The sequence below is a fragment of the Lycium ferocissimum genome, chromosome 6, assembly GCF_029784015.1.
Source record: "Lycium ferocissimum isolate CSIRO_LF1 chromosome 6, AGI_CSIRO_Lferr_CH_V1, whole genome shotgun sequence".
NCBI classification, from domain to species: Eukaryota; Viridiplantae; Streptophyta; class Magnoliopsida; order Solanales; family Solanaceae; genus Lycium; species Lycium ferocissimum.
In genome coordinates this window covers 29,515,311-29,587,399 of record NC_081347.1, presented here as the reverse complement: position 1 = coordinate 29,587,399, position 72,089 = coordinate 29,515,311, and the positions used below count along the sequence as shown (strand labels likewise).

The window sequence follows — 72,089 nt, the reverse complement described above, 5'->3', positions numbered from 1 at the left end:
GAAATAAACCTACCCCTCGGAGTTGCCGTATTACCTTTTCATTCAAGTACGGGCTCTCCCGGAAATTGAAATCGAACTACTTTCAATCGGCAATCAACATTAGCATAGCATGAGGCCAACAAATCCATACCCATAATCACATCAAAATCGAGCATTTCCAGCTCAACTAAATCAGCTTTGGTTCTACGACCACATACCACAATTATACATTCTTTATACACTTGTTTAGCTATCACGGGATCACCAACCGGAGTAGACACCTCGAAAGGTTTGATCGGCTCGGGTTTCACCCCAATACGATTTGCAACATATGGAGTAATATATGATAATGTAGATCCCGGATCTATCAATGCATACACATCATGAGAAAACACAAATAATGTACCTGTAACCACATCTGGGGAGGACTCGAGATCCTAGAGTCCGGCTAAAGCATACAAGCGGGGCTGTGTGGCACCTGAAGTAGATGATCCCCCTCGGCCTCTATCTCGGCCTGCTGGAATCTGGGGAGTCTGCCCTGTAGGACGTGCTGAAGAGGAGCCCGCTGCTAATCCTATGGGCTGGACCCTAACTCTGCCGCTCATCGATGGACAATCTTTCATCATATGCCCTACCTGATCACAAGCGTAACAGGCATCTTAACCCTGGCGGCACTTTCCAGAATGTAATCAACCGCACTGACTGCATCGCGGTACTGGAGGTCTCCTCTGACTATAATCTCCCCCAAACTGAGAACCTGGGCCCTCGAACTCTGGCCCTGTCCTGATCGGAAAGAGCGGTCAAATCTCTTACCTGTGAATCGGGGAGGTGCACTCATCACTGACTGGCCTGAGTGCCTAGAATATGTCTGCCTTGATCCCCCCCTATACTCATTGCCTGTGCCCATAGATCTGGCCCTTTTGCTTTACCCTCTATCAACATCACGATCACCCCTTTGCGGAGGTTGTTGTTTTTCTAGATTCTGGGCATGGGCTTGAATGCGGGAAATATCCATCCTACCTTGAAATGAAGCTGTCAAACAATCTTTGAATAAATAGGGCCCTAAGCCACTCACAAATCTGTGCACCCGATCTCCCATATCGGCCACCATTATCGGAGCATACCTAGCCAGGGAATTAAATTGAAGGCTATACTCCCGAGCACTCATGCTCCCTTGCTTCAAATTAGGAATCTATCCGCCCTAGCTCGGCGGACCTCGGGTGGCAAGTAATGACGGATGAAAGCGTCTACAAATTCTTGCCAAACAGGCGGAGGCGCATATTCTTTTCTTGACGCTATCCAATTATTATACCATAGGACTGCCACATCTCGGAGTCTATATGATGCCAACTCCACTAATTCGGTCTCAGAAGCATGGATGATCCGCAACGTTCTCAACATTTCATCAATAAAGCCTTGCGGGTCTTCATCCGGCTTTGACCCAAAGAATTCCGGAGGATTTAAACTCATGAAGTCGCGAGCTCTAGTACTAGGCGAACGATCACTCGGCCCGCATTTTGCCGTTGTGCGAGCGGCAACCAACTGCGTCAATAAATTAATAGCCTCGGTTACTTGTTGACCCGAAGTAGCCGGTGGAGGAACTGGAGGCACAGGAGCTGGAGCTGAAGCCCCTTCTTATTCTTCTGTGATAGGTGGAGTAGTAGAGGCATTAGATGGAGCCTCATGGTGTGACTCTCCTTCATCTATATTCATAGGCGGCTCTCTTTCTGCCCGCCTTCTCGTCATAGGCTTGCCCTTCTGGGCGGCTTTAGCTTTCCCCTTTGGCGGCATTTCTGAAATCACAACACACTATTAGGGAGGATTAAATCTTATACTCGGCTCTATCGCACGATCTTATAAGAAGAAAAATGGTCATTTTTCCTAAATGCCCTGTAGCCGCTTGTTTATTAGCGTGGCGCGCAACACACCATAAACAAGACTCTACTAGACACGACTCGTAGATACTTCCTAGGACTGAACTGCTCTGATACCACTTCTGTCACGACCCAAGCTACGGGCCATGACGGGTATTCGGGGCTAACCACCGAACACCGCTCATTCTGTTAATACTTATCTGCTCTCATTCATAACATACCTTCATAATCATAGAAATCTATTAACATTTAAAACATATTTACTCTTATAAACATAAGCCCTTCGGCTATCAAAACAATATACATACATGCATATACATAGGCATGAGGACTATGGGGCCATATTACCCACACGGCGTATCTACGAGACTCTACTAGAGTACTAGACAGATGGATGGGATAGAACCCCGTCATGCCCAAAACATGAGTACACATATATACCAAAAGAATAGTCAATAGCACCTCCGGAAAATGGAGTGCTCTCAAATCAGCCGCTAGCTCCTATGAGTCTGGATCACCTCCCTGTCTACCTGTGGGCATGAACACAGCGTCCGAAGAAAAGGACATCAGTACGAATATTGTACTGAGTATTTAAGGCATAAACAACAATAAAGCAACAATGAAATAAGGAGGCATCAATGAAGGGCAATCTGTGACTGACTGAATCATAAAGGAAATCATACATACATACATGGCTTACTTTCATACTCATCACTATATCATATATGCATAAATGTATAAGCTACCCGACCATATAGGTACGGTGTGATAATCAATAATATTAGCACTAGAATTAGCCTGCGTCCAGGCCTCCCGCGTCCGGGGTATCATCTCATGCCGCCCACTAGTGGTGTCTGACCATGCCATCTGGCCATGGTGTATAGCTGCCCGCCTTGGCGGTGTCTGCCCGGCCATGTAGGCGCGGTGTAATATCATCATGTACTCATCATAGTATGCTTACCATAATATACTTATCATAACTCATCATAATACATGCATAGAGACTCATAGATAATCATGCTCTATCGGAGTGACGTAAGGTCGTAAACCCCCGACTTCGTTATGGAACATTCATAAGTAACCTGCCTCACCTTGAAGGAACAAGTATAAGGTGAGTGTATATGATGGTCTACATCAATGGGCCATGGATAGCTTCATTAGCTTAATTGGAACATCATATCATAGACTATAGCACCTCTATACTTAAGCTCATCATCACCGTTATCATTATCGTAACATATCTCTTATATCATGTGGCTATTCATGAACAAGGACTCATAGTCTTCTTGGAGATGGAGCAATTATAATAAAGGGGGAAATTCATGCCTTAGAAAGAAAGGATTAGCCTCACATACCTTTGTCGCTTAACTATTCTATCGCTTGCTCGTTGTCCTTTAATGCTTGCGTCTTTACCTTCAAGAGAGTTCGTATTGTCATTAGCTACGTAATTACAAGAACGCGCTTCTTAAGGCTAAAGAAAATTGGGCAGCGTTTCCTTTGTTTATACTGCTTTCCGCCACATTCCATATCAACTCCCAACATTCATAACAACAATCACAATATCGCTAGCAACAATCGTCATTCACTTACATTTCACAATTCTACTCCAATTCTCCAAAATTATGACCAAAGTCTATTATCGCGTACTTTCACATACAATACTTATTTCATGTTCTAAATGTCATTTATAACGCATTTATAATCTCCACATAACCATTTTTATGATTCACTCCAACTACTATTCCACAATGACATTATTCACCCTTTCGTAACCCATTTTCCATACTCTTTTATAATCCATGTGCTTCAACTTAATAATACTTCAAACAACATAGAAAGACCATAAAAATTACCTTAATTGATAGAGGAATAATCCTTGGATGACAATTCACCTTTTCCACCAAAACCCGATTTTTCCTTTCTTGAGATTTCTTGAATTGAATGACTTTAATGAAGTTTCCTTCACTTGGTTCACTTGATTTCTTGTTGTTGATCCTTGATTCCCTTTGTTTTCTTATGGATGAAATATAGAGAAGGTTCTAGAGGTCTTGAGAGATGAAGAAGGTTGGTGGAAATGAAATAAATGAAGTGGGATCACATTTAAAGACTTGGAACAATTTCAGTCGGCGGGACTTCCACGGACTGTTCCACGGTCCGTGGAACCCAGCGTTGGCCGTGGAACTGGTCGTGGTTCATGACCAGCCAGCCACCTTCTCTACTGGCTGTTCCACGGACACATCCACGGTCCGTGGATCATGGTGCTGTCCGTGAAGCATGGTCGTGAAACTCACAGTTCCACCGGAATGGTTCCCGTTGTTTCGTTTGATCTCCAATCCTTATGGAACCTTCTTGGCACTTGTGTATCACTTCATTATTAGTCTAGGGGATGTTATAACTCTTCTCCAAACCATCCTTAAGGCACCATTAACTCAATACTCATAATTTTGCCCGACGCACTCAACTTATAGCTCGCTTTCTTAACAACTTTCTTTCTTTAATTCGAATGGCTTTGGAAATCTTAATCAGGACTATCAATTACTATTTCTTGCTTATCCAAGCCTTGTATTCATCATGCCCTTCGCGAGTCTATTCACTTGTACGCTAAGGGGAAATTTCCAAGGTGTAACAATAAACAACAGAGGAAAATTACTTTCTACCTACTAAGGAGGAACACCCTCCAACTTTAAGAGTTAGTAGGATTTCATTTAAACTTTCAAAAATCTAGCAACTGCTGAGGTTTTATAGTACCCTCTGCTATACAAAAAGAGATAGAGTCTCCTCAAGGGACATCAAAACTATACATCCTATACAAACTCCTATCCAAAGAGAAGGAATTTTTATGAGATTTGACCTAAAAGAAGGAAGTTGCATCCTGTCCATATTCATTTCACCCCTAGCTCTTTTAGGAAGCATCTGAAATTTACTCATCCGGGTATCGGTGCAATGGCCCTCTTACGTAGATCTGCTCTTATAGTGCCCACAATTTTTTGGAGCAAATAGATAAACATAGCCTTTTATATTTTGAACGGAAGAAAATGACCCTTCAAAGATCTCATGTGTGTTATGTTCATATTTTTTATGTCTAAAAATAAAAACTATAGAGAAATATAGCAGAAAAAAGATAAATCGGAAGACCTTCTGCTAGCCCAAGATCGTTAACTAAGATCAGAAGATTCAACTAAAGAAGAGGAAGCTATAGAAAGGAAAAGTTTACTTGAATTGGCTTGTATTGGTAGTATTAGCTTACAATTGGAGTTGGTTACAAATGACTAAGGCCACCCCTATTTATACTTGTGTAGGGATGGTTCTAGAAATACATCTAGATACATCCATTAGAAAAATCTAGTCATCTTTATCTCCTACCACTACTCTAGAATATCTTGATATTATTCTAGATACAATCTAGATAATTCTATCCTCAACCATAAATATCTAAGTGTCTAGAATTTCTAGACAATTCCTAAATACAATATATATCAAAGATATTATATTATAACTTTCTAGAAACTCTTTTAAATATCTATGATATTTTTGTTCTTCAAAAAATTAACTTTAATTTTTCACACTCCCCTTAAAGTAATTTTTTGGAAGCTATCCCGAACTTGTCGTGGAAGAACTCGGACGAATCTTTTGGACGTGCCTTGGTGAAGATCTCGCAATGTTTTCCGACACTTCTTCCTTCTTCAAATGATGATGGTTTTCCGCTGATAATTGGGCCTCCAAAGAAACATGAATATGCCTTGATAAAATTTTCATCTCTGTAGCGAGCGATCTTGCCACTATTTCTTATTGGCCTTTGCGAACCACGTGAATCATCTTCATGCTTCGAATTTTACATTCTTGAGTTTCCGTACTCCCCCTTTCTCTTAGCTCCTTAACAATTGTGTTATATGGAGAAACACCTGAGTCGGTGACGATCTGACCATTAATTTCCTGCGAAGACTTAGCACTACCGTAGGATCCACCACTAGAATCCTTTTTCAGCTCCTCAATGAACTGTTTGTCAGCTTCAGAGCATCCGAGAACCATGTTATCTGTCTCTCCATATGAAATCGAGCCTTCAACGTCAACCTCTTCATTTATTTGACCGCCGGCTTCTCCATCTGCTTTCAGTATTTGATCTGAGCTAGTGATTGAGTCTGATATGCGGATGATTGGCCAAAGACCTCAACTTCCACTACGACTCCCTCAATGCTTTCTCTAGAATGGTCACCATTTTCATATATAGTTTTAGAACCTTCATGCTCAGGTTCTACTTCAACATCCTCCACGTCCAGACTTTTATTACTAATTTTAAGATCTGTTTCGTTGATTTCCTCGATAGCAGCTACCACGTCACTAGTACGAACGTCATTGGAATCTTCTTGCTTTTTGATGACACCGGTGTCTTCCTTCTCCACGTAATGGACCGTATTATATCACGAATCCACGATCCGGCCCTCTTTCGAAATTGAGAGAAGCTAAGGCATCTACTACTCGAGTCTCAGCTACAAAGCACCTTCCCCAATCTTCTTCTTCAGGAGCTCTCTCAGTTTGAGCCATGTAGCTTTCCTTGGCTCGGCAAAATCTTTTTATGTGTCCTACTTCACCACATCGATAACATTTAATAGTCTTCTTGCCATTATTAGAAGACTCTTCCTTCTGTCTTGGCGAGCTTGACCCCTCATGGAATTGAGAATGTGTCATCTCTCTTGAGCTACTTTGCTTTGGTCTTCCTTTAAAATTCCTCTTGTAAGCTACAAGAGTATTTCCTTCCCCTTCTTTGATAGACACACTAGCCATCTGTTTGGCTAGTAGCTCCTGTGATGACAACAAATTCTCAAACTCCTCCAAGGATGGTTGTTGAGCCCATCCTTGAATTGATGTAACAAAAGAAATATATTCTGGCTTCAGACCACGAATGATAATTCTTCTCATTCGTGCTTCAGAGATAGCCTCATCCGTATTTAATAAAGAGATCTCTGAACATAAGTTCTTAATCCTCAAAAAGTACTCGACAATAGAAAGATTACCTTGAGTGGTGTTCGCCAATTCATTCTCCAGTATTTGTAGTCGGGCTTCATCCTTCCTGTTGAACGTACCGATCGAGGGTCCTCCATATCTCGCCAAGCTGATTTGCACCTTACAATATGATCAAACAAGTTGTGAGAGATGGACCTCTTTAGGATGAACTCTGCCTTCGCATTAATTTGCTTCCACTTCTTGTATGCCTTTGCTATTTTCCGGTCCTTCAGAAGGAGGACTTGTGTAACTTCCATTGACAACATCCCACAAATCCTCACCCACAAGGTATGACTCCATATATATCTTCCATACCTTGTAATTGGACTGATTCAACAACTCCATCCCCAGTCCATTAACACGGCCGCTCAAATCCATTTAGAGAAACTAGTTGAATCTACCACAAACCCGATCTTGAAATAAAATCCAAAAGCCAACTTGTGGCTATGGCTTTGATACCATGTAGAGAAATATAGCAGAAAAAAGATAAATCGGAAGACCTTCTGCTAGCCCAAGATCGTTAACTAAGATCGGAAGATTCAACTAAAGAAGAGGAAGCTATAGAAAGGAAAAGTTTACTTGAATTGGCTTGTATTGGTAGTATTGGCTTACAATTGGAGTTGGTTACAAATGACTAAGGCCACCTATTTATACTTGTGTAGGGATGGTTCTAGAAATACATCTAGATACATCCATTAGAAAAATCTAGTCATCTTTATCTCCTACCACTACTCTAGAATATCTTGATATTATTCTAGATACAATCTAGATAATTCTATCCTCAACCATAAATATCTAAGTGTCTAGAATTTCTAGACAATTCCTAAATACAATATATATCAAAGATATTATATTATAACTTTCTAGAAACTCTTTTAAATATCTATGATATTTTTGTTCTTCCAAAAAATTAACTTTAATTTTTCACAAAAACTTCAGATGAGAAATTAAGACACAACTAAAAATAAATTTATAAAAGGGCTACAAAAACAATAATGTTGAGGGATACAATTTAATGAACAAAACTTGAAAAGTTCTTATTTGAAGGTACCATATCATTTCGTACAAGATGATTTAACTCAAAGTTGCAAGGAGTTGGAGGTATCCCCCGCCGAACTAAGTGTTAAATCTTTGTACTGTCTGGTGAAAATGAATTTAATTTCTTCCAATGCTGCCCCTATTATGCAAATGTGTCTTCTTCGGAAATCAAATGCAAAAATTTAAGATCATGATCTAATGTACTTGGCATGGTAACATCCAGCCTAATTAATTAGCTAGCTAAACGTTTATAGGTTCATGAACTAATTGATTTTTCTCGGGCAGGAGGATTAATTTCTCTTTGATTTTACTCGAGGATATACAATTGGGAGGAATTTGACAAGTTGATTTTATAGACAGGCTACTCTTGAAGATTTTAAAAGGACGGTTTCGTGCTAAGAAAGAGGATCGTGCTTTTGGATAAGAGATGAAACAAGGGAGACGTCTAAGAAAGATGGAAAGAAGAAAACTAATTCCCCCATCCACCATTTTACTCTCCTTTTTTTTTCGGTTTTTGTTTTCTACCCGGTACAATATCTATGTTCGGGCTTGATCCAGATTCGCATAAGGAAATCCCACTTAATGGGTAAAACATTACATATGCTAAACTTAAAAATGATTCCACTCTCAGTGCTGAGACCTTGACGTACTCCACAATCATTAGTGGTATTCACCATTCTACTGTCTACGTATCCAAGTTCTTTATTTTCTTTACTTCTTAAAGTTGTGATGAACTCATGAAGACATGTTCATTCTTTGATGTTTTAATTTATGTTGATTCCTACCTCTCCTACGGCAGCTAACGTTGATGAAGTTCATGCATTGAGTTCTGATGATTAAAGAATAGAACGCCACTACCCTAGCAAAGGAAACCGAACCCGAAACTGATGGATGTTGTCGATATGCCATAACCCACTACCCAATTTGATTAGAAGATGCAGGAGGATTAAAGGAATATTGCTTAGACCAGGAAATAGTTAACCTATTTTGTTTGACTCGTAACTCTCCAATCTCGCAATAGTTAGCCTATTTTTTTGTTTTGGATTTGTTGGTGTTTGTGGATGGTTTGCACTTACTGATACAATTATATGCATTTTGCTATATGTTTTGGACCTTGTTGAATATTAATATATATGAATATCGGTTAATTTATTAAGTGTATTTAAGCTTTCATGTAATACGCTTGAACTGGGTATATTTTAAGAACAACAACATACCCAGTGTAATCTCACAATGTGGGGTTTGGGGAGGGTAGAGTGTACGCAAACCTTACCCCCACCTTGAAAGGTAGGGAGGCTGTTTCTGTAGCTAAACTTGGCTACAGATATGTTTTGTCGCTAATCCGTCACTAGTCTTGCAACGGATTTGTGTTTTTCGTCGCTACGAGCATTTTAACGACAAATTTGAATCCGTCACTAATCTGTCGCCAAAGCGGTCCATCTTTTTTTTTTTTTTTTTTTTTTTTTTTGTAGTGATGTAAAGTCGGGAATTATGTTTATCTTGATTCATCACTAGTCCCAGAGGAACATGCCTGATACCACATATACCAAGAAGTTATAGAAAACTCTAATTTGAAGTGTTATCTTATGCCAAAATGTAGTACTGTAAAATAGCCCGAGAAGCTAATTTAATCTTCTAATGGAGTAATATATTTGATAGTACTCCTTCTGACCTAGAAAGGAATGACAAGATTCAAAGTATGAGGTTAAACATAATATTTAATTTTCAAAGTGGATTTAGATATAAATTTTCATCATTCTTAAAACAAAAATTAAATACTCCCTCTGTTTCAATTTATGTGAACCTATTTCCTTTTTAGTCCGTGCCAAAATGAAAGACCTATTTCCTAATTTGAAAACAAATTCACTTTATGAAATGATTCTGACCCACACAAATATTCAAGACTTATTTTGAACCACAAGTTTCAAAAGTCTTCACTCTTTCTTAAATGTCGTGCCCAGTCAAATGGGTTCACATAAATTGAAACGGAAGGAGTATTTAGAATTAGATAAAAGACATTATGAATGAAACTAATTGAAGTTTCAAATATTTATAACAATAGTATGTACTAATGTCTAGTCCTTGAATAGTGATACAAGCCCTGAAACAGACAAAGATAACATGAGATGAATGTCAATGCTTGAACCGCCACACACTCACACAAAAAAACAAAAAACAAAAAACAAAAAAAACAAAAAAAAAAAAAAAAAAGGAAAAGAAAAAATCATACTAATTCGTGCATTTTTTTTTTTTTTTTTTTTTTACTAATTCGTACATGACATAATACTAGGGAGATTTCTTCATGCTAATACGGAGGATTTATATATTGTACAGCGTCCCTAGCTAGTTCATGTAGGTTAGGTGCTCGAAACACAAGATTGATAAGGTTTCTTTGTGTGAGTTTGATTAGAATTTGTAAAAGAAAGGTAAACATATGATCGACGTTTAAAAGTTTTGTACATATTGTAGCATAGCATGTAATACCATTTGCTATATAATTTCCATAGAAGCTGATTGCTAACTGATTTCCATTACCTTTTTTTTTTTTTTTTTAACTTAATTATAATTTACACAATTTTTGGTTATCTGTGAGAGCTAGGTTTGATAAGCAAAAAATTTGAGTAAAGAAGAGAAATTATATGTCTTATGGAAAGGGTCTCGCCATAGAGATTCCAACTGGCTTTTTGTATATAAGCAGCATGGAGGGTCATCGAGTTATCAACAATGAATCAGTGTTCTTTTAATCAACTTTGAAATTTATTTACAGTTAGCGCTCAGCTTGTTCTGAAGGCATTAGGAGGAATATTTTTATTGTTTGAGAACCATTATTTAGTGGTGTTATGAGATTTTAAAAAAATATTAGCATGTGCAAGTGACTTTTGTTCTTGTTTAAGATTATGATGTGGTGTATGACATTGCAGTATAGATATAATATGAATGATTGTAGTATTATGATAACAACCTAATTGAAACTCTAAGAAATTCAAACAAATAAATTGCGGAAATAAAAGTTAGAGGAAGAATTGGGGAAGAGGAATTAGGAGGATAGGAGTTAGACCCACTTGATAATAGAATCTATAGGCAAATCTAGGTATCCTAAACCTAAACCCTCCTAATTGGAATCCAACCAAGGAACCTAAACTATTTGAATTCAAAAATTACTCAATTGAAGACCACAAATGAGCAACTCAATATGAACCCAATGGAAATGCAATTCAATTAGCAACTAAGAAATCACACTTAGAAGCAACCAAATCCATATTAGATAACTAAACAAACTCTCAAAACTCACAAGTTTTCATCAATATTCAAGCTAAGCTTCAAATGAAAGACTAAGGCTGTTACACCTTGTAGTTTTATACATTTAGATCCGTTGTACATTTGTCTTGGACACCGGGATTTGTTTTCAAGGTCATACGAGGTTGGACACGCTTAACTTATGCTTATAAGGGTTCAAGTTCATGTTTGGTAAGTTGCGGAAGGATTAGAGAATAAGTGAATCAAAGTGGAAAGGTTCGTCAAAAGTTGTTTCTGGGAAATATAAAATATGGACTGTATAATGTGAGATGTGGTCCGTATTTTGAGATATGGACAGTATTTAAGGATTTTAAAAATTTCCATAGAAGATAGTTTTTGAGGTGGAGGAATACGGCCCATTATATGGACCGTATAATTTTATACGGCCAGAAAGTTGGTCGTATAATGTTATACGGCCAAGAATATGGTCCATATTTATAATGGCAGTGGAATTTTTCTGATTTTATATATCACTATCCCTCTTCATTTTAAGTCATTTTTAACATAACCCCAAGTTCAAGAAAGTTCTAGAAACCTCTCCCAAAATATTCAAACACTTCTCCAAGCATAAATCAAAGATCAAAGTGAGGATCAAAGTACTTAGGGTTTCAAAGTGTGGTTGAAACTTGTCTCTTCTTCTTGTAGAAGCTTTGGTGGGTATTTCAAGGTGAAGTGATTTTGAAATTGAAGTGTTCTTGAATTCTTGAGGTAAGATTTCATCTTATGTTCATGTTTATGAGTTCATGTGGTAATTATGCTAAGATTTGAGGGAAAGAAATTGGAGGAAAGGTTCAAACATGAACTTGATGATATTTTGAGTTGTAAGTTAACTTGAGCTATGATTGTTAGCATATTTTGAGCATAAATACATTATGAGGGATAATAGTAATGTTGAGGAAGTCTTTGTATAAAAGTTTATATGGGGTTGCTCAATGGTATATATTTAAATATGGTAAATATGAGGTTAAAGGAGATCATATGGAGTTGTTATGTAAATTGTTGGTTGTGAATTTTGTGGTAATGATTAAGGAATAGGGGAAAGGCTTTCTATTTCACTTTGGAATTGAGTTATCATTGATATACAAGCGCCATCTAAGTCTATAACAACCGGCTTGGTCGTTATGCTTGTTTTGACCTTTCTACCCTTGCTAGTACTTTTCCGAGGTTAGGAATGAATGAACCTAAATGATTTGCTCGTGTCGTATATTGTGTTTTATGACTTACAAGTGACTCTATGATGTGTTTTTAACTTATTTTGTTGGTGGTTGGTGTTCATAGGGCCTTAGAATGTTTTTGAGAGACTAAGTATAAAAAGTGGTGAAATTTTGAGCTCACTGGTCAAAAACGACTCGTTGCAGCGAAGAATCTTCATTGTAGCAAGATTGTTGCAGCGAAGGAGGGGTTCGCTGCAATGAAGGGTGAGATTTTCCTAGGGTTCATTGCAGCGAAGGGCCTGTTCGCTGCAATGAGTCCGTTGCAGCGAAACCATGGTTGCTGCAACAAAAGTCACTTAAGTTTAATGACAAGTTTAAGTAGTTATTTCGTGCCCACACTTCGCATAATCCCAAAAACAGTTCCCAAGAGCATAAAGGCGACTTTCTAAGGATAGGGCACCATTCTCCATCAAAGATCACTAACTTACTTCGCCTAATGTTCTTATTCGATTCTTGGTTCAATCAAAGGACCTTTAATGGAAATTGAAAGGTAGAACACAAATACCAAGGAAACCCTAGAATATTAATGGATATTGGTTATTGTTGTTTAATCATCTAAGAGTAGAGATTATCACTTTATAGCATGAGAACTTGATATTCAATGATGAAAATTGTTTGTTGAGACCTAGGGTTCCAATAAAAATGGCAACTTTGGCTAAAACCAGATTTGTAGGATTGAATTGATTATAAAACTCATAAATAGAGTTAATACTCCATTACTTACTCAAGCATTATGATTTCTAGACTTTGAACATTCTGAGGCATTGCGAAAGGGAAAGGCTGAGTGATTCCATTGATCAAATCTACTTGAGGTAGGTTACAGTTTACTTGAGTTAGACTTTGCTTAGTTGATTGTATATATCATAGAATTTGTGAGATAAAGCATGTCAAGGTCTCCGGACTTAGAGTTTGGTGTTCGTTGTTAGTTGTATGATTTAATTATGTGAAGTGATTCTCTATTGTTGAGGCTGATAAACTTGAATTGTATTCTTGAGATGTTGAAAGGAAGGTGTTCATATATACCCTTCAGAGATGAATTGATGGTACCGACACAATCTATTATTATTGAGCAGATTATTTGTGAGTCTTATTGTACCTTGTGTTATTTGATTATACCTCATTGGTGTTGACTTGGCACGTGTATTTGAGTTATTCTTGTGATGTGATTATGAGGCATTTATTGATGATGATTGAGATGGAACATATATATCTCCTAAGGCACATTTGACGGGGGTGATGATGTAACCTAGTTATGAGCTCGTGGTCTGAGGTTCTTTTCGGAACAAGTGGTACATGGACACCATGGGTCCCCTGCAGGTCATGGCTATTTTGGGAAAACATTACCATTTAGCATGTGTGTACAGATATGTGACAGAGCTGGAAACTTTACTGTTTATTCTACTCCTTTTGGCTTGAGCATTGGTGTTTCATTGTTGATAATTGGTGATTAATTCTGAAAGTGGATCATTGAGGATCTAATTGTGATCCATGTTTTTTGTGTATGACTGCCTATTTATTTTTTTTTTAATGTATGTATACATAGTACTAATCTTAGTCGGCCTATGATACCTACCAGTACGTGTTGTTTGTACTGACCTACACTTGTTATACTTTTTTTGTGAGTGCAGATTTTGAGCTAGAGATGTTTTCCAGACCTCACATCTAGTTGAGGTTACCCGTTACCAAGATCAGAGGGTGAGCTCCTACCCGTGCCATGCCGCCTGAAGATCTTTCTTTATTTCAGATGTCAATTTTCATCCCAAACCTTATGTTTGCTTTTAGACAGTATCTCTTCTTTTAGACATTGTTGGTTAGAGTTCTTGTACGGTGACTTTCAGATTTTGGAGATGTAATATCTAGATTTCCGCACTCGCTATTTTATGTATTTTATTGTCAGACATCTTATTCCATTATTCGTGAGCAATGTTTATTAATTGGTTTAAGTAATTGAAATTGGCTTGATAATGGGTTAAGGGTTTGGTTCGCCCACTATAGGACTAATGTGGGTGTCAATCACGTCTGTTGGGACGTGACAAAGTCGTATATGTATTTTTGGTTATAGGAGTGGCGCTCTAGTGGTGATAAGTTTGTTGTTGGATTACTTGGAAGACTTGAGGTATGTTAGGGCCGTCCCTTTCTTTCCTTTGGCATGATCATATCAATACGAACACATACGAATGATATTCATAATAACTCCACTCTTAGAAATAGTAGGAGCTTATGTTCTTGATTTCTTATAATAATATTGATCTTATCTCATGAGTATTGATCTTGTCTCATGATTATTAGTCTTGTATGGCTGTTGATCTCATCTTATGGTTATTGTTCCATCAAGGTGAGATATGTCGATGATGTTAGCTCCATAATAGTAATCGGAGGTATACCGATCTTACGTCACTCCGATAGAGTTGTAATGTTTGTTTGAGCTCTCATGCATGCTTTATGTATAAATGTAGCTATTTTATGACACTGAGCCGTACTATAGTCGGCCAGGTACGGCACCTATTGTGAACACCACTGTAGTTGGGTACGATAACACCGAGCCTATCACGGCCGAGTATGTTGACACCGAGCCTTATTATGGTTGGGTACGGTATGATGATGATATGACTCTTATATATGTATGAAAATATTTTTTTTAAAGGAAAGCATGCATGTCATCCGCCTTCTCAGTATTCAGATGTACAGGTTATTTCTCTTTATATCATGTTACTTTCATATCTTTGTTATGTTGTTCTTCATACCGTACATACTCAGCACATTATTCGTACTGACGTCCTTTTATTTGTGGACGCTGCGTTCATGCCCGCACGTAGAAAGGGAGACGGTTCAGACCCTTAGGCTGCCTTCTGAGCACTTGTATTGGAGCACTCCACTTGTTCTGAAGTTGTAGTTTAGCTTAGTATGATTCTTTTGTGTACATATAGGTATGACGGATGTTACACCTTGAAAATTTTTCCCTTAGCGTACGGTGAATAGACTAACGAGGGGTATGATGTATACGAGGTTTGGACAAGTAAACAATAGTGTTTGATGATCCTAAGTAGGATTTCCAAAGGCATTCGGGTTAAGGAAAGAAAGTTGTTAAGAGAAGCGAGCCATATGTTGGGTATCGGGTAAGAACTTCGAGTATGGAGCTAATGATGTGTGGATGATGCCCCAAGGAAGAGTTATAACGTCCCTTAGAATGGTATTGAAGTGATGAACAAGTGTTAAGAAGGTTCCATAAGGATCGGAGATCAAACGAGACGACAAGAACGAAAATGGAATCACTGGGCATTATACGGTCCAATCTACGGACCGTATAAATTATACCAGCCGTATAATTGGCCAAAGAAGGGACCAGCCACTGGACCGAATGTACGCCAGGACATACGGTCCGTATAAATAGTACGGACCGTATGTTGGTCCGTATGTTGTTGCCCGACCAGTTTTTAATACACTTATGGGATCATTTTCTCATTTCATATTTTCACTCATCTTTCACTCTCCAACCCAAGAACCCTCTAGAACATTCTCCAAACACTTCAAGCACAAGAAAACCAAGGAAATCAAAGATCAACAACAAGAAATCAAGAGAATCAAGTGAAAGAAACCCATCAAAAGTCATACAAATCAAGAAATCCAAAGAGAGAGAAAGTAGGGTTTTGGTGGAAAAGGTGAATTGTCATCCAAGGCTTGTTCCTCCATCATCCAAGGTAAATTTCATGTTTATTACATGCTAATTGAAGTATTATTAGGTTGAAACATATGAATTGAAAGAGTGTATAGCAAATGGGTTAGATATAGAAGAATAATGTCATCTTGAAATAGTAGTTGGATTAAATCATGGAAATGAATATGTTGATGATATAAATACGTTATAAATGACCTTTAGGACATGAAATAAGTATTGGATACGAAAGAATACGACGATGGATTTTTAGTCATAACTATGGGAAATTGAGGTGAAATTATGGAATGCGAGTCGTGTGAATGAACTACGATTATTGTTAATGATATCATGATGATTATTATGAATGTTGGGAGTTGATATGGAATATGGCGGAAAGTAGTATAAACAAAGGAGATGCTTTGCCCAAATTTCTATAGCCTTAGTAAGTATGATTCCACGATTATATAGCTAATGTTGATACGAATTCCATTGAAGGTAAACGAGAGCATTAAAGGAGAACGAGCAAGCAATAGAATAAGCTAAACGACAAAGGTATGTAAAGCTTAATCCCTTTCTTTCCAAGGCATGACTTCCTATGGCATGAAATCTCTCTTTACTACGAATGTCCCCTCTCCAAGAAAATCAAGAGTCCTCACTCACGAATAGCTATACGAAATAAGAGATATGAGTTGAATGCAAAAATGATGATATAAGCTAAAGTCTAGAAATGCTATGGCCTATGATATGATGCTTCTAAGAAGCTAATGATGACATTTATGTAATTTAATGATATTGATCATTGTGCACACTCACCTTATGCTTGTTCCTTCAAGGTGAGGCAGAATACGTAAGAATGCTCATAATGACATCGGGGGTCCACGACCTTATGTCACCCCGATAAAGTATGAATAGCTAAGAGTCCCTATGCATGTATTGTAATACGTATATGATGTCAAGCATACCACGATGAGTTATAATAAGCATACTACGATGAAAGGTGTTATGATAAGCATGATGTAATGAGTATATGGTGATATTGACTATTACACCGCACCTATATGGTCGGGCAGTTATTACAGTTATGCATATATATATATGATATGATGATAAGCATATGATGACCCTAGAGTAACACAAAGCTACTACGTGACTATGAAACGAGAAATAGTAATGAACCTATAATGCATGTACGATATGAGATATATGTGATGTGATCGAGCCCTCGTGGCCGAATACGGATAATGATCAAATGTGTATAAGTAAATATGACATGATGGTAAGTATATGTATATGTTATGATGAATGCAGGATGATGACTAGTTGTGTAAGGGTCATGATACCCCTATGTGATGTATATGTACATATGTATGTATCGAGCCCGGAAGGGCCGAGTACGAATGCTACCAAGTGTATCGAGCCCATGAGGCCGAGTACGAATACTACTAAGCCTATCGAGCCCATGGGGGCCGAGTACGAATGTCAGTAAGTCTATCGAGCCCAAGAGGGCCGAGTACGTATGATAGCGATCCCATCGAGCCGAAAGGGCCGAGTACGAACACTAGTAAGCCCATCGAGCCTAAGAGGGCCGAATACGAATGATACCAATCTATATGAATATGAGTACGAATGATACCGACGTATATGAATACGATTATGATACATGTATGATATTTTCATTGTTATGATTATGTTATATGTATGATTATGCCATATGCATCACGCCTAGGTGAGTACGAATGAGATAAGTACATGATATCTTTATGAGTACAATTAAGCTATACATATGACAGTGGTTAGAGTTCGAATATACTACTAACATGTAAGTGCCGAGTAAGGGCTATGTATATGCAAAGCACGTGATGCGGGCATGAGTATGACGAGATAATAGATATGAAAGGTAAGTAAGTAAAGGATATGGATGTATGTATACGAGTACGAAATAGAACATGGAACGCCCCTACGAAAAGAATGTTATCGTGTAAGTGCTATGAAGAGAATGTTATCGTCTCCCGCTTTATGTTATTTCACATATTATCGGTTATGTTTTTCATCATTATCGCTCATGCTTTACATACTCGGTACAATATTCGTCGACGTCCATATGTTTTCTTCGGACGCCGTGTTCATGCCCACGGGTAGACGAGGAGACGGTGCAGATATCGCAGCTAGCAAGAGAAATGAATAAAGACGAGTTGCGGGAGCCCTCCTTTATTCGAGGTGCTATTTTGAGATATGGTTTGGTGTACATATATTTTGGGCACGGCGGGGTCCGTCCCGTCCATATGTTTAGTGTTCTAGTAGAGGCTAGAGAGAGGGGCGTAGATACTATATATATATGTGTGTGTGTGTATGTGTGGGTAGCATGGTCCCACAGTCATTGTGTAAATGAAAGCCTATGTATACGATTATTATTTTGATAGCCAAAGGGCCTACGTTATATAAGCAAATATGTTCTATATGAAAGTCATTTTCTATTATTATAAACGACAAGAGAAATGAATAAAGACAAAGTTAGGCAAGAGAATGGTGGGGTGCTCGGTGGTCGGCCCTCGGGTACCGTCGCGGCCCGTAGGTCGGGTCGTGACAAAAGTGGTATCGAGCGTAATGTGTGAATTTTTCGGTCCTAGGAAGTGTCTACGAGCCGTGTCTAGTAGAGTCTTGTTTATGGTGTGTTGCGCGCCACACTAATAAACAAGAGGCTACGGGGACATTTAGGAAAAATGACCATCTTTCTTCATATGAGATCGTGCGATAGAGCCAAGTATAAGATGAAATTCCTCCCTAATGTTATATAGTATGTTGTGATTTCGTAAATGCCGCCAAAAGGGAAAGCTAAAGCCGCCCGCAGGGCGAGATACGTCTACGATGAAGAGGCGGCGCAAATAGAGCCTCCTATGAATATAGATGAGGGCGAATCACATGACGAGGTTCCATCTAGTGCCTCCACTACTCCGCCCGTTACGGAAGAGCAAGAAGGGCTTCGGCTCCGATATTATGCCTCTCCTATGCCTACAATTCCTCCACCATCTACTTCGGCCAACAAGTGGCCGAGGCCATTAACTTATTGACACGTATAGTTGCCACCCGTGCACGGCGGCAAGGTTCGGGCTTAAGTGACGGTGGCCGCTAGTACTAGGCCCGTGATTTTATGAGTTTGAATCCCCCGAGTTTTTCGGGTCAAAGCCGGATGAAGACCCTCAAGGTTTTATTGATGAAATGTTAAGGACATTGAGGATTATCCATGCCTCCGAAACCGAATCGGTGGAGTTAGCGTCTTATAGACTCCGAGACGTGGCGGTTCTGTGGTATAACAACGTGTTGTACGGAGATCGTCAAGAAAAGAGAATGCGACCCCTCCCGTGTGGCAAGAGTTCGTTGATGCCTTCATTCGTCATTATTTGCCACCCGAGATCCGCCGAGCTAGAGCGGATAGATTCTTGAATTTAAAGCAAGGAAATATGAGCGCCGAGAATATAGCCTTCAATTTAATTCGTTGGCTAGATATGCTCCGATGATGGTGGCCGACATGGGTGACGAGTGTACGAGTTTGTGAGCGGCTTAGGGCCACATTTATATCAAGAATGTTTAACGGCTTCATTGCAAGACGGGATGGATATTTCCCGCATTCAAGCCCATGCCCAAAATTTAGAAGTGGCAACAACGTGATGCCCGCAAAGGAGTGAACGTGAAGGTGATAAGGGGCAAAGTAAGAGGGCCAGACCTATGGGTGCCGATAGTAGCTATAGAGGGAGATCGAGGAAGTCATACTCTAGGCACTCAGGCCAGGGGTCCGATTACTCCATTCATTCCGGACCGAGTCAGAGTTTCAGAGAATCTGGTTCTCAGTATAGAAGTGATTCAGGCCAGACGAGATCGTCCATACCACAATGTACCCAGTGCGGTAAACAACATTGGGGACCCTGTCGAGTGGGGTCGGATGTTTGCTATAGTTGTAGCCAGTCAGGTCATATTATGAGAGAGTGCCCATTTCGAGGCGACAGGCGTGCGGTCCAGCCCACGGGATCCGCAGCCGGATCTTCGTCATCTATGCGCCCCGCGGGACAAGACTCCCAGACACTAGTAGCGCGGGGTAGAGGCAGGGGGAGAGCGTCTAATTCAAGTGGTCCTCGGCATCGTATGTATGCATTGGCTGAGCGACAAAATCCAGAGTCACCCCCCGACGCTGTCACAGGTATACCTACATCTTTGATTATGTGTTGAAGGAAGAATAAAATAATTGTAGTAATAAGCAAGTATAAATTGAGAAGTTATATTATGTAGCGAGGGTAATGGGGAAAGAATGATGTGTGGTATTATGGTTCTTAAGTTTAAGGAAGTAAGATATGAGGAGTAAAACTTCCAATATAGTGATGACGATGAGTTACGACTATAAGATACTACTTATGTATAGTGTAAAGAGAAGAGGTAAGACACGAGTATGTTAAGCCTCCACATATAGATTATCGTAGCTATGGATCATCAGAAACAGCATGAATAAGACGCAGTATAGTAAGAGGTATACGAATTAAAGATTTGAAGGCAAGAATGTGAATTTAAAAATGGTATAGGCAAGACCCCAAAGGGGGGAAGCGAGGAAAAGAAACGCAAGTGTAGAAAGTTAACGATAGACCCTAATACGTGTTAGATAGATGTGATAAGCGATGATAGTAATGATGTTAAGAGATGCTTATGATCTTATATGTATATGTGCCTATATATGACTATTATGGAAACCTCGAGCTTGTATGACCAGGTAGAGTACGATATATGTGTATGAATATGTATACATGAAGATGAACACGCACCATTACAGTTAAGTACGGATGACCCGGGGCCTTGGCCGGGCCAAGTATGTAAAGTACCGATTCTTTATAGTCGGGTATGTTATGTAAAGGTTATATGAATGCTATGTAAATGCTATGTATACGGAATCAATACGAGTACGAATATGTTAAGCATGTGTGATATATACGATATGTGAACGACACGAATATGAGTACAAGTATGTTACGAATGTAGAAATGTGATGAATATGAGTATGTAAATGAATGTGATCGTGAATAGAAATATGGCTATGAACACAAACATGTGTATGGATATGGATATCTGTATATGTATAGATGTATACGCACATGAACCAGCCAAGAGCGGTGATGTGACTAGCAAGCAATTATACTTCGCTAATGAAACCCAGCGAGATAGAGTTGCAAACCATGTAAGATTTGATGCCATTATGGGGTAAGAAAGGGGAATGCATTAAATGAAGTGTAATAATTAGAGTATCTGAACACCCCTATTTTCATCATTACTCAGATGTTATGTCCCCTATTTGTGAAATAAAATATTGGGCTCCACAAAAAAAAAAATTTGCACTTATTTTAGCCGGAAGAGCTATATGATGAAACTTCGGAATGATAAGGTATGTATGCTCTATTTTTATGTATATGGGTCGTGTGTGGCCAATCTATAATGCTATTGTGTTATGGCCCTGTGAGGCAATGATATTATGGGCTGTTGTGACAGGGTGATAGTGCCATATTACAGGGGAAACTCTGGCAAAATTTTTCTAGAATCCCCGGCGATCTAACATTCGGGGACGAATGTTCCAAAAGGGGGGAAGAATGTTACACCTTGAAAATTTTTCCCTTAGCGTACGGTGAATAGACTAACGAGGGGTATGATGTATACGAGGTTTGGACAAGTAAACAATAGTGTTTGATGATCCTAAGTAGGATTTCCAAAGGCATTCGGGTTAAGGAAAGAAAGTTGTTAAGAGAAGCGAGCCATATGTTGGGTATCGGGTAAGAACTTCGAGTATGGAGCTAATGATGTGTGGATGATGCCCCAAGGAAGATTTATAACGTCCCTTAGAATGGTATTGAAGTGATGAACAAGTGTTAAGAAGGTTCCATAAGGATCGGAGATCAAACGAGACGACAAGAACGAAAATGGAATCTCGGGCATTATACGGTCCAATCTACGGACCGTATAAATTATACCAGCCGTATAATTGGCCAAAGAAGGGACCAGCCACCCTTTGGACCGAATGTACGCCGGGACATACGGTCCGTATAAATAGTACGGACCGTATGTTAGTCCGTATGTTGTTGCCCGAAGTATTTTAATATATATGGGATCATTTTCTCATTTCATATTTTCACTCATCTTTCACTCTCCAACCCAAGAACCCTCTAGAGACATTCTCCAAACACTTCAAGCACAAGAAAACCAAGGAAATCAAAGATCAACAACAAGAAATCAAGAGAATCAAGTGAAAGAAACCCATCAAAAGTCATACAAATCAAGAAATCCAAGAGAGAGAAAGTAGGGTTTTGGTGGAAAAGGTGAATTGTCATCCAAGGCTTGTTCCTCCATCATCCAAGGTAAATTTCATGTTTATTACATGCTAATTGAAGTATTATTAGGTTGAAACATATGAATTGAAAGAGTGTATAGCAAATGGGTTAGATATAGAAGAATAATGTCATCTTGAAATAGTAGTTGGATTGAATCATGGAAATGAATATGTTGATGATATAAATACGTTATAAATGACCTTTAGGACATGAAATAAGTATTGTATACGAAAGAATACGACGATGGATTTTTAGTCATAACTATGGGAAATTGAGGTGAAATTATGGAATGCGAGTCGTGTGAATGAACTACGATTATTGTTAATGATATCATGATGATTATTATGAATGTTGGGAGTTGATATGGAATATGGCGGAAAGTAGTATAAACAAAGGAGATGCTGCCCAAATTTCTATAGCCTTAGTAAGTATGATTCCACGATTATATAGCTAATGTTGATACGAATTCCATTGAAGGTAAACGAGAGCATTAAAGGAGAACGAGCAAGCAATAGAATAAGCCAAACGACAAAGGTATGTAAAGCTTAGCCCTTTCTTTCCAAGGCATGACTTCTATGGCATGAAATCTCTCTTTACTACGAATGTGCCCTCTCCAAGAAAATCAAGAGTCCTCACTCACGAATAGCTATACGAAATAAGAGATATGAGTTGAATGCAAAAATGATGATAGTAAGCTAAAGTCTAGAAATGCTATGGCCTATGATATGATGCTTCTAAGAAGCTAATGATGACATTTATGTAATTTAATGATATTGATCATTGTGCACACTCACCTTATGCTTGTTCCTTCAAGGTGAGGCGAGTAATACGTAAGAATGCTCATAATGACATCGGGGGTCCACGACCTTATGTCACCCCGATAAAGTATGAATAGCTAAGAGTCCCTATGCATGTATTGTAATACGTATATGATGTCAAGCATACCACGATGAGTTATGATAAGCATACTACGATGAGCAGGTTATGATAAGCATGATGTAATGAGTATATGGTGATATTGACTATTACACCGCACCTATATGGTCGGGCAGTTATTACAGTTATGCATATATATATATATATGATATGATGATAAGCATATGATGACGCTAGAGTAAAACAAAGCTACTATATGACTATGAAACGAGAAATAGTAATGAACCTATAATGCATGTACGATATGGGATATATGTGATGTGATCGAGCCCTCGTGGCCGAATACGGATAATGGTCAAACGTGTATAAGTAAATACGACATGATGGTAAGTATATGTATATGTTATGATGAATGCAGGATGATGACTAGTTGTGTAAGGGTCATGATACCCCTATGTGATGTATATGTACATATGTATGTATCGAGCCCGGAAGGGCCGAGTACGAATGCTACCAAGTGTATCGAGCCCATGAGGCCGAGTACGAATACTACTAAGCCTATCGAGCCCATAGTGGCCGAGTACGAATGTCAGTAAGTCTATCGAGCCAGGAGGGCCGAGCACGTATGATAGCGATCCCATCGAGCCGAAAGGGCCGAGTACGAACACTAGTAAGCCCATCGAGCCTAAGAGGGCCGAATACGAATGATACCAATCTATATGAATATGAGTACGAATGATACCGACATATATGAATACGATTATGATACATGTATGATATTTTCATTATTATGATTATGTTATATGTATGATTATGCCATATGCATCACGCCTAGGTGAGTACGAATGAGATAAGTACATGATATCTTTATGAGTACAATTAAGCTATACATATGACAGTGGTTAGAGTTCGAATATACTACTAACATGTAAGTGCCGAGTAAGGGCTATGTATATGCAAAGCACGTGATGCGGGCATGAGTATGACGAGATAATAGATATGAAAGGTAAGTAAGTAAAGGATATGGATGTATGTATACGAGTACGAAATAGAACATGGAACGCCCTACGGAAAGCAGGTAAGTGCTATGAAGAGAATGTTATCGTCTCCCGCTTTATGTTATTTCACATATTATCGGTTATGTTTTTCTACTGTTACTGCTCATGCTTTACATACTCAGTACAATATTCGTACTGACGTCCTTTCTTCGGACGCTGTGTTCATGCCCACAGGTAGACGAGGAGACGGTGCAGATCCTCAGTAGCTAGCAGCAGAGTTACGGGAGCCCTCCTTTATTCCGGAGGTGCTATTTTGAGATATGGTTTTGTGTACATGTATTTTGGGCACGGCGGGGTCCTGTCCCGTCCATATGTTTAGTGTTCTAGTAGAGGCTCGTAGATACGTATGTGTGGGTAGCATGGTCCCACAGTCATTGTGTAAATGAAAGCCTATGTATACGATTATTATTTTGATAGCCAAAGGGCCTACGTTATATAAGCAAATATGTTCTATATGAAAGTCATTTTCTATTATTATAAACGACAAGAGAAATGAATAAAGACAGGTTAGGCAGTAGAATGAGGGGTGCTCGGTGGTCAGCCTCGGGTACCCGTCGCGGCCCGTAGGTCGGGTCGTGACAACGGAGTCCTGTCCCGTCCTTATTATGTTATGCAGTCCAGTAGAGGCTCATAGATAGATATGTACAATTTGATGTCTTATGACCTTCTCGATCCATATTTTGTTGTATCATTATCTTGACAGCCTTGTCGGCTTGTATATTTCAGGATTAGCTTAATGACGTATGTATGTATATAATTTTTGGGCTTGTCTCCCTTCCAGTTCATAATATTTATTAGTTAGCATCATGGCCTACTTAGGTACGATTATGTGATGCACATATGTTTTGTAGTACTCGGTAGGTTAGATCCGGGAGCCCGTCGTGGCCCTCCGGTTAGGTTGTGACAAATTTGGTATCGGAAGCTGACTCGTCTTGGGGGCTGTCTTTGAGCCATGTCTAGTAGAGTCTTATGTTACACCTCGTAGTTTTGTATGTTGAGATTCGTTAGGTGCTGGTTGTTTTAAGTATGGACATTGGAGTTACCTCCAAGGATATACGAGATTATATGAGCTTATCTTATGGTTATCAGGGTTTAAGTTCATATAATAAGCTACGGAAGGATTGGAGGGCAAGTGAATCAAGGAAATTAAGTTTGTTGGACTTTGAAGAAAATATGAAGGGCAATTTTTGTCCAACTTGGAGAAAAAATATCTTTTAGTAAATGAGGAGTTTTGGAGCAAAGCAAAAGCCTAAATTGAAGTTCATGAATTCTAGTTTCCATCGCAACAAACCGCTCGTCGATAGGACATCGGAGTAGAGAGTTATGGACGTTACAAGTTAGGCCGCCAGAGCAGAAATTAACCCTTTCGCGTTCACAGCCCGACGCGAAGAGGAGCAGGGATTAAACCTTCGCGAACGTGACCCAAGGCCGCGAAGGCGAAGGGAAAATTCTAGGTCGGTGGAAACCGACTCTAGAACCTTATGAAAGGGGGTTTACCCCCTCATTTCTCATCCAAACACCCCTAAACTCCTCCTAAACTTTCTGGAAATTTCCCCCAACTTCCGGTTATAAAATTTTAGCGCAAAATTAAGTATAATCTCCTGATTCAGGTTCAGATAGCGTATAGTTGCGATTATAATATCGTATTGCGGTGAATCTTAGCTGGAATTCAAGGTGAATATTGAAGATATTGTGGTCCTAGCGGAAGTAAGGTATGAATTTCTCCTCATTGCTATCAATTTAGGTCTAATCATGGAGATAGAGTTATTAAATGATCGTATACCAAATTTGTTTGTTGAGAAATTGCATAAATATCGTGTGGGATATTTTATGGAATACTTTGGTATGGATAATGATGTTGTTGGTATTAGAATTGTTGATGTTGTGTTGGTTGTTGGTATTGTGATTTCGGGCTAGAGATTAAACTGGGGAAATGCTGCCCGAATTTTGGCAGATTCTAAAGGAGTTTAATTTAAAGACTTAAGATAGGCATATGACAATAAGTCTAACAGTAGTATGATTTCTCTTGAATTTAGAATTTTGAGCTCAGGAGAATAAGCGTTAAGTAGTAGGGGATCAATCAGGTATGTTAAGGCTAGTCCCTTTCTTTCCAAAGGCATAATTCCTTTCTTGTGAACCTATACATGTTTTCCATAATGTCCTTATTCCTAAAAGCTAGAGATTCATGATTTAGAGAGTTCTTATGATGCTAAAGACGAGTATGTTTTATGATGATAATGATAGTGATGATAATCCTATTTCTAGAAGTTCCAAAGTTTATGGTTTTAATGCTAATATAAGATTATTGAGTTTATTCCATGACTTTTTTTATTTTATTCATTGTTTTTGATCTCACCTTATACTACTTGTTCCTTTCAAGCTGGATATAACGATGATGATTGTTCCATAAGATAATCAGAGGTTACCGACCTTACGTCACTCCGATAGAGTTGTAGCTTTTAATTGGGCTCTCATGCATGCTTTATAAATATGTATGTATTTTAATAACACCATGCCTACATGGCCGGGCAGTATAACACCGCGCCGCCCAATAGGCGGCGGGGCAGACACACCACTGCAATGGCCAGCTTACACCCCAGACGCGGGAGGCCCGGACGCGGGCTAATGATGATAACACCATGCCTATATGGCCGGGAAGTTTACTTGTATATATTTATGATGTTGTTTAAAAAAAATAAAGTTAGCATGCATGATATCTACCTTAATAGGCAATCAGATGTGGCTGTGTTATCTCTTTACCTCATGTTATGTTCCATTACTCATGTTGTATTATTATTCATGCCTTACATACTCAGTACATTATTCGTATTGGCGTCCTTTCTTGTGGACGCTGCGTTCATGCCTGCAGGTAGACAGGTAGATGAACCTGACCCTTAGGAACTTTACCGGCGGAGTTTCAGAAAGGCTCCAGTTGTCCCGGAGCTACAGCTTATTGGTACTTTTCTTTTGTGTATATCCTTGGGCACGGTGGAGTTCTACCCCTTTCTTATGGATTCTTGTATTCTATGTATATAAAGGCTCAAAGACCGATGCATGTATCTAGATATTCCGTAGTCTTATCAGTACATATTGATGTATAGTATTCAGACAGCCTTGTTGGCTTATGTTTATGGGCATTGTTGTTGATGATTACATAACGACGTGCCATTATCTTGTGATACATGTCCTTACAGAGTATGACGCATATGTTAAAGGTACTCAGTAGGTTAGCTCCGGGTGCCCATCATGGCCCTCTAATTGGGTCGTGACAACTTATTTATAGGTGTGCAGTACACCACACTTATAAACAGGAGGCTGCAGAACATTTAGGAAGATTACCTTTCTTTCTCATCTTAGATCCTGCGATAGAACCATGTTATGAGGAATCTTTTTTCCTGACCATGTGTTGTGATTTCAGTAATGCCTGTGATGAGGAAAGCTTCAGCGGCCTAGAAGGGAAAGTTAGTGGCTGACAGGAGAAATAGTCGGGTACCACCTATAGAGGTTGAGGAGGGCGAGTCCCAGAATGAGGTTCCATCTCAGACCTCTCATACTCTGCCTGCTCCAGAGGAGCATAGAGGAGCTTCAGCCCCAGCTCCAGCTCCAGCACCCCCAGTTCCTCCACCGGATGCCTCAGGCTAGGAGATGCGAAAGGCTATTCAGTTGTTGACCCAGTTAGTAGCCGTTCAGGCCCAGCGTCAGGCTAAGAGTTATGGTGACAGGGCTGTTAGTGCCAAGGTTTGAGATTTTATTAATTTAGACCCTTTATAATTCTTTGGATCCAAGCCAAATGAGGACCCACAGAATTTTATAGATGGGATGTTGAGGACGTTAAGGGTGATGCATGCTTTAGACATCGAGTTGGTAGAATTGGCTTCCTATAGACTACCAGATATTGTTGTTCATTGGTATGAGATATGGGTGTCGTCTAGAGGAATTAATGTACCCTCACCCGTGTGGCAGGAGTTTACAGATGCCTTCCTTCGGCATTATTTGCTGCCAGAGATTCGATGGGCCCGAGCTGATAAGTTCTTGAACCTTAGATAGGGGAGCATGAGTGTTCGGGAGTATAGTCTTTGTTTTAATTCATTGGCTAGGTATACCCAAGCTGTTGTGGCTAATATGGAGAATCGTGTTTACCGATTTGTGAGCGATTTGGGACCACACTTAATTGATGACTGTATGATGGCCTCACTTCAGACAGGCATGGATATTTCTAGCATTCAGGTGCATGCTCAAAACCTTGAGGAGCGTAGGCAGTGGCAGAGGGCCGAGCGTGAGCATGATAGGGGTCATAGTAAGAGAGTCAGATCTTGGTGCGTCGGTGAGTTCGGAGGGGTCGCAGGTAGCGATTATAGGCATCCATCATATTCCGCGGCTAGTATGCCTCCACAGTTCACAGGTCAGAGATTTGATCGATCTACCTATTCAGGACCAGGTCAGGTTTCTAGAGCCTCAGGTTCTCGGTAAAGAGATAAGTCGGGCCAGATGAGGCCACCTTTACCGTGATGTGCTCAGTTTGGTAAGTTACATACTGGACAATGTCGCTTGGGTTCAGATGTTTGTTATGCTTGCGGTCAGCCAGGCCATATTATGCGTGATTGTCCATCGAGAGGTGGTAGAGGTATAGTTCAGCCCATAGGATCAGCAGCCGGTTCGTCGTCATCTATACGCCCTTCGGGTCAAGGCTCTCAGACATCAGCAGGCCGCGGTAGAGGCAGAGGGGGAGCGTCTAATTCGAGCAATCCTCAGAATCGCATTTATGCATTGGCTGGTCAACAAGATCTCGAGTCTTCGCCTGATGTGGTTACAGGTATACTATCAGTATCTTCCCGTGATGTATATGCATTGATAGATCCAGGTTGTATGTTGTCGTATGTTACTCCTTTTATTGCTGGTCAGTTAGAGGTGAAACCCGAGTCGATTAAACCTTTTACCAAATACTAAGCCAATATCTATTCTTTCTTATAGAATGGCACCTGCTGAGTTGAGAGAGCTGAAGGAGCAGTTGAAGGACTTGCTCAAGAAAGGTTTTATTAGTCCTAGTACATTGCCGTAGGGAGCACCTGTGTTGTTTGTAAGAAAGAAAGATGGCTCGTTACGGATGTATATTGACTACAAACAGCTGAATAAGGTGACGATAAAGAATAAGTACTCGCTTCCGAAGATTGGTGACTTATTTGACTAGTTGCAAGGTGCCAGATGTTTTTTGAAGATAGATCTAAGGTCAGGGTACCATCAAGTTAGGGTTAAAGAGAAGGACATTCCTAAGACAGAATTCAGAGCCATATATGCTCACTTCGAGTTTCGTGTGATGTTATTAGGCTTGATTAATGCCCTAGCAGTATTTATGGATTTAATGAACCGTGCATTTAGACCATTCTTAGATCAATTTGTGATTGTATTCATTGACGATATTCTAGTCTACTCTATATTAAAGGCTGAGCATGCAGATCATTTGTGTGCAGTACTCAAAGTTCTTCAGGATCAGAAGTTATATGCAAAGTTCTCTAAATGTGAGTTCTGGTTAAACTTTGTGGCTTTCTTGGGGCATATTATATCAGAAGAGGGTATCAGGGTTGATACACAGAAGATTGAAGCCGGGAAGAATTGGCCTAGGCCCACACGTAGTTTTTTGGGCTTAGCTGGTTATTACAAGAGATTTGTTAAGGGTTATGCTTCGAGACAGTTGAGGAAGCAAGAGAAGAATTACCTGACTCATGATCTAGAGTTGGCCGCAGTGATTCATGCGCTGAAAATGTGGAGGAAATTACTTATATGGTGTATATGTTAACGTATATACAGATCATAAGAGCCTTCAATACATCTTCAAGTAGAAGGAGTTGAATTTGCATCAGAGGCGATAGTTAAAGCTGTTGAAAGATTATGATGTTGATATTTTATATCATCCAGGGAAGGAAAATGTAGTGGTTGATGCCCTTAGCCACAGATCCATGGGCAGCCTATCTTATTTGCGGCCAGAGAAACGGGAATTAGCTCATGAGGTTCACTAGTTAGCTAGCCTAAGAGTTCGATTATTAGGCTCAGGTGATGCAGGAGTTACTATTCAGGATTCAGCAACCTCATCATTAATAGCCGAGGTCAAGGAGCGCCGCATACGAGAATCCCATACTAGTTTATTATAGAGACACAACCCCTCAGAAGAAGAAGTCACCATTTGAAATTTTTGAAGATGGAGTTCTCAGATATCGAGGTAGATTGTGTGTTCCAGATATTGCAGGGCTACGCTGACAGATTATGGGAGAAGCTCATCATTCTCGTAACTCTATTCATTCAGGGACGACGAAAATGTACCATGATATTAAAGAGATTTACTGGTGGGACAGGATGAAGAAGGATATAGCTGAATTTGTAGCTCAGTGTCCTAATTGTTAGCAGGTAAAGGTTGAGCACCAGAAGCCCAGTGGGTTACTACAGAGCAAAGGGATTTTGACCTGGAAATGGGAGGCGATCAATATGGATTTCATTACAGGCTTACCTCATTCTCAGCGTAAGTTTGATTCGATGTGGGTGATTCACTACAAGAAAAAGTATTACACCCCCAAGTTTCGGTACATTGAGATTTATTAGGAGTTAGCTAGTTAACTATAGACACCGGAGTTATTGTCGAAAGGATGCAAGATCATTGGTGCTCGTTTTGCAATACAAGAGTCCGAGTTCGTGTAATGGGTTATGGAAGGACGGGAAAACAAGTGAACTAAGGAGATTAAGTTTTCGAGGCTTTGAAGGAAAGTTAAAGGCAAGGCCATTTTCCGGTTTGATTTAATGCGCAAGTCGCTTATAAATATTATTGGCATGGAATATTAAGGGCAAACTTGAAATTCGGAAATTATTCTTAGTTCATGGAAATTATTATTAGTTCATGACTTGTTTGAGAAGCCAAGTGGCCGTGGGTCCCACCAATGGTTGGCCAATTACCTTAAGCCATGAAGATGTACATGTGGTCATCTTATATGGTAAGGATCAAATATGTAGACAAGATGACTAGGCAAGCAAGAAAGTTGGTCATCTTTTATGACTTAAGAAAAATTCTAGAAACTTGGAGAAGAGAAAAAAAAAAAAAAAAAAGAGAAAAAAATTGCACATGACCGGCCATGTGCATGTGTATATATATATATATGTGTGTGTGATGAATAATACAAGGCAAGTCATCATATTTTCCCCTTAGAAAAATTTAGAAGCTTGGAGAAAAAGAGAGGAAGGCCATTCGGCCAAAGGGAGGAGCCGAGAGAGAGAGAGAGAAGGAGTGATCAAAAGAAGTAATTTTCTCTAGCAATTCTACTCCTTAGAGGGTGCATAACAACGTGGTGGAGTCGTTGGAGTGGCAAGAACAAGAATCTATTCAAGAACAAACTCTAGATAGGTGGAAGAACTAAGTGAAGAAGGTAAGGTCCAATCTCCTCTTTCATGTGTTATGAATGGTTTGTGCATGCTATAGTATGTAGAAAATGAATGGAATTCATGAAAACATGCATGTTGGGGTGTAGCCGTGTGTAGGAGTGTTTGGCTGTGTGGTGTGTGTGGTGTAGAAGGGATGATGAATTAATTGTACTTAGTCTTGTAGTTGTGTTTGTTGTAGATTCTATGATGAAATGAATGTTTGATGACTCATGTTGACGTTGCAATTGTTGTGGGCTGTTTTGGAAAGTAATATGATGTTAATATAGGTTCTTATGTTCATAAGAATGATGATTGTTAGCATGCGGATTGTTGGTGTAGTTTATGAATTCGGCAAAACGATTAAATGGTTGAATAGTGAATTGATTAGTTATGAAAATTGGAAAACAGCGTGCGGGCTGTTTTATGGAATACTTTGATATGGGAAATGATATTATTGATATTGGTATTGTTGTTGTTGTTGTTGGTTGATGAGTTGAGAATTCGGGCTAGGCACCTAAACGGGGAGATCTTTGCCCGATTTTCGATAGAATATAAAATAGTTTAAGTTGGAACTTGAGATAAGTATGTGATACGAAGACTAACATTAGTGTGAATCCTCTCGAATGTAGATTTGTGAGCTCGGGCGGATAGACGTAGCCAATAGGAGGTCGAGGTGTAAGTTAAGGCTCGCCCCTTTCTTTCAAAGGCATGATTCTTAGATTACGATTTCATAAATGCTTCCATAACTTGGTTGTTGTCAAAAGTTAGAAGTCTATAATTCTAAGGCATGACTTCTTTTCCCGATGACCCGTAAATGCTTTCTAAAATGTCTGTATCTTTCCAAAATGGAGGTTTATGACTCCGTAAGCTTTCATGACAACTCGATGGATATGTTTTACAATGACAGCGATGATGTCAAAAATGAGAATATTTTCCTACAATGAATATGGTGATGATGATTCTATGTTTAAAGGTTCCAAGTTTATGATTTCAATGACGATATGAGAATGTTGAGCTATTTCTTGATTTCTCAATTTTATTCGTGAATGATGACTATTTTTTTTAGGATTCAAAAGTATATGAATTGATGCCTTATGATCCTATTTTATGTTTCCTCGTGAAGCTATTCTTCATTGACAGTCTCACCTTATAATAATCGTTCCTCCAAAGTGAGACAAAGCGACCACGATTGATCCATAATATGATCGGAGGCTACCGACCTTACGTCACTCCGATAGATACATGACTTTCTTTGGGCTCTCATGCATGCTACTTATATGATATATGAATATGGTATATGTATATGTATATGGGGAATATAGGAAAGGGCGAGAGCGTTATATACGCGTAACCACCTGATCAGTTGGTATAATATGACATGATACCGTCCGGACGCGGGATGCCCGGACGCGGGATATGTGGTTATGGATCGGGCTGCACGTTCCGCAGCAATATAATATAATATATTATATGGATCGGGCTGCACGTTCCGCAGCAATATAATATATATATATGGATCGGGCTGCCCGTTCCGCAGCACTAAGCATGCATAGTACCCGCCTAAAAGGCACTCAGATGTACAGGTCACTCTTTATCTCATGATATGTTCCATATTTTGTCTTGTTACTATTCATGCTTTGTATCCTTCCATATGTTGTTACTCATGCCTTACATACTCAGTACATTGCTCGTACTGACGTCCCTTCTTATGGACGTCGCGTTCATGCCCGCAGTAAATTGGTGCAGACGCATCCGATCCCTAGAGCTCCACCGCCGGCATATTGGGAGCGCTCCAGTTGTTCCGAGCTTCGTTTACCGGTACTACTTCGTGTACATATTTGGGCACGGTGGAATCCGGCCCCGACTTGTGGATATATGTATCTTATTTAGAGGCTCGTACGTACGTGTACCAAATGTTTCGTAGTCCCGCTCGCCCTTATGGTTGTATAATCTTTCGTTAAAACCTACTGACACTCGTTCACGAGTATGTTATTGATGATTATGTTGAGTAAGATATGATTGTATCGTCCATATGGCCCACTCAGTAGTACGAATAGAATACATGATAAGAGGTGCCGGTATGATAGTATCGGGTACCCGTCACGGCCTCTGGTGGGGTCGTGACAAAAAGGTTTATTTACGACCAACATTTAGCAACGAGTTAAAAATCTAGTCCCTAAAAGCATGCTTATAAGGATCAGATTTATCTTTAGTCCCTAGTTCTCGAATAAATGGCGAAGGGACTAAATATCGTCCCTAATATGATCAATAACTGGTCCATAATGTCAAAAATAAAGTGGGACTAAAGCGTAAAAATAAAATATGGCTCCCAAAAACAAATAAAAATAAATAAATAATGGGAGCTTTAATTCTAAAAGCTAACTCCGTCTTCAAAAATTCCCAAATCTAGCTTCATCAAGAAAACCATTACGCCAGAGACCACCGAGAGAAGTTGAAGTCTGAGCGGAGACTATCACGGGCGGTCCTTCTAGTAACGATACCCTATATTCCTTAATTTTCCTTTTCTCATTTTCTTATTTCTATCGCCGCTGTCCACGTGTAAACCGATCCCTGGTGAGCTTCTTTAACTATGAACCAGAGTTCTCTGTTAACGACACAAGCATGAATACCTGAATGTGCCGTCAGTTCTCCATAGTGTATTTCCATGCTTGTGTCGTTTCTCTATTGCTGGTCCTAGCCGGGAAATAATTCTGGTAGCCTTTGAATTTTTTGACCAATTGGGTTTCTATTTTGTATTGTTTGGATGTTTTTTTCTCACCTATTTATATTCTCCAGTATGTAGACTTGACCATGAGCTCGAGGACTCTCTGAAATCCTGGCTCACATATTTGAACATTGATTCCTCGAAGTCCATGGATGCTTTGGTGATTTTTTATTATATACTTTGTTTCACCATTAAGGTCCATCTCTTGTGGACTCCTCTTTGTTCTATGTCCATCTTTTACTTGTTTTGTATGATTGTGCATAACTCCTTTATTTTCAACACAAATTTCATCGTAATCAACCGGAAAAGGTCCTTTTTTTACATTGTTGGATTAGCTTATTTATGTATGTTCCTTGGCCGTGTTCGAATTCCAAGTTGTTGTTATGTTTTTTATTTTGTAATTGATGTTTTGATTTATTTGGAAACCCGATTAGTAATTCTGAGCTTTTTCAAATGATTGTATTAGACTTTGTGTAAATTTTGTGATATTTTATCTACTGTATAATATGCTTTGTAGAAGCTGTTGTTGTAAGGACCTCTTCTGTTTTTGTCTTTGATTGTTTTGTCTTGTTGTAATTTTGCATATGATTTTTGAGTTCCATATAACCGGTTAAAAGATTTTTTGTGATTCAGTTATTTGTTAGAAGACTGCATGCCATCATTGATTTTCTGAGGGTGTGAAAAGGTATAAGTTTCAACCTTTATATTTCATCTAATGGCACTCTACACAAGCTTTATGCATTTAGCTATTTTCTGCCTAGAGGAAATTTTCACTTATACCATGAGATGATTCCTCGTGTGTTTAGATGGACAAACTGACTGCTTTCCGTACTCCTAAAAGTTTGAAATACTTATAAAATGTCTATAAGCTCTTCTAAAATATAATTCTCTATGGTTTATCGAAATCTTGTTAAAAGGAAATATAAGGAAATAACCTTTTTGATTTCGTGCTAAGCCATGGATCTTGTGAACAACATTCAAGACTTCTTGAAAGGCCTCCTTAGTGCCCGATGTATAGACAATAAAAATGATCTCGTATCACTGGTCAATTGATTTTCAACTATTTGACTAATTTAATTTTCTTTTAGTGCTTTTGGTAATTGTTTATGTTAAACATCTGAGTAATGCCAACCAGAGTAGGATATCCTGTATGATTTTGGTTCAGTTTTGTGTTTATGTATCTGCATATATTTTGACTTTGAAATAAATCAGGCTACACATATCCTGTATGAATTTGAAGGATATTATCAGCCTTATTAACATCAAACTTGATACTAAAGCATCTTTTACAACTCTTTCAGATGGATCCTTTTCAAACTTAAAGAAGTTAAAGATAGAACATTGCTGCCAAATCAAAGTAATGTTTGCTCGATGGTTGTGGCAAAATCTCCACAACCTTGAACATGTTGTGGTGTCTTATTGTGATAAGATGAAAGAAATTATTAGCGGGGATGAGAATAATGAGGAAGAGGTGAGCAGTCAGTACTTGAGTAGTGCTTCGTCATCATCTCGGTCTCTTACCTCTACTGATGTCATCCTCCATAAACTAAGAGTAGTTCATTTATTTGAGCAAGGTGATTTTCTGAAACAATACATGAGAAGTTTGTTGAAGACCACCTTTGTTTCTCAAATTATTGCTACAATTTTCTTTGGTTAGATGACGGGTACCCGACTGCTTTGTGTAAATATCAGCATTCAATCACTTTCTTTATTACATGAAAGTTCTGATGCTATGATCACCTTCTGAATTACCACTCACTGTTATGCTTCTGTTACAAGTAAAAGTTACTAGCTTTGCTCTCTGAGATGTTTCTAGATATTTGAGTTTTGATGCTGAAATCTCCTAAACATCAAGAATAGGCAGAATTCCATTTCTTGATGTCATGTCTTGTAGTCTTGGCTTCTATTATGGATATCGTTTAATTCAACTCAAAGTTATCTTCTTTTGTCAAAAGATGCTCTGTTATCCTTTCGGCTATTTGGATTCTTAGGTTGTTTAGATGATATGGATTCGTGTATAAGCACTCGGTATGCTAATTCTTGATATCATTCGAGATTTTTCACTATAAGTTCCCTGATGTTAATGTTGGATCTTGTAATATTTTCCTTCAAATGAATTTTGGATTCTGTAATATATTAAAAAATTAGAGCTTCTTTCACCTGATCAAACAATTATAGGACAAAAGTTGACTGCTTTAGTGGTTTGTCACTTCTATTATACACATCAACTTGTTATATCCCGTATTTTGAACAACGGGACAATCCGGATTAATTACGATAAGTTGGGGACAAGACTATCCCGAGATACGAAGTAGAGACTTTTGTTTGCTTTAAAGGCTTAAGTTGTGTATGATTTTATTGGCATGGAAGTGTTAAGGAAACATTTGGGGTCAAATTCCATTTTTGGAAAGTATTCTATTTTTGGAAAGTGTCTTATTATATGAAAAAAAAAAAAAACTAAGGGACCGTGTGGCCGGCCACCTTGGTGTGGGCCATGGCCACATGGATGATCAATATTTGGTCTTTAAAAGATGACTTAGTCATCTTATTTTTCATTTAACAATTAGGAAAATTCAAGAAAAATCAAGAAGCTTTGGAGAGCAAGAACAAGAGGCCATTCGGCCATCTCCCTCAAAATTCAAGACCAAAATTTGGCCACCAAAAAAATTATTTCTTCAAGCAAACCTACTAATTGAAGGGTGCTTAGTAACGTGGAGTTGTTGTTTCAAGCAATAGCCTACTTGTTTTCCTCATCCACCACCTTAGCCAAGTTGTGGAGTTGTGAAGAAAGGTGAGTTTTAATCTTGTTTTTATGTGTTATGGATGGTTTATGTGTGTTGTAGTATGCTAAAATGGAAGGAATTCATGATAGAAGTTATGTTGAAGTTGAGCCGTGACATGGTGTTTGGCCGTGTGAGTGTGTGTTGTGTTAAAAGTGGTGAATTAATTCTAATTAGCATGTTTTGATTGTTGTAGTGTGAAGAAAAGAATGAAAATCACATATATGTGTGTGTATGGTGTTGGCCGAAAATGGTCCCCCTTGTGTGTTGGGAATGAACAAATTCTAGTTAGTATTCTAGTTATCGTTGTTTTGGATTCTATGATGAAAGATGCAAGTTTAATGATTCAGATTGATGTTGTAATGGTTACGGGCTGATTTGGAAGTTAATGTGCTCTTAATGTAATTTTTGCATTTATGATAGTGACATTGTTAAAGTGTGGATTGTTAGTGTAATTCATGAATTTGGGAGAGAAGGATGTGGATTATGTTGTTCTCGGGTTTGGGGAGGAATTCGGGTGAGTTGGAGTGTGGTTTGGGTTGTTTGGAAAAGTGTGTGAATTGTTTAAAGTGTTCTTGAATGTTGTTTGAATGGTTCCGGATTAGTAATCGAATGTATAAACATTAATGTTGATTTGAATGTAAGTAGTTGAAGTGAGTATAATGGAATAGTGTGAATGTTGTTGAATTATGTAAAGAGAGTATTTAATGTTAGAATGCGTTTTGAAGTGATTATTAATGTTGCTAGTTTGGTTGTTGATGTTGTTGTTGATGAATTTGGCCGAGTTGAAATCTCGGGGTTGGTGTATTTACAGGGGAAATGCTGCCCAAATTTCTGTAGAATTTGGTGTTCGTTTGGAATTGAATGCCTAAATGCTTATAGCTAATGTTTGATATATTGACGTTATGTAGATCTTGGAGTGCCCGAGACTTGAGGCTTGACTTAGCTTGAGAGCGGACGAGGTATGTGAAGCCCAACCTTTCTTTCTTTTGGCATGTCCTAGTGTTAATTAGGTTATGACACGAGCCTCGGGGTAACTCCACTCTCGAGATCCGAGCTTATGTACGCATCTTATTCGTTTCTAAAGAATTACTCTCTTAATGTAGCCTAGCCAAGGCACTTATGTTTTCATTTGATTGAATTTCAAAGGTTTGTAAAGAATTTTATTCCTAAAAGACGCCGAAACTACGAACGCACGTAACCTCCGTAGACGAGATCAGATCGCCCCGAAACGTTCATAGGGGATTCCATACGGCATAGCATCCCCCAACTATCATAGGCAGGCTCGGGTGGGGTTGATACCCGTCCGTGGGCCCCGCGACTTTTCTATGTTTGTCCTTAATGACCTTCGGGAAAGACTTAGTACTACTTTCACCTTAACTCCCGAGTATGGATTTCTTACTTGTTAATGAGTTTATAATTATGATTTTTATGCATATGGTCACTCACGACTCTGCTCGTGCATATGGTTGTACATCCTTCACCGAGTCCCGGGCCAGTTATGTGTCGTGCGCCCTTGATGCATTCCGGAGTATGATGTGTCCGGTTCGCCGAGCCTCTCATCCGAGGGCCGGGTACCGTGTATATTTGGCGTTATGATGTGTTACGGCGTTATGATGTGTTACGGCGTTATGATGTGATGTGATATGTCGGGTTTCGGAGATATAAAATCTTCTGGAGTATGATGTGTTATGGCGCCATCGACAAAGCGGCGACCATAGTTCTAAGAGCCCTTGCATGATTTATGTTTTTAAACTAAACATTTTGACATTTTGCATATTGTACTTATTTTTGTATCTTCTGTTTCGATTATGATTCTGCTACTATATTTCTTGCTTTGCATACTCAGTACATATTCCGTACTGACCCTCTTTCTTCGGGGGCTGCGTTTCATGCCCGCAGGTACAGATGCTCAGCTTGGTGATCCACCCGCCTAGGACACTTATTCTGCTATCTGGGAGTGCTCCTTCGTCCGGAGCCTACATTTTGGTATATATATTTTTCCGTTGCATACGTATATATATTCATTCAAGGGTATGGGGGGGCCCTGTCCCGTCATATGATTCTGTTACTATGTTTAGAGGTCTGTAGACATGTATGTGGGTTATGTTTGTTCCTGTACAGATATGTTCGTACGTTTTATGTTTGGGCGGTCCTGTCCGCCGTGGCAGCCTCGTCGGCTGCATATGCGTATTTTGATAGGCTATGTACATTACGACAGCCTCGCCGGCTTTTGTGGCACATGTTGGCTATTATGCGTTAATCTGAGACTATACGTGATCACTTATATTTATGCAAGTTTAGTATGCTAATTCTGAGTGTCAGGTGTGTATGAGTGTCCAATTCGGACACTAGTCATGGCCTACGGGGTTGGGTCGTGACACAACTATTTTGTTATGTGATATTTGTTTTTTGCGAATGCCTTCTCAGAATTAACCGATCCTCTATGCAAGGAAAATCTGGTGCCTCGGCCTAATTGCGTGTTGTTAACCTTCATGGCTAAATTTCTAATCTCGGGCTTATGAGATGACAAAAGGGAAAATCATACAAGATTATATGGTTCTTTATTTATGTGTTTAGATGGATACATTTTTTTCTGGCTTATAACTTAGTTCTTTTTGGTTTTTGGTTCTTATTAATAGTCTGAATTTACTTTGTGCGGCATGTAATTTTTCTTTTGACATGTAACCTCTCATATCTTGACATAATTGGGAATTCTTATAGTTGTGTTTTTATTTGTAGTCTATTTAATATAATATAAATATATGATCCAGTGATGATCGTTTTCGCTTGCACTTTTACGCTTTTTGGTTGATGGAAGTTTACTCACCTCACAAAAATACAGTTGTTTTCTGCAGTCTGCTTTTATGGACTTCTCCCTTTTGATTGGTAGATGAATTTATCTCTTTTTAATCTACAGATAGTTAAGGAGAAACAGATACTTCACAAAGGTTCTCTGGTAATTGATAGCAAATCTGCTTGTCTTGCTGACCTGAATATATTTCCTGAAGAAGTACAACGAGGGATAAATTCATGAGCATCGTGATATTACAGGTAATACTACAATGCCAAATGGGAATGTCCTGATTCTCTAGATGGACTTCAAAAATCTTATATCTTATATATGACATTCTTTACCAACTCTTACATTCCTCCGTGCGGTGTTCTTCTTATATTATTTCTAAAAATTATAGTTTTGTCATCTAATCTCCCTTTAATATTAACTAGTAAAATATTTTAGAGTGTTGTATTGTGTACTTGATAGTGTGATTGGTGATATTGCACATGAGTTTCATGAAATGGTACGAGTATGTAGTATTCTCAAATATATTGGATCTATTCTGTATAGGTTATTGTTGCATTATGTTTTATTATTACTTTTTTGGTAAGTAAGAAATTTTATTATCAAGCGAAAATATGAATAGCTCAAAACCAAATAGCTCAGCTGGATAGAAAGCCCCAACTATTAGTTAATTCTACATTAGGTATCAAATACTAAGGCACTGCTACAAATGACTCAAGGGTGAAAACCAAATTCTACAGCTGTCTTACTAATCTTTGCTTCATACTCCCTCTTTGAAACACTTCCTGGACAATCAGTCTAGTAATAGGTTTTGTATTTCTCTTATGCTTGATCGCCGGTTGATTCTTGTCTTGCCATATGTAGTAGCCACTACTTGCAAGTACCGTCCTTTTTCAAACTAATTTTAAAGTTTGAAACCGAAGTACAATCCTGTACACCTCAGCATTAGAGCTCTTACCATTGACTTGTTAAACGACCTATTCTACTTCTATTCCACTCCATTGCGGCTTCTTTATACCTTGCCAATGCAACAACAACTTCACACTGAAAGAACAAGGGTGATGTAATTTCAGTGGACTAATTGCACAAGGGGCATATATCATACGCATTAATTCCCCACCTTGCTTGCCTAACTCTTGTGTATAGCCTTCCATGGGCTGCCATAAATAGGCTGCAAATCTATTTGTGTGGGCCTATATTATTGCATATTATTCTCCTCCATGGAGCCTTTGGATACTCCCCTCTCAGCCACTAAACAGGGAAATGTTCCGTACATACTAGATCGTTCATTGTCATTCCAACTTGCACATTGTCATTCCAACTTGCTCAATATACCTACTTGCACCAATAATCTTCCTTAAGCACCATGATGCCATAACAAACATTTTGCATATGGAAGAGTATGCATTATATGATAACCCAAAATTGGGCCAATTTAGTTATTTAATGCACTTGCACTGTACCAGCATATTTTGATCCATATAGATGGCAGAGTAATTAGGAATTGAAAATCTAGAATGCCTTCTCTTATTTCTTATGAACTGAAATTTTGTGTGATTTGGTTGTTCAAATATTTATTTTTCTAAACAAATTCTTTTTTGTGCAGTACATTTTACAGGATTTTGGAGGCTTCAGCTTACAAGTCAAGATGCAATTCTGAAGATTTCGAACAAGTTGACAAATTGGTTATCTTTTTTCAAACTATTAGACGAATCGTTATAGTATTATTACTAGGGATGTTAGCCTTTGCAGGCTAATGAGTAGGGTAAATATAGTATGACTTATGTATTTTTGTATACAATGGCATTGCTAATTCCGATTTTTAATTAATACTAGTGATGACTTTGTTTATATGCGCTTGATTTTTTATTTGACTTTATATATATTAGAAATTCAGGTCATAAATCATCTTTAGTGATAGTTCTTTCGTCAAAATTGTATACAGAACTTCAGGGACCAGCAATTGCTTCCATTTGAAGATCATAGTCTTGGTCGCAAAAGACTTTTAAGGACCAGCGAGCTTGTCCCTGAATATTTTAGGCGCCAACTGATCTATGTGTCTAGGGACCGCAAATACGATCCTTACAAGTGATCTAGGGACTAGAATTTTTCAAGTCGCAAACACTATTATGACCAATGGCGACCAAATTTTTCCAGTCGCTATTTACTTTTTGGGACCAGAATTAGACTTTTAGGGACCATTTTTCTCGTCCCTAATGGCCTTTTTTCTTGTAGTGATTGTTGATAGGCTTACAAATTCAACACATTTTCTAGTTATCAAGACTACTTACTTTGCTGAGGATTATGCAAAGTTATATATTAACGAGATAGTGTAACTGTCACGCCCCGAACCATGGCCTGGACGTAACACGGTACTCGGTACCTTACTGCATGTGACCGAGCGAACTACATGGCTTGCTGAATCATCATGAGGCATAACATAAGCAGAATACGACATAAACATGATGAGCCTTAATAAACATAAGATTTCAAAATATCAAATAAAATACTTGTTTAAAAATATGAATATGGATTGTCATAGATAATGAGCCAAAGATGGCTATACGACTCTGAACATCTGACATAACATAACTATCTAGTCTATGAAACCTCTAACATGAGTTTGAACTGCTAAACATACTTACTGGGACAAGGGCCCCAACATACCTTAAATGCATAACTATCATAAAAGTAAATAATGACTAAACCCCGAAGAAGATGGGGCTCACCAAAAGCTGATACTTCGATGATCTTATAAAGTAGATCTGTCATCCTGTAAGTCCGTACCTGCATCGTGAAATGCAGGCCCCCGAGCAATAGAAAGGGGACGTCAGCACATTGAATGTACTGGTATGCAAAGCAACTAAATGAAATAACATGGGACATGGAATAACATGATAAGAAGTGAAACTGGAATTGAAACCTAGTCATGAGCATGAATACATATATATATATATATATATATATATATATATATATATATATATATATAAATCTTAAGTAGGAAGAGCATAAATATAACCGACAACATGAAATCTGGTACATACGCCCTACCAGGAAAGCCTCTCATACCTTGCCAGGGTATAAGATGAAATATAACATGAAAGGATCCAATCAATATTAAGGAATCGTCCTAAACATGGGCGGGGCGATCCTTATCCTACGGTGGCTATGTAGTTTCAGGCTGTTTGAAGCCTTCTCGGTAATTAGTGCAACTCCTAAAAACATGAGCATGATATAGTTGGCTAATAAGTCCCTGAATTTCATGAAAGCATGACTTTTATTTAGCATGAATATATCTTGTGTCATGGCATGAAAATAATTATATAAGGTAATTGCATGAAAACTTGTAGACATGTATAATATTCATGACATAAGCATTTTTTATTTAAAAACTTGCATGTAAGAACCCATGGAATGCAAAGGATGGGTTTTTCATGGATTACGGACAGATTTTCAATAACCATAATGGAATATCAAGAACACAATAACGAATTATTTATACAAACATGGTATATCATGGTACATATACTTAGGGTTATCATGAACATAGCTAGAACCCTGTTTTCGTATAACCTTATACTTTCATGGAAGAACGTGGCGTGGCGAAGAACAAAGATGTTCCCACACGTGGATAGAAATCCTACATACCTCAATTGCTCCAAAAACTTGAGAAAAGTCTGAATCTTGAAGAAGAATTCCAAAAGCTTTGAATTTGAAACTTTAAGAAGAGTTTTCACCATTTTTCGTAACTAATGTTCATAGCTCAAACCACACTTCTCCGGACCTCCAAATCCGATCTCCACCGTTCATATTTCAGAACTATATGTTTTGACCACTCGGTTAAAATTTATACTCGATCCAATGGTTAGATTACCGGAAAGCACTAATTGAATATGGATGGTCTGAGTGAAAGTCAACAGAAAAATACTAGGGTTTTCTCTAACTCTTTACAACTCTTGATTTTATAGGGTGCCGGGGTGGATGAATTTATTCAATTGTTTAGAAACGATGTAATTTTGTAGAATACAAAGGTTCTTGATTGAAAGATTTACCTTGGAGGAAACTTTAGGAAACTAGATATTCAAACCAAACTCTTGACGGTTTCTTGATTTTTCTTGATTGCAAGAATGAGTTTCTTGCGGTTCTTGAAAGATTGGCGTGCATAGGTTCTTTAGGGAGGGAGGTAGAGAGAAAATAAATAGTCTCTTCGGGTTTAGAATAGTGCTAGACGTTTTTACTTCATAAAATAATAAAATAAGGAGTCCCAATTCGAGTAGGAAAAGGCTCAAAACGTAACCCAAAATCTGAAAATTCTACTCTGACTAAGGTTAGTAAAACAGGCATAACTCTTAGAGAATAGCTTCGTTTGGGTTCCACAACTTCAGTTGGAAAGATATTTCAAAGAGCTACAACTTTCATGTTTTAATTTTTCTCAAATTCTCAAACAATAAAGGGGTTATGGGTGCCCGAAGTAGGCCTGTTGACCATTTTCGCAAAACGCACAAACTTTCAAATTCTCTGCTAAACTCCAACGCTGCAAGTATAACCCTTGTTCTAAGATATGGGATGTAACAAACTTGATTAGTTTTCAAAACACTTTCTACACGTCCCATCTTGGTTCCATTGTATCATCATCTTACCAGTCAAACCTTCGGGGTGTTACAATATCTCCCCCTTGGGATCATTTGTCCTCGAATGATGGGTCATGGTTAGAATTTAGGCTGGACATGGCATGATACTTGAACGTGATGAAACATGACATGAAACATAAGAGCTCGACATGATTACGTGGGAACATGGTCATGGAGCATGAGAACTGAATACGTGATTACATAGAAACATGTACATGGAAACATGAAGCTGAATAGTCCATACATGAACAGGAATCGTGAGACACTTGTCCTTAATTGACGAATAGTGGTTATGGATTACTACCGACTCTGGAATTTTACAAAAAATTTAAGCAAAAATTTCTTTAAATTTGAACTATCACAACGTATCTCAAACACTTCACTAACTAAAGTATTCCACACAAGCCTCACAACGCATCTTGATACGCATGACGTGACATAACGTGGTAACTAAAATATAGACGTGACTAACAGGGATACTGAGCTGGCATGAACACATGAGTATTGGCTGAATGATTACATGATTACTATACATGGGGTTTGGAAGAGAATTCGTAGGCACGAATGACATGAGTATTGGAAAACAGGAACGAACATGACATGATTACCTGGGCGTGAGGAGCATGACGTGGGACATAAATACATGAAGACTGGTTGGCATGAATACATGAGTGCTAAACTGTTATGAGATGTGAATAAGTGTAAACATGGATATCATAACATAGGATTTGAATGTCGAAAACATGATTGTTACAACCTGAGGGTTGAATACTGAGCGCGGGTAGGATCTGAACACTTAGAGACTTGATCATAGACGTTCGTATGTCACCACGGTAGACATATGAAATAAGAGTATGACTTAGGCCTTGAATGAAATCGCAATTTGGTGCAAATGAGTCCGACATAAGTCATAGAATAGAAATAGGATCCCAACTTATAGTGTGAAACTCGAGCATGGCATATCATGAGTATGTCAAATCTAAGTAAAGTACTCCCAAAAATAAGCACCATAGGGTGTAGGAAAGGAACTCTTGTTCACTCTGAAACTTAGATGTGAATACCTTAGATTATCTTACTTTTCGTTCATCAATCCCCTTATCGTGAGCGGATCATAAAGGATCATAGAGGAAAGGAATTCGTAGGTAAAACTTATGTGAAATACTTCATTTTAGAGTATAGACAGGACATGGGTACATTGAACATGAAGGACGTAACTTGGAGCATGCGTACATGAAAACGTGATTAATATGACATGAAACGTAATTACGTGAATAGCATGACATGGGGAATAGGGACATAAGCAACATGTCATTTACATGAACACTTCATTTGTCAAGGACCTAAGATATGGGTGGAAAGTCACCTTGATCATAAACAGTACATATGTACTTAGTGAAAGAAATGGCATCCTTTGTGACAAGTTACGAGATGGTTTAAAACATTAGCCAGAGGAACATAAGCACAAAACATATAAAATCGTGAGTCGGACATCCATCTTGACTTACTCTCATCATTGCCTACCAACATCATTATTATGCTATTTTTAAAGGTGGATGATTAATAAATCTATCGTGGGCACGAGTACGTGGAAACATAGTAGTATACCATTGGAGTCGAAATAAGTCATTTACCTAAGGCATTCTCCGTTGTCCAAGGAATAGGTGTGCATTCCATAAGATTCTTAGTCTTTAAACTCTTATATTACCTTCCCTTCGATCATTATCAAAGTCACCATCATAATCGGAAAGTACTTAAAAGCTAGAACATGGACATGGGTATAAAAGCACGATAGATACGTGGGACATGAATGTAGTTTTTAACTTTAGACATGAGCACAACCTGATGTGCGAAACATGAAAGGACATTTTCTTTGGGTAGCTTACCGTCGTATGGAGTCTTAATTGTTGTATCTTAAACGTGGAGTGTAAAGCTCTAGCATGGGCATGAAATAGGTACGAAAGGCACGAGTAGAGTACGTCTGGGCATTAGTGCCACATAGTGTATGAATTACTCTGGAATTGGAACCGTTACGCTCTTAAACCCGCTATTCGATCTAGAACTTTATCTCATAACATATTTACCTAGTCCTTGACCACAACGGGCATGACAAAAATCGCATTCTACGCACCTTATCTTGGCTAAATGAAACTGTGATCCTCTGACATAATCTCCTTAATATCTATCAACTTACGAAACACGTAATCTATAGCAGCACCTTATCGCACGATCTCCCCCTTAGTCCAAAAGATGACGTTTAAAGCATGTGGATCCCTTAAGTTAGCGATGAGTAGTCATCTAATCATTCCGTTGGTTTTCTCTAAATTTCATCTTGCCTCTAAGACTATCTCCATAAAACTTGTCTCATTATCTCCTTACCTACCTTATCTATTACCCATCATAATAATATTCTTATGGCAACTTACTAACACCGCCCTCTAATTCGGCCTAAACCACATAAATAAGTTAGAACCATTGCCGAGAGACTTGACATTATCGATCATATCTTAGAATTACGAAATCTTTCTTGTTTTAGTTACGTACCCGGTACACTGGTCACATCTTTGAAGGAAAGATTAAATTACTCTACTCTGAATTACTTACCATTCCCTTTTAAACACCTACTAGCATCATGTTCTTTGATTCTGTCCCGAACGATAAAGTGAAACGTAGATTATTTCTAACTTCCCACATCATCTGACCCTATTCTGCGGTGGTACACTATCTCTTCTGTCCTATAGACATGGATCACACTTAGTGAAAATATCATCATTCTTAAATGATAGATTGAAATACTTAACCCCGAACTTTCTATACACTTTAAAATCATATCATACTATGCACATCAGGGTGTAAACACTTAAACACCTAATCTTAAAGGGAACGACCACATCTTATCATCTTATAGTAGTAACTATCCTTGTAGTAACTTACTAACGTCATACTCTCTAGGTATGATCTAAATAAACTTAAGTAATTTAAAACTATCCCCAGAAATTTAATATCGTCTGCTTACGATTTTCTTAGCGAACTCAATCTCTTCTTAGTCACATGTATGGGTCATGGAAAAATATATATATCCTTGAGAAAAAAAATAGAGACATTCTAGTATTACAGGTGGTTTGCTCTTAGGTTATTTCTTGCTCAAAACTACCGTGGACAGTTTATGCCTACTGCAGTTAACATCACAACATGTTACCTTGTAGGGTCTTAAATATGAACTATCACCCTTATACTATAGCTCCATGGTTAAAGAATCCAAATAAACTTATTCTGTAAGGTATATAACCTACGTGTACTATCATACCGAAATTTGTCTTTAAAATGGTACTATCACCTGATAAACACACCATGCATCATTTGGCAAGTCTTAGGTCTCAAATTTTTCTTCTTATTCCTCTAAACACACGGTTGATACGTTCGACATTCGAACGTACATCTTTCTCACCATTGAGACAAGGCTCGGTGCCGAGTTCGAGAGATGTTTTAGAACATAGCTATGTGACCGAGAAGCGAACTACGTGGCTTGCACACACCGAATCATCATGAGGCATAACATCAAGCCCCAAAAGCGTAATACGACATAAACATGATGAGCCTTAATAAACATGAGATTTCAAAATATCAAATAAAATACTTGTTTAAAAATATGAATATGGATTGTCATAGATAATGAGCCAAAGATGGCTATACGACTCTGAACATCTGACATAACATAACTGTCTAGTCTATGAAACCTCTAACATGAGTCTGAACTGCTAAACATACTTACTGGGACAAGGCCCCCAGCATACCTTAAATGCATAACTATCATAAAAGTAAATAATGACTAAACTCCAAAGAAGACATAAAAAGCTGATACGTGGATGATCCTATAGAGTGATCTGTCATCCTGTAAGTTCGTACCTGCATCGTGAAATGCAGGCCCTCGAGCAATAGAAGGGGACGTCAGCACATTGAATGTACTGGTATGTAAAGCAACTGAATGAAATACCATGGGACATGGAATAACATGATAAGAAGTGAAACTGAAAATGAATGAGCAAAAATATTTTAAGTAGGGAGAGCGTAAATATATATAATGTATGTATGTACATGTATATATATATAGTACATGTATATGTATATATATAAGCCTCTCATACCTTGCCAGGGTATAAGATGAAATATAATATGAAAGGATCCAATCAATATTAAGGAATCGTCCTAAACACGGGCGGAGCAATCCTTATCCTACGGTGGCTACGTAGTTTCAGGCTGCTTGAAACCTTCTCGATAATTAGTGCAACTCCCAAAAACATGAGCATGATATAGTTGGCTAATAAGCCCGTGAATTTCATGAAAGCATGACTTGTATTTAGCATGAATATATCTTGTATCATGGCATGAAAATAATTATATAATGTAATAGCATGAAAACTTGTAGAAATGTAGAATATTCATGAAATAAGCATTTTTTATTTAAAAACTTACATGTAAGAACCTATGGAATGCTTAGAACTCATGGTTTTTCATGGATTCGGAAACAGATTTTCAATAACCATAATGGAATATCAAGAACACAATAACGAATTATTTATACAAACATGGTATATTATGGTACATATACTTAGGGTTATCATGAACATATCTAGAACCCTAGTTTTCGTATAATCTCATACTTTTATGGAAGAACGTGGCGTGGGGAAGAACAAAGATGTTCCCACACGTGGATAGAAATCCTACATACCTCAATCGCTCCAAAAACTTGAGAAAATTCTGAATCTTGAAGAAGAATTCCAAAAGCTTTGAATTTGAAACTTTAAGAAGAGTTTTCACCACTTTTCGTAACTAATGTTCATAGCTCAAACCACACTTCTCCGGACCTCCAAATCCGATCTCCACCGTTCATATTTCATAAATCTATGTTGTGACCACTCGGTTAAAATTTTGCCTCGATCCAATGGTTAGATTACCGGAAAGAACCAATTGAATATGGCTAGTCGGAGTGAAAGTCAACAGAAAAATACTAGGGTTTTCTCTAACTCTTTACAACTCTTGATTTTATAGGGTGCCGGGGTGGATGAATTTATTCAAGTGTTTAGAAACGATGTAATTTTGTAGAATACAAAGGTTCTTGATTGAAAGATTTATCTTGGAGGAAACTTTAGGAAACTAGATTGTCAAATCTAACTCTTGACAGTTTCTTAATTTTTCTTGATTACAATAATGAGTTTCTTGCGGTTCTTGAAAGATTGGCGTGCATAGGTTCTTTAGGGATGGAGGTAGAGATAGAATAAGTAGTCTCTTTGGGTTTATAATAGTGTTAGGAACGTTTTTACTTCATAAAATAATAAAATAAGGAGTCCCAATTAAGTAGGAAAAGGCTCAAAACTTAACCCAAAATTTGAAAATTCTGCTCTGACCAGCGTTAGTAAAACAGACATAACTCTTAGCAAAGAGATGCGTTTAGGCTCTACAAGATACCGTTGGAAAGATATTGCAAAGGGCTACAACTTTTATGTTTTAAGTTTTCTCAAATTCTCAACGAATAAAGGGGTTACGGGTGCCTGAAGTAGGCCTATTAACCATTTTCGCAAAACACACAAACTTTCAAATTCTCTGCTAAACTCCAATGATACAAGTCTAACCTTTATTCTAAGATATGGGATGTAACAAACTTGATTAGTTTTCAAAACACTTTCTACACCTCCCATCTTGGTTCCATTATATCATCATCTTACGAGTGAAACCTTAGCCCGAAGGTACGAGGTGTTATAGTGACTTCATGGCATTCCAGTACCATTATATCATCATCTTACAAGTTAAACCTTAGCCCAAAGGTACGAGATGTTACAGTGACTTCATGGCATTCCAGTATCTATTATTTCAAACAGAGGTACGTAATTCACAGCTAACTTCTGGAGATCTTTTCAGAAAGGATTGGGGACGCAAGTGAGTCTTAGCACAGCATTCCACCCCAGACAAATAGGCAAGCTGAACAAACGATTCTGCCACTGGAAGATATGTTACGGGCACGTGTGATAAACTTCATAGGTAGTTGGGATGATCATTTACCACTTATTGAGTTCGCATAAAATAATAGTTACCATTCTAGTATTCAGATGGCCTCGTATGTAGCTTTATATGGAAGGAAATGTAGAACATCTATCGGATGGTTCGAGGTTGGAGAATCTAAGCTAATAGGACCAGAGTTGATCCAGCAGGCAGTTGATAAGTCAAGCTTATTCAAGAAAGGCTATTGGCTGCTCAGAGTCGCCAGAAGTCTTATGCAAATCGGCAACGAGATTTGGCGTTTTTCAGATAAGCGATTGGGTGTTCCTAAAGATATCACCAATAAAGGTTGTTATGAGGTTCGGCAAGAAAGACAAGCTTAGCCCTAGATACTTTAGACCTTACAAGATCATACGAAGAGTGGGCCAAGTGGCCTATAAGTTAGATCCCCCTTCATACTTGGAGTCCGTAGATCCAGTTTTCCATGTGTCTGTGCTTCATAGGTGTATCAAATATCCTTCTAGAGTGGTACCTATTGATGACGTTCAGATTACTGAGCAACTATCATATGAGGAAGCACCTATTGCCATCTTGGATCGACAGGTTCATAGGCTGAGAACCAAGGATGTGGCATCGGTGAAGGTACTATGGAGAAACAAGAATGTTGAGGAGATGACTTGGGAAGCTGAGAAAGATATGAAGTCTAGATATCCTCATTTACTTCCGACTCCAGAGCAGATGCAAACTACAGCACAAGCGTCTTCAGATATGTATTATTTACCTGTTACTCTTATTGGTCGTGAGGGGCCATTGTTGTTATTAATTTTTTTGGCCCCATGTGGCATTTTATGGTTTGGATTGCTATGTGGCGAGTTGGTAGTGGTATAGTTACAGAGGAGACTCTAACGAAATTTCTATAGGATTTTTAAGATTTTAACATTCGAGGACGAATGTTTCTAGAGGGGGGGGGGGGGGAATGTTACACCTTGTAGTTTTATACATTTAGATTCGTTGTACATTAGTCTTGGACACCAGGATTTGTTTTCAAGGTCATACGCATGCTTAACTTATTCTTATAAGGGTTTAAGTTCATCTTTGGTAAGTTGCGGAAGGATTAGAGAGTAAGTGAATCGAAGCGGAAAGGTTCATGAAAACTTGTTTTTGGGAAATATAAAATAGGGACCATATAATATGAGCTACGGTCCGTATTTTGAGATATGGACCGTATTTAAGGATTTTAAAATTTTTCAAAGAAGACAGTTTTTAAGGTGGAGGAATACGGCCCATTATACGGACCGTATAATTTTATATGGCCAGAAAGTTGGCCGTTTAGTGTTATACGACCAAGAATACGGGCCATATTTTTTATGGCGATGGAGTTTTTTTGATTTTATATATCACGACTTCTCTTCATTTTAAGTCATTTTTAACATAACGCCAAGTTCAAGAAAGCTCTAGAAACTTCTCCCAACATATTCAAACACTTCTCCGAGCATAATCAAAGATCAAAGTGAGGATCAAAGTACTTAGGGTTTCAAAGTGTGGTTGAAACTTATCTCTTCTTCTTGTAGAAGCTTTGAAGGGTATTTCAAGGTGAAGTGATCTTGGAATTGAAGTGTTCTTGAGTTCTTGAGGTAAGATTTCATCTTGTTTTCATGTTTATGAGTTTATGTGGTAATTATGCTAAGATTTGAGGGAAAGAAATTGGAGGAAAGGTTCAAACATGAACTTGATGATATTTTGAGTTATAAGTTAACTTCAGCTATGATTGTTAGCATATTTTGAGCATAATTTTGTTATGAGGGATAATAGTAATGTTGAGAAAGCGTTTTATACAAGTGTATATGGGGTACGCTCAATGGTATATCTTTAAATATGGTGAATATGAGGTTAAAGGAGATCATATGGAGTTGTTATGTAAATTTTTAGTTGTGGATTTTGTGGTAATGATTAAGGAATAGGGGAAAAGGCTGTCTATTTCACTTTGGAATCAAGTTAGCATTGATATACAAATGCTATCTAAGTCGTATATATATATTTTTGGTTGTAGGAGTGGCGCTCTAGTGGTGATAAGTTTGTTGTTGGATTACTTAGAAGACTTGAGATATGTTAAGGCTGTACATTTCTTTCCTTTGGCATGATCATATCAATACGAACATATACGGATGATATTCATAATCACTCCACTTTTAGAAATAGTAGGAGCTTATGTTCTTGATCTTCTTATGATGTTATTGATCTTATCTCATGATTATTGATCAAGTCTCATGATTATTGGTCTTGTTTATGGTTGTTGATCTCATCTTATGGTTATTGTTCTGTCATGACCCAACCGGAGGGTCGCGACGGGCACCCGGTGCTAGCCCACCCGGGCACCTCTTAACATACTTTCACATCACATCTAGGTGAGCCACATAGTTAAATCACACTTTTCGTTCATCAATCATACTAATCCCACTTGGGTAACAATACATTTATGCCATCATTAGCAACTATGACCATATCAATGTACATAAGCCTTCAAGGCTAACAAAACAATATCCCAAAATATAGGCCGACAAAGCCGAACACATCTAACCATATACACATGTCTACGAGCCTCTAAGAAGAATACGTCATATCATATAGGCGGGACAGGACCCCGCCATGCCCATAAATATGTACACAAAAGAATCTATACCAAAAGCTGCAGCTCCGAATGAAATGGAGCCCTACTATGTAGTCCCTGAATAATGAAGCTATGGATCAAGTTCTGTCTCACCGGCCACTGCGGGCATGACACAGCGTCCACAAACAAAAGGACGTCAGTACGAAGAATATACTGAGTATGTAAAGCATGATCAATATCAATATGAAAGCATAATAAATAACATATGAAATAACATAGGATGGGAGATATTAGTATCATCGTCATAGCACTTACTTGCTTTTCATAGGGACATTCCATTTCTATTGCGTATCCGTGTACATACATCCATACCCGTATTCGTACTCTTTTACCTTTCGTATCCATTTTCGTGTTCGTATTCATATTTCCATTCATACTCGTATTCTTATCATACACATGGCATATACATAGTCATTACATATCATTTACATATACTTGGCATATTCGTACTCATATTGATGTCATAGACATATTATTTATATAGCATACCCGATCACGAAGGTTCGGTGTTTCACATACCTGGCCCTACTAAGGCTCAGTGTCATACATACCTGGCCCTACCAAGGCTCAGGGTTATCCGTACCCAACTGCAGTGGTGCGCAGATCATCATATATAGATATATACATATTCACTATATTCTATCCGGTCATATAAGCTCGGGGTTTCATAATAGCCATACATAGGCACATATACATATAAGCATCTTTAGCATTATTACTATCGTCGTTCATCACATCTATCCTTAAAGGATTACTCGTCATATAAGGAACTTAGTACAATCGTATCATATTGAGAATCATAAGCTTAGTAGCTTTTAGAGATAGGATCATTGGAGAATATCGTAGGCTCATAGAAGGATAGATATTTGGCCAAAGAACCATGCCTTATGAAAGAAGGGTTAGCCTTACATACCTTTTCGTTTAGCTATTCTATCACTTGAACGTTCTCCTTCAATGCTCACGTTCTACCTTCATTAGAGTTTACACTAGCATTAGAAAATCGATAGCTTAGCATACTTGACTAAAGCTAGAGAAAATTGGGTAGCATCTCTTTTATTTATACAACTTTCTCCATATCATATATCAACTCCCAAACGTTAATAATAACATTCACAACATCATCACAATAGCCTTTATTCGACTACATTATCCTTACTTCTCAATTCACTTCAATTCATCCATATTCATGGTCATAACACACGATTACGTTCGTTCACATACAATGTCTATTCCATAATCTCAATGTCATTTATAACATGGTTATAATCATAATGCATCAAGAATCATGACTCAATCCAAACATTTACTCAAAAGTGACATTATTCCCACATTCATGACCCACTTCCTATTTCCTTATATAATCCAAGTGTTTCAACTTTAAAATACCTTAAACAACATGGAATTGTGATAAAACTTACCTTATATGGTGTAGGAATGAACCTTGGGTGCAAACACTTCACTTGAGAAAAACCCTAGTTTCACCTTCACTTGGATTCTTGTCTTGGATGAACTTTAATGGGTTTCTTATACTTGGTTCACTTGGTTTGAGGAAGTTGAACACTAATTTCTCTTGAAATCTTGTGGAAGAAATGTAGAGAGATGTTTTAGAGAGAAGGGGAGTGAAAGGGGAAATGAAATAAATGAAACTTGGATCCTTATTTAATAACACCATTCAGCCGAGACCAACTTCTACGGACCAACATACGGTCCGTATAATTTATACTGGCCGTATGTCTGGCCGTATATTTGGTCCAGAGAGGGGTCTCAATCTGTGCTGGAAATACGGCTAGACATACGGTCCGTATGTTTTATACGGCCAGTATGTTTGGCCGTATAATGCCCAAAGGATCCCGAACTTGTTCTCGTCGACTTGTTTGATCTCCAATCCTTATGGAACCTTCTTGACACTTGTTTATCAACTCATTATCAATCTAAGGGATGTTATAAATCTTCTCGAAAGCCTCATTAAATCTTTTTTAACTCATTACTCGTAAATTCCTTCCGATACTTATCATATGCATTGTCTTCTCTTGGCAACTTTCTCGTCTAACATCGAATGTCTTTGAAATCTTACTTAAGGTCATCAAATGTCATTCTTTACTTATTGAAACACCGTATACTTCGTACTCTTCGCTAGTCTATTCACTGCGAAAAATTTTTCCGAGGTGTAACATGTTCCTTCAAGCTGAGATATGTCGATGATGTTAGCTCCGTAATGGTAATCAGAGGTATACCGACCTTACGTCAATCCGATAGAGTTATAACATTTATTTGATATATATAGCTATTTTATGACATCTAGCCACGGTATAGTCTGTCGGGTATGGCACCTATTGTGCACACCACTGCAGTTGGGTACAGTAACACCGAGCCTATCGCGGACGGTTATGATGACACCGAGCCTGATTATGGCCTTGTACAGTATGATGATGATATGACTTATGTATATGTATGAAAAAAAAATTAAAAAGGAAAGCATGCATATCATCCGCCTTCTGAGGCATTCAGATGTACAGGTTATTTCTCTTTATCTCATATTACTTTCATATCTTTATTATGTTGTTATTCATGCCTTACATACTCGGTACATTATTCGTACTGACGTCCTTTTGTTTGTGGACGTTGCGTTCATGCTCGCAGGTAGACAGGGAGACGGTTCAGACCCTTAGGCTGCCTTCTCAGCGCTTGTATTGGAGCACTCCACTTGTTCTGGAGTTGCAGTTTAGCTTGGTATGATTCTTTTGTGTACATATGGGTATGGCGGGGTCCTGTCCCATCCTTATTATGTTATGCACTCTAGTAGAGGATCGTAGACAGATATGCACAGTTAAATGTTTTATGACCTTCTCGATCCACATTTTGTTGTATCATTATCTTGACAGCCTTGTCGGCTTGTAGCTTGATGACGTATGTATGTATATATCTTTTGGACCTGTGTCCCTTCCAGTTCATAATATTTATTAGTTAGCATCAAGGCCCACTCGAGTACGATTATGTGATGCACGTATGTTCTATATTACGCAATAGGTTAGATCCCGGTGTCCAGTCACGGCCCTCCAATTGGATCGTGACAAAGGCAACTATTTATACTAACTCTGTTACAACAAAGGCCATAAATTAGCACTTTACAAAATTAACCCACATGGGACCTTCATCTTCCAATTGTCCAATTGCCTTACAATTATAGCCCAAATTGCAACCCTAGCCTTGAATTGGATTCTTAGCCATGAATTGCAACCTATTGCCACAATTGCATTTTTAACCCTTTTGTGCTCCTAGTAACTTTGAGTAGTAGCCTCCTCATTCTCTTGCCAAGCCACCTCCCATATGTTGTAAACCTTTGAGATCTTTTCTTCAAGTTCTTCCAATACAACTCTCCCCATGAACATGGCTTGAAGCTCCTTTGCTTGGCTATGGGTGAATGGCCTTGAAGGAGTTGTGCCAAGTGGGTTCATATCCTCCTCCCTTTCTTGGAGAAGATTTGTCCTCGAATATAAAGGCTCACCCTCAACACAAGAAGATAGATCACTTACATTGAAAACATTATGGACATTATACTCACTTGGTAAGTCGATCTTGTAGGCATTCTTCTCAAGGACTTTGAATGGACCATCTCCTCTTGGGCTCAACTTCCCTTTTCTCAGTGGGCGAAATCTCTCTTTCCGAAAGTGAACCCATACCCAATCATTGGATGGGAAGTCCACTTTCTCTCTCCCATGTTTTTGTCTTTTGGCTATTCTGGTATTAATCTTGTCAGTGCTCTCCTTTACCTTGGCACTAATTTTCACCATTTCGGCCTCCTTTGCTTTGCATCTAAACTCACAACAACATCACTAAACAAAGGGTTAAGGTTAAGAGAATCAAAGAATTAAAACCATAACACACTTCAAATGGGGTCAGGCCAATATAGGAATGGAGAGACTGATTATAAGCAAACTTAATCAAAGGCAAACGGTCCTCCCAAGTAGTGGGTTTTCCTCTAATCATAAACCTAAGCATGCTCCCTAGAGGCCTATTCACTACTTCTATTTGACCATCCGTTTGAGGGTGGCAAGAAGTAGAGAACAACATCTTGGTACCAAGTGTGCCCTAAAGACTCTTCCAAAAATGACTAAGAAACTTAGAATCTCTATCACTAACAACAGTGCAGGGGACTCCATGCAATTTAAGAACATGATTCACAAATAGAGAAGCTACATGAGATGCATCATCACATTTATTGCATGGTATGAAATGAGACATTTTTTAGAACCTATCTACCACAACAAAGATGCTGTCATGACCTCATTTGGTTCTTGGAAGACCCAATATGAAATCCATAGAAATATCAGCCCAAGGACCAATAGGAGTGGGAAGGGGAGTATACATATCTTGAGGCTGAGTCTTGGACTTGGCTTGTTTGCATTCCATGCATTGACCACAAAGCTTTTCCACATCATGCCTCATCTTGGGCCAATAGAATTGTTCATGTAGAATGTCAAGCGCCTTGGCCACTACAAAGTGTCCCATCATGCCTCCACTATGGGCTTCTTTCACAAACAACTCTCTCCAAGAGCTCATAGGAACACACACTTTTCCATCATTGAACAAGAATCCATCAATAAATTGGAATCGGTCAACCCTCTTCCCTTGAGTCAACTCTTCAGAAATTTCTTTGAAATTGAGATCTTAAGAATAGAATCCCTTAAGGCTTTCAAATCCCATCATTCCAGAAGTCATAGTGTTTAGCAAGACATACCTTCTAGACAACGCATCCGCCACCACATTTTCTTTACCCTTCTTGTAATGGATCACATAAAGGGAAAGCTTCAATAAGTTCCACCCATATTGCATGTCTCTTATTGAGTTTGGATTGGCTCTTCAAATGCTTCAAGGATTCATGATCCGAACGAATCACAAATTCTTTATGCCACAAATAATGTTGCCAATGGGTCAATACCCTCACAAGTGCATACAACTCCTTGTCATAAGTAGAGTAGTTCAATGACGCCCCTTTTAGCTTTTCACTAAACTAAGCCAATGGCTTTCCTTCTTGCATTAATACCCCACCTATGCCAACCCCGGAAGCATCACACTCAACTTCAAAAGTTTTCTCAAAATTGGGTAATTGCAACAATGGTGACGAACTCAACATGGACTTCAATTCTTGAAATGCTTTCTCTTGCTCATCTTCCCAAACAAAAGGAACATTTTTTTTTTTATCAATTCGATCAAGGGAGAGGCAATTGTACTAAACCCCTTTACAAACCTTCTATAGAAACTTACCAACCCATGGAAACTCATCACATCGGTTGCATTTTTAGGAGTTGGCTAAGTTCTAATAGACTCCACCTTTTCTTCATCAACCTCCACACCATTTTCACTCACCACAAAACCTAAGAACACCACTTTATCAACACAAAAAGAACACTTCTTGAGATTAGCAAACAACCTCTCACGTAACAATATGTCAAATACTTGCCTCAAATGGCCTACATGCTCCTCAATTGATTTGCTATACACTAGAATATCATCAAAATAGACAACTACAAACTTATTGATAAATGGTTTCAAGACATGGTTCATCAATTTCATAAATGTGACAGGTGCATTAGTTAGGCCGAATGGCATGACAATCCACTCATAGAGGCCAAAATTGATTTTGAATGTCGTTTTCCACTCATTACCGGGGTTCATTCAAATTTGGTCATAGACACTTCTAAGATCAACCTTCGAAAACACACTTGATCCACAAAGCTCATCCAACATATTATCAAGTCTAGGAATGGGATGGCAATACTTTATCGTGATTTTGTTGACGGCTCTACATCCTCCAAGTGCCATCTTTCTTTGGGACAAGAATCACCAGAACGACGCATGGGCTAAGACTCTCCTTCACTAGACCCTTTTCAAGAAGCTCCTCAACTTGCCTTTGCAATTCTTTTATTTCTTCCGAATTGCTCCTATATGCCGGTTTGTTAGGAATTTGTGAACCCGGCACAAAGTCAATTTGATATTCAATACCCCTCAATGGAGGAAATCTGTCGGGCATCTCCTCCAGAAATAGCTTATCATATTCATGCATAAGAGAAGACACACTAACAGGCAAAGTGCTAGTAGTTTGGTTAGTATGCAAAAGAAGATCTTTGTTTACAAGGCACACCATGAAGTGCCTTTCATCAATTCCCTTCAAACTATTGCTTGGTTTGGCCAACATACACCTCTTGGATCTATCTTGAGATGATCCTTCTCCTCCAATAGCCACCAAGGCTCCCTTCTCACGTTTTTTCATTTCCTCCACTTGAACCCTCTCTCGGAGTTCTTTCATGATTCTATTCGCTCACTTGATGGGGTGTTAATGGAGCAAGAACAGATTTCCGACCTCCAAGTACAAATGTATGCTTGTTGGACCTCCCACTATGTTGTACATCCCTATCAAATTGCCAAGTCCTTCCAAGCAAGATCTGAAAGGCTTGAATTGGTACTACGTCACATAAGAGCTCATCTTTATACCTCCTAGTGCTAAACTTAATAACGGCTTGCTTGGTCACCCTCATGTAACCACACTCATTGAACCATTGGAGTTTGTAGGTAGGGACTAAGATGTTTCCTTGTAGGAAACTTCATGTGTTCAACCAAGAATTGGCTCACTGCATTTATATAACTACCGCCATCAATAATTAAGGAACACACCTTATCCACTATCGTACGTCTAGCATGAAATAGGTTCTCTATTTGATCACTCTCTTCTCTAGCTAATGCCCCCATGGCTTTCCTAGCAACAACAGCAAAATTCAACCTCTCCTCCATCCACTCTTCAACATCACTATCGGATTCTCCCTCATGCTCACCTTTTCCTCCTTCATTACCACTACTAACCCCGCTCTCATCTTTCTCATCGGTTTAATACCCATCACGTAGGACCATAATTGATCTTCTATTGGGGAATTCACTTGAAATGTGCCCTCTACCTTGACATTTGAAACATTGAATTATAGATGGATGAGGCTAGTTAGGTTTAGTATAGTTACCTCCTTTGGCTTTATCATCTCCTTTGGCCTTGTATTCAATCTTGGTTTGAAGTGCTTGAGTGGTAGTCTTGGGCTTCTCCCAAGTAGAAGTCTTCCATTTCTCTTTACCTTTGTTCCATGTTGAAGATGTGGTGCTCTTTGCCTTGTAAACTCTCTTTTCCCTCAAGTCAGCTTCAACCTTGGAAGTATCATGAAAAGCTTCCTTTAGACTCCTATAAATTTGTAGCCTCATGGGTCTGAAGATCTCCCAAGTTAAGTTAGCCACAAATCTTATGGGAGTGTAGTTTAAGTGTTCCTATATTTTGGACTTCATCCTTAAATTTTCAAATTCATCAAAGTACTCTTCAACACTCTTGGAGCCTTGCTTCAATATGTATACCTTCTTAAGGACTTTTTTATAGTAAGTAGGAGGCAAGTACCTCATCTCCATGAGCTCAATCAAGTCATTCCACGTACGAAGATCAAAGATACGTTGTTGAGCCCTTTCTAGCTTTTTGGATTCCTACAAAGTTGATGCGTATCCCTCAAATTGAGTGAGGGCATACCATGTCTTCAAAGCCTCTGACATTGTTGGTGAGGAATATCCTCTCACTTTGCAACTTCCATTCAAGAAACTCCTCTGGATCACTACTCCTCGTGAACTTGGGAAGTGTCATCTTGATGGTATTCGAATTCTGGTCATTATCTCTATGAGCCTCATTGCCTTGCCACCTCCCTTGGTCTACATGACCTTGGAATCTAGCATCATGGCCTTAGAACCTAGCAAATCCACCTTGTCTTCTTCTACCCCGATTGTTCATCTCTCCACGTCTTCCTCCTTGACGATTCTCATCCCACCACCTTTCTTACGGCATCTCCTTATACTTCACATCATCCAACAGGTCTTGGTATTGGTTTTGGTAGGGATCTTGTTGTTGGTTTTGGGGAGGTGCTTGTGGTAGTATATTTTGTGGGGTTCTTTGTGGTATTTGCTCATTTTGATTGATTTGGTAGACTTGGGAATAAGTTTGTCGATTGGTGATTTGGAAGGTGGGTGGCTAGTGTTGTAGAGCCTTTTGGGTAGGAGAAGAGGTGGTCGGGGGATAGCACAAGGCATTTGCTTGCCCGGGTGTAAGAGTCAGGGTAGTCTCCATATTCTTACCCAAATCCCCTTCAACTTGAGAGCAGGGAATGCCCACTCTACTTGAACTCTCCAAACTCCCTATCCTCCCTTCTATCCCCATTACTTTCGATGACAATATTGTCAATTACTTAAGTGTTACGCCTCTCATTTTTGTCGTAAGAGAGTTTACGGTTTCCTAGTAATTTATACCCCTAGTACGGAGATTTGTACCCAGGTTTTTGAGATATTAAGTGCCCTAACTCGCGTATACCAAAGTACAAGTATATGTTCCTTGTAATACGATAGGATTAGAAATTAAACGAATCGAATCGACGCGAGTCGGAGCGACTCAGGGAACCTGTAGGAAACCAGTCCACTTTGACGAGCAAAGGGATAGGCCATCGACATGTCGACGAGGCGTCATTCCACACCGTCAACATACCGCAGCCTCTAAACCTTAGGGTGGCAGAACGACGGAGGAAGTCGACGGTCGTCGATGTGTCGATGAGCCGTCGACCCTCTTGTCAACCCGCAGCCGCTGGAACTTGTTGTTCCACTTATATATATATATAGCCCTCACATTTTTATTCCTCATATTTCATTCCCTAATCAGATGAATATCCTAAAATATTTCCTCTTAACATCTCCCATCATATTAGAGGAGTTTTAGCAAGATCCGAGCCCCGTGAACCCGAGCTAGTGAAGAGAAAGTTGTTCGTAGGGTTTTATTGAAGTTGTTAAGCTTAGGAGTTGGGTTTGAAGTTTGATTTGTGGATTCTATTTCCTCCAAGGTATGTATATGATTCTTATCTTTATTTGTTGAGTTGGTTACCAAGGGTTTTAGTGATTTAAAGTAAAGGAAAGATAGTTATGAAAGCAGTAAGTTGATTAAGGGTAAAGTTGAGATTAGGGGCTATTTTGGGAGATGATTTGGAATGGATTTGATTATATTTTGATATTTGAGTATTGATATTATTGTTGTTGGTATTATTGTTGATGTTTAGGTTGAATTGGAAATGGAGGGATTGTTAAATTTACAGAGGAAATGCTGCCCAAATTTTGTTAAGTTATAAACTAGCTTAAAGGTTGGGAAATAAGCACGTTTGAGTCTAATAGTTGAAATACTTGGTCTTGTGTGTAGATTGTCAAGCTCGGACATAAGAATAGTTATCTTGGGAAGCGAATAAGGTACATTAAGGCTGTCCCTTTTATGCTTTTGGCATGATCCTTATAATACGAACGAAAGAAGTAAGCGAGTGAGTTCCAAAGACTCTACTCCTAGATAGTATAGGATTCATCGTATCCTTGATTCCATATGATTCATATCTACAGCCTCCAGAGTATCCTTTCAGGAGTCCTTCATGCATTTATATATATGTATAGCTATTTTCTCATACCGCGCCGCGCTATAGTCGGCCAGACAGGCACGTAGATGTGCACACCACTGCAGTGGGCAGCTTATGAGATTACCCCAGATGCGGGATGACATGATATATGGATCGGGCTGTACGTTCCACAGCATCAGCAGATATACTATATATATATATGATTTTAAAAGAGAGCATGCATATTATCCGCCGCAGAGGCACTCTCAGATATTGAGTTTAGCTTTCATGTTTCAGATACCGTTCATGATTCTTATGTACATATTGGTCTTATGCCTTACATACTCGGTACATTATCCGTACTGGCTCCCCTATTGTTCGGGGGGGGGGGGGGGCTGCGTTCATGCCCGCAGGTTCAGGTAGATAGACAGGCGGTCCAGATCAGTAGGACTTCCACTCAGCAGTAGTCAGTGCACTCCACTTGGTTCGGAGCTGCAGTTCACTTTCCTTTTAGTATGTTATTTTTTACATAGATATATATATGGGTATAGCGGGGCCCTGTCCCGTCTTTTCTGCAGCTTTACATTCCATTAGAGGTCTGTAGACAGTTGTATGTAGTTAGGATATTGTGTAGCCTTGTCGGCTCTTATTCTTTTGTTGTACAGCATATGTAGCAGCCTAGTCGGCTTGCATTGTTATTTTCAGTCTATATACATATATATATTCAGGTCGTTGTGAGTTCTTGATACAAAGTTCCTAATTTCATCCTTTCAAAAGTCAGTATAGTCTAGTTGTAAGTTATATATGGGCCACCTTGTTATTCAGTGAGACCCAGGTACATGTATAAGGGTGCCTGGTCAGTAGAGGTCCGGCACTCGTCACGACTCATCAGTTTGGGTCGTGACATTAAGGATTATGTTCAAGGTGTTTGTCATGGAAGACGATTCCTCCACCTCTTGATTACGATCTCCTTTATTAGACATTATGACCTGCAAAACTAGCACACGATGTTAGTAGTAAAAGCCTCATGTCACTCGTATTGAACTCTCAATCCTTACCACTCTCCCGTGCTCTTTTGAAGTTGTTGATGAATCACTTGTCTGTTCAAATTCACATGGTTGCTTATCCTTTGTGGTATAATGGATTCTTGCTTAGATGAATGAAGGACGACTCAAAGCAAACGGACGAGAGCCAAAGAAGTTTTCAACGAAATAAATGGAAAAAACTTAAGAAGATTTAGCATGAACGAATTAACGAACTCAAGAACTAGTTAACAATAAGTAAGATCGATTACGAGTTGTTAAGTAGTTAGGAGAATCAAAGAAGTGAATTAGAAGTGAAAGAAATCGAATTCAGATCAAAACAATAGTACCTTGAATTGTACGTCCCATACCTTAGAAGTACGGATTGACCTTAGAAAAAGTACATCCCGTACTTGTTATACCCCCCAAAATGTACGTGAACCACGAGAAATTGTACGGCTTGATCTTCAAAATTGTACGTCACGAACAATATTGTACGGGACGTACCTTGGAAGGCGTACTTTGTTTGAAAAAAATAGAATGTCACAAAATCAGCCTCCCTGGTATGTGATAAAAGTACATAGCGTACAAAAATGTACGTCCCATACTTGGAGGTTGTACTTTGCTTCAGTGATTTCGAGTTGCACGCATTTTTCTTGAAGTTTGGACCAAATTTCTTAGATCTGATGACGTTTTTGGGCCCCACAACCTAGGACTTACCCTTTTTGGCCCAACAAACAACTTTCCACTTGTCCTTGAAAAATCTTTTGGATCAAACCTTACTTTTTGGTCTTCTTCTCCAATATGAAGATTAGAAGGTTCTTATGAACAACAAGAACACCCAAATGGAATCTAGGGCCAAATCAACTTGTTTTTGCTCCAATTTTCAGATCTATGCTCCTCTTCACTTGGAGAACAAAGCCCACTATCAAATTAACTCCAATTCTCCCTTAATCACTAAACCCATCCTGGAGTTCTTCAAGCTTGGATGAACCTTCAATGGTGAATTTTTCAAATCTCAATGAAATAACTTCAAACTTTAGATTTAGGGGTTTTTTATAGCAACAAACTCAAATCTACCCTCAAATCCAACAACAAAACACTTAAGAACAATTTTTGATTTTTTTTTTTTTGAAATTTTCGATTTTTTTTTTTTAACTTTTGGTTCAACTATGATGAACCTAGGATTAGAATTATAAGAATAATCCTTAGCCTATGCTCTGATACCAAATGATAACAACCTAATTGAAGCTCTAAAAAATTCAAACAAACAAATTGCGGAAATTAAAGATAGAGGAAGAATTGGGGATGAGGAATTAGGAGGATAGGAGTTAGACCCACTTGATAATGGAATCTATAGGCAAATCTAGGTATTCTAAACCTAAACCCTCCTAATTGGAACCCAACCATGGAACCTAAACTATTTCAATTCAAGAATACGCAATTGAAGACCACAAATGAGCAACTCAATATGAACCCAATGGAAATGCAATTCAATTAGCAACTAAGAAATCACACTTCGAAGCAACCAAACAATCTTACATTAGATAACTAAACAAACTCTCAAAACTCACAAGTTTTCATCAATAGTCAAGCTAAGCTTCAAATGAAAGACTAAGGCAACTATTTATACTAACTCTATTACAACAAAGGCCATAAATTGGCACTTTGCAAAATTAATCCACATGGGACCTTCATCTTCCAATTGTCCATTTGCCTTATAATTATAGCCCAAATTGCAACCCTAGCCTTGAATTGGATTCTTAGCCATGAATTGCAACCTATAGCCATATTTGCACTTTTATCCCTTTTGCGCTCCTAGCCACTTTGAGTAGTAGCCTCATCATTCTCTTGCCAAGCCACCTCCCATATGTTGTAAACCTTTGAGATTCTTTCTTCAAGTTCTTCCAATGCAACTTTCCCCATGAACATGGCTTGAAGCTCCTTTGCTTGGCTACGGGTGAATGGCCTTAAAGGAATTGTGCCAAGTGGGGTCATATCATATAATAAAAAATAATAAAAAATCAATTTTGATACATATAAAAAAGAAAAAAGCTATCTATGGACTAGGGATAATATGCCAACATTTCTACGTACGTACATATGTGTAGAAGGATGGTATGATTTTCCATCATTTTATATGTCGCAGCTAAATATTAGTGACATTTGATAAAAGTCATGGATAAATATCACTTTTATTTTCCAACATTAATGTGAATGTGTTTTAATGCACGGGTAACACATAACAGGAAACAGTACAAGTTTTATTTACACACTTATTATGGTGTGAGAGTGTCTCGCACACACAAAATCAAGTCATTCAATAAATATTAGTAATTAATAATTCGGCAAAATAAGTATCGCATGTTTAAATTTACAGATAATATAAATATCTTTACATTGTAATTGTGCATAATTTAAATTTAAAAGGTGCACTAGCAATGACTATTCCAAATCCGTAAAAGGCAATAGTAGTAGTACCGTAGCTTCCAATATATATATATATATATATATATATATATATATATATATATATATATATATAGAGAGAGAGAGAGAGAGAGAACATTTTGTTGCAAATGTGATGAAGATGTAGAAGTTGATTATTCATTAATGATAAGAAGTAAAAACCAACATCATCAAATCAATTTTAACCCAATCCCACGACATGATTTTGCTCTATGAGAGGATCAAGATAAGGAAGAAATTAATGATGAGGTTACAAAACCAGTTTTTTTTTTTAATCAATTACCCAGATAAGCTCTGAGTCGTGTTGTATTAGCAAAAAGGAGCAGAGGGGGGTTAGACCTGACCTCAATACAACACAGCCAAAGGTGATTAAATCACCCCAAGGAGACCAGAAGGCTTACAACACAATTTATTAGAGTGCCTTCTGGTATATCACTAAGCAACCAGTTTAGCTAACAAAAAAGTTGGCTTTGTCATATTTACACCTAAGACTGGGCAGTTGCCACTTATCTAACTGAAAGGAGCCTCTAGCTTGTCTAGGCAAATGAAAGAGGGACTGAGTGAGGAGATTCTGAATAGATGTGGAAGCAAATTTTGCTAAGAGATCTGCAACGTGATTCGCTTCTCTGAAGCAGTGGCTCACTTGAATCCCAACTCTGTTCTTGATACTTCGGATGGTGTCCAGAACTTGTTTTAGCTTCATGTTAGTGACAAGGTTGTTATCCAACATTGTAGCTATGACCTTAGAATCTAGTTCAACGGTAAAATTAGTGTATCCATGTTGATAGCACCATTTTACCCCAAACTCTACTGCTAAAGCCTCCGCCATATTACTGCTACAACAATTGATAGAAATGGAAAATGCCATAATCAGTTCACCCTGACTATTCCTTACAATTCCACCAATGCCTGCCCTGCCACTCTCATGTAAGTAACTACCATATGTATTGATCTTGATGCTTCCAGGTTGAGGAAAGATCCAGGTAACTTGCTTCACCATATGCACTGGCCTAAGTTTCTCTATTATAAGACAGAAAGTAGGCCAGTGGTTGATATCTTGCAAATTCTGAAAATACTTGGTCAAAACAGCTTTGAGATGACCAAAAGCTTGGTAAAACATCCTGCTATAAAGGAAGTGTCTTTGGCCACCATGTTTGCAAGCACACCACTGCTTCCATAATTCCCAGCAAATGAAGTTAGGGGTGATCTTCAGTAGAATCTTGTGAACAGTATTTTCAGATTTTCTACTCCACCAATTGTTGAAGATGTTGACAATAGGCTGATTTGCATGTTGTATTCCAAGGGGGTTTCCCATAGTATTCCACATGTATCTTGCTGCATCTCCTTCTCCAAAAACATGATGCATAGTATCATTTTGTGCAATCCTACAACAAAAGCAATCAGTTTGTGAGTTGATATTAAATCTGATAATAATATCATTAAAAGGCAACCTCCTTTTAAATATCCGCCATGCCAAAAAGGAAATTTTAAAAGGAACTCTGTTATGCCAAAGATTGTTAAGGAAATTATTTTTTGGCCTATGATTTCTAACAATTTGCCAGGCAGAATCATTTGTAAAGATTCCATTCTCAGAGTGATTCCATATGGGGTAATCCAGTTCACTGTTATTACCAATTACAATATTGGAAATCCAATTCACAATGTGATTGGGTATAACAATGTTTAATTTGTCAATATTCCAAGAATTATCATCAATAAAGGAATTGATAAGAATTTTAGGAGACTTACCTGGGCCTTGGCACAGCTTGGCCAAGGCCTCTATACCTGTCCAGTTGTCCCACCAGAAGCTGGAGTTTCCTGCTTGAACTTTCCAGATGATATGAGGTTCAGCTTGTGTTTTGATTTTCATCAAGCTTTTCCAAGTATGAGAGTCAGCAGATATGGGAACTTTGCCCACAGGATGTGACCTTTTGCAGTACTTCTTGGTTAAAAATTCTGCCCACAAAGATGGTTGAGTCCTGAACCTCCACCATCTCTTTAGGATCAAGGAATTAGTAATGTCATTCATGCTTCTTAAACCAATACCACCTTCATCTTTTGGAATACACAGATTTTCCCACTTACTCCAGTGGTATTTTTTCTTACCATCACTAGTTCCCCAAAGGAAATTAGCAAAATGTTTCTCCATGAGTTCAATGGTGCCCTTGGGAGGGTTGAGAGCAGATAGATTGTAAACAGGTATGGATTAAAGAACATGCTTAATGAGGGTGATCTTTCCCCCATAAGAAAGCATATTACTTTGCCATCCATTAAGCCTCTTAACAATTTTGGCAAGCATGCCATCAAAATAACTGATATTTTTCCTGCCACTATATATTGGACAACCCAAGTAAGTGAAAGGGAAACTTTTATCCATGTAGCCAGTCATCCTTCTCATTCTATTGATTCTATATGGGGCTGTATTAGGAGCAGTAATGAAAAAACTCTTATCATTATTCACTTTCTGCCCAGAAGCTTTTTCATATCTCCTAATCTGATACTTAATGAGCTTGATGGATTTATTGTTGCCCCCACTGAATATCACTATGTCATCAGCATAAGCTAGATGGTTAATGATAGGACCATTGTGATTCATCTTTGAAAGGGGTGAAGTTTTCATTGAAGTTGAGATAGTTTAGCATTCTAGACAACAATTCAGATCCAATAATGAATAAAGATGGGGAAAGGGGATCACCCTGTTTTAGGCCATGAGAGGAACTAAAAAACCTAACTCTGGTGCCATTAACGAGAATAGAATACCAGACATTGGCAATAATTCTCCAGATCATATCAAGCCAGATACCAGAAAATCCAAACTTTTTCATAACACACATTAAAAATTTCCAAGACATTTTATCATATGCCTTGGCCATGTCAAGCTTCATAATCAAATTCCCACCTTTGTTGTATTGCTTAATGCTTTAAACAATTACTTGAGCAAGAAGAACATTTTCAGTAATTAATCTACCTTTAATAAAACCACTTTGATTTTCAGAAATTAATCTTCCCAATAGAGGGTTAAGCCTATTAGAAAGAATTTTGGAAATGATTTTACAGGTGAAATTACTCAAGCTAATAGGCCTAAGTTCAGAGAAATTAGAGGGAGAATCAGTTTTAGGGATAAGAATCAGGCAAGAGTGAGAATAAAATTTAGTGAGTTTCTTCCCTCTAAAGAATTCCTGAACATAGTTCTTGATATCATCTTGAATAATATCCCATCATTTGTGAAAAACAATACCTGAGTAGCCATCGGGCCCTGCTGTAAACTGGGCACCTCTATCAGATATAATAGATGTGGGGACTCCGTGAAGTCTTACTATCTCCTTAATATATAACCTTGCATAGTCCTCAGCTGAATAAGTAGTCCTAAGTGGAAGAAAATGAGCTGATTTTGTCAGCCTATCTACAATAACCCATATGGAATCATACTTCCGTGGAGTGCGAGGTAAACCTGTAATGAAGTCCATATTAATTGCTTCCCCACTTCCAAGTCGGAATCTCCATTTCCTGTAACAATCCACCGGGCTTCGATGTTCGATCTTAACTCCGTTGGCAATTTGGGCACCGAGCAACAAACTCGCTATGTCCCTCTTCATACCATCCCACCGCACAAGCATCGTCGAGGTCATGATACATCTTTGTTGATCCCGGATGATCGGAATAACGGGCATAATGTGCCTCTCCCATGACTGTCGTCGCCCCCGCAACCTCGGTACACATAATCGCCTATGTAGTAGTACTCCATCGTGTGTAATCTCGAATGGGGTTTTCTCCTTTTCAAGGGCTGTGCCTCTATACTGTGCCAGAACAGGGTCCTCATATTGGCGTCGCTTTACCTTTTCCATAATAGAGGATTCAGTGACCTCTCGGACAGAAACCCCAGTATCTCCAGAATCGGCCAGACGGACTCCAAGACTAGCTAGCTAATAAATCTCACGAACCATTTCTTTTCTTTCTGGTTGCACGTCCGCCAAGCTGCCCATAGACTTACGGCTGAGCGCATCTGCTACAACGTTGGCTTTCCCAGGATGATATAAAATGTCAACATTATAGTCTTTCTCAAAGAACTCTAGCCACCTCCTCTCGCCGCAAATTCACTCTCCTTCGCTTAAAGATATACTTGGAGGCTTTTGTGATCCGTATAAATATCAACATGAATACCATATAGATAATGTCTCCATATCTTCAAAGCATGAATTACCGCTGCTAATTCCAGATCATGAGTAGGATAATTCCTTTCGTGCTTTCTAAGCTGCCGGGAGGCATAGGCTATAACTCGCTACGCATCGCATCAATACACAACCTAACCCAACACCGGAAGCATCACAACAAATAACATAACCATCGGCCCCTCGAAAGGGTTAGAAGCGGAGTCGTAGTCAACTTCTCTTTCGAAAGAATCGGAAGCTTCTTTCACAAGCATCAGTCCACTGGAACTTAGCTGCCTTCTGAGTTAGCCTCGTCAAAGGCGCTGAAATCGAAGCAAACTTCTCCACAAATCTTCTGTAATATCCTGCTAACCCCAGAAAACTACGTACCTCAGTAGGTGTCGTAGGTCTGGGCCAAGTTTTTACGGCCTCAATCTTCTGTGTATCCACCCGAATGCCATCAGCCCCAATAATATGCCCCAAGAATGCACCGAAGTCAACGGAATTCACATTTAGAGAACTTAGCATACAATTTCGGTGGCCGGAACACCCAAGTACCGCCTCGGATGATCGCATGCTCCTCTTCGATCGTGAATAGACCAGGATATCATCAATAAATACAATCACGAATATATCTAGGAACGGCTTGAATACTCGGTTCATCAGATCCATAAACACTGCTGGAGTATTGGTCAGCCCAAAAGACATCACCCTAAACTCATAGTGCCCATATCGGGTCTTGAATGCAGTCTTTGGAATATCTGCCTCTCTTACCTGCACCTGGTGATAGCCTGACCGTAGGTCTATCTTCGAGAAACACTTAGCACCAGAATCGGGTCAAATAAGTCATCAATCCCGAGGGGATATTTATTCTTTATAGTTACCTTGTTCGACTTAACTATAATCACACACATCCGCGGCGACCCATGTTTCTTTCTCACGAACAATACGGCGCTCCCGAGGTGATGTGCGGGCCTAATGAAGCCCTTCTCTAACAAATCCCTCGGTGCTCCTTCGGTTCTTTCAGTGCTGCGAGGTGCCATTCCGTAAGGAGGAATAGATATAGGTGAGTACACAGCATCACATCTATAGTGAACTCTATCTCCCGCTCAGGAGGAAGACCTAGAAGTTCATCTGGAAATTCATTGACTACCGGGACTGACTGAAGAGTCGGTGCCTTTGCTTTCAAGTCATGCACGCGAACCAAATGATAGATATACCCCTTTCTAACCATCTTCCTCGCCTTGAGGTATGAAATAAACTTACCACTCGGCGATGCTGTATTTCCCGTCTACTCTATAATTGGTTCTCCTGGAAATTGCTCCTGGAAATTGGAAGTGAACTACCTTCTTCTGACAGTCAACGTTGGCATAACAAGAAGCTAGCCAATCCATACCCCATAATAACATCGAATTTGGTCATATCCAGCTCTCTCAGGTCTGCTTTGGTGTAACGGCCACATATAATCACCGAACAATCTCTATATATACCACGCTTGCTATAACGAATCTCTATCGGTGTAGCTACCTCGAACGGTTCTATCGGTTCGAGGTTTTATCCCAATTCTACCAGCGACAAGGGGAAATATACGATAAAGTAGAGCACGGGTTTATCAATGCATATACATCTCGGGAGAAGATCAATAGTATACCGTAACCACATT

At 38.7% G+C, this 72,089-nt stretch overlaps 1 protein-coding gene and 1 long non-coding RNA gene across 6 annotated transcripts; both read left to right on the top strand.

The window, feature by feature from the left end:
* The first annotated feature begins 34,036 nt into the window (after positions 1 to 34,036).
* Positions 34,037 to 41,923, top strand: LOC132059604 (uncharacterized). Of its 5 annotated transcripts, none has more exons than XR_009415654.1 (5): positions 34,037 to 34,463; positions 34,546 to 34,634; positions 35,776 to 36,354; positions 40,175 to 40,308; positions 41,664 to 41,923. It is a non-coding gene; the product is annotated as an uncharacterized LOC132059604 (long non-coding RNA). The 5 variants fall into 5 exon arrangements; XR_009415656.1 differs by lacking the exon at positions 34,546 to 34,634 and adding an exon at positions 35,108 to 35,159 and having other exon boundaries at positions 34,039 to 34,240; XR_009415655.1 differs by lacking the exon at positions 34,546 to 34,634 and adding an exon at positions 35,092 to 35,159 and having other exon boundaries at positions 34,039 to 34,240.
* Positions 41,924 to 50,792: 8,869 nt separating this feature from the next.
* On the top strand, positions 50,793 to 51,570 carry LOC132061255 (uncharacterized). The gene is made up of 2 exons (XM_059454101.1): positions 50,793 to 51,046; positions 51,186 to 51,570. The coding sequence occupies exons 1-2, from the start codon at positions 50,793 to 50,795 to the stop codon at positions 51,568 to 51,570; spliced, it is 639 nt and encodes a 212-aa protein (XP_059310084.1).
* Positions 51,571 to 72,089: the final 20,519 nt, after the last annotated feature.

What these genes read in the sequence shown, in the direction of transcription:
- LOC132061255 (XM_059454101.1), top strand. Translation starts at nt 50,793, where the DNA reads ATGGCCTCGTATGTAGCTTTATATGGAAGGAAATGTAGAACATCTATC. An exon ending in AAAGGTTGTTATGAGGTTCG is followed by an intron (nt 51,047 to 51,185) that starts GCAAGAAAGACA and finishes TGTGCTTCATAG; the next exon opens with GTGTATCAAATATCCTTCTA.